The 70578-nt window shown below is 36.8% G+C and overlaps 4 protein-coding genes and 1 pseudogene across 5 annotated transcripts; 4 read left to right on the top strand and 1 right to left on the bottom strand.

The window, feature by feature from the left end:
* The first annotated feature begins 930 nt into the window (after positions 1-930).
* LOC143630840 (protein transport protein sft2-like) lies at positions 931-3520 on the top strand. The gene is made up of 4 exons (XM_077099743.1): positions 931-1278; positions 2663-2930; positions 3031-3135; positions 3216-3520. The coding sequence occupies exons 1-4, from the start codon at positions 1058-1060 to the stop codon at positions 3324-3326; spliced, it is 705 nt and encodes a 234-aa protein (XP_076955858.1). The 5' UTR covers positions 931-1057; the 3' UTR covers positions 3327-3520.
* A 1722-nt stretch (positions 3521-5242) lies between these two features.
* On the top strand, positions 5243-9072 carry LOC143630902 (zinc finger CCCH domain-containing protein 16-like; annotated as a pseudogene). Its single transcript, XR_013153258.1, has 8 exons — positions 5243-5286; positions 6281-6490; positions 6581-6663; positions 6755-6850; positions 7269-7362; positions 7444-7730; positions 8244-8316; positions 8995-9072. The product of XR_013153258.1 is annotated as a zinc finger CCCH domain-containing protein 16-like (transcript).
* A 1521-nt stretch (positions 9073-10593) lies between these two features.
* Positions 10594-15773, top strand: LOC143630839 (light-mediated development protein DET1-like). Its single transcript, XM_077099742.1, has 10 exons — positions 10594-10749; positions 11839-12266; positions 12959-13355; positions 13467-13535; positions 13619-13675; positions 13772-13852; positions 13933-14097; positions 14185-14280; positions 14377-14476; positions 15414-15773. Exons 1-10 carry the CDS (start codon positions 10678-10680, stop codon positions 15551-15553), a joined length of 1605 nt encoding a protein of 534 aa, XP_076955857.1. The 5' UTR covers positions 10594-10677; the 3' UTR covers positions 15554-15773.
* A 538-nt stretch (positions 15774-16311) lies between these two features.
* LOC143630944 (nitrate regulatory gene2 protein-like) lies at positions 16312-19317 on the bottom strand. Its single transcript, XM_077099821.1, has 4 exons — positions 18099-19317; positions 17808-18016; positions 17158-17381; positions 16312-17069 (listed from the first exon to the last, which is right to left on the bottom strand). Exons 1-4 carry the CDS (start codon positions 19258-19260, stop codon positions 16361-16363), a joined length of 2304 nt encoding a protein of 767 aa, XP_076955936.1. The 5' UTR covers positions 19261-19317; the 3' UTR covers positions 16312-16360.
* A 39829-nt stretch (positions 19318-59146) lies between these two features.
* Positions 59147-66529, top strand: LOC143630901 (putative inactive cadmium/zinc-transporting ATPase HMA3). The gene is made up of 9 exons (XM_077099791.1): positions 59147-59359; positions 60601-60858; positions 62754-62851; positions 62927-63182; positions 63435-63572; positions 64392-64719; positions 64795-65000; positions 65220-65428; positions 65516-66529. The coding sequence occupies exons 1-9, from the start codon at positions 59167-59169 to the stop codon at positions 66527-66529; spliced, it is 2700 nt and encodes an 899-aa protein (XP_076955906.1). The 5' UTR covers positions 59147-59166.
* The last annotated feature ends 4049 nt before the right edge of the window (positions 66530-70578 follow it).

The following is a 70578-nucleotide window of genomic DNA, read 5'->3' as shown; positions in this document are numbered from 1 at the left end:
ATTGTGCACCTCTTATATCCACTCTAATTTTGACAAACCCAGATAATAAGGTTCGGTTCGTATTCTGTGACTTTTCCGGTCAAAAGCGTTTTTTTGACGACCTGCGACTAATGTCGTCAGCATTCTATTAGTCACGGCACGTTGAGAACAAATATGATAAAAGGTAGGATCATTATCGGCCAATTTATTAGTTAGGACCGACATCGACTAAAGAACGACAGTTGAAATTAATAAAAACCAATATACTTTTAAAATATACATATAAAAATATTTATAATATATATAACATATAAATTTTATATAATAATATACAAGTTTGGTGCCGCAAAGCCCCTATTAGGCCACTTTGCGGCACCCTATTGGTAGTTTTTTTTTTTTTTATTTTAGTTTCAGCCCGTAATGATAGTAGTGAAAACCTATTAAATGTTGATTTTTGCTTTTTAGTTCCAGTACCGTAACGAATATGAAAAAAACCAACTAAATTCGCGTAGACTCAAACGCTTCAACGCCCGGGATCGATAACGGCCGGGTTTTACCAATGATCGAGTTTTACCGACCGACACCACGCCATTGGTCCACCCCAATTTTTATAATTTTTTTGTTTTACTTTTGTCTTAGTTCCGATACAATAATGCACTACAATAATGCACCTAACCGCAACCGACCGAATTCACGTCGACTTACCGTATCAATGCTTGGGTTTTACCATCGTCTGGATTTTACCGACCAGCCCAGCCCAGCCCAGCCCAGCCCAGCCCAGCCCAGCGCAGCGCATCACGCCTTGAAAAACACTAGTTTAATTTATAAATAATAAGCAAGTCGAGCATAGGCCAAACTTCAGCTTGAAAACCAAAATACGAGCTAAAGTAGTCAAGTTCATTATCGGCTTTCATTATAATTAAAAAGATTAACGAAAAACTCTTACCGGAGAACCGAAATCGCACGACTCCACTAGTAACAACAGCTAACCGGTAACCAAGTACTCCATCACCATCTATTTACAGTCACGATCCAATAACCGAATCAAAGCCTAGGGTTTCAATTCCGACCAGTAACTATGCAAAGCTGGTTTTCCGGCGGCACTGCCGGAGATAATAATAATAATAATCCTAACTCACTACCGAAGTCATTATCAGCTCCATCTTCATCGCTGTTATCAGACTGGAACTCGTACGCTGCTACAAAGGATTCCGATGCAGGATCTAGCTTCGTCGGCTCGTTCGATATCGAATCGGCCGTTAGGTCTGCAAACGACACCGTTTCTGGCACCTTTAACGTGTAAGTCACTTGTTGAAGTGCTTATTTAGGGTTTAGTTTTTTGATTTTGTGATCTGTTTGAATGTTTATGAATATGTTGTGAGTTTGTGCATTGTGATGTTAGAAGTAGGTTCAAAATTGGGGAAATTACTTAATTAGGTTTGATCTAGGTAATTAGGCTGATTATAAATGAATACCGTACCGATATCTTTTCGGTTCGGTACCGATCGGTACCAGTACTTAGGGATGTAAACGAACCGAACGTTCGGCGAACTGGTTCGTGAGGTGTTCGGCAGGAAGTTCGTTTGTTTATTAAATGAACGAACACGAACGAGGAATTTCGGTCGATTAACTAAATGAACGAGCACAAGCAGATGTCGTGTTTCTTCACTTGTGTTTGTGAACGTTTGATAATGTGTTCGTTTATGTTTACTCATTGAAGATTTTTAATGCTTCTAGTGACTTTTTAAATTTTATAATTTTGATTTAAGCAAGATTATTAAACATAAAACAAAAATATATATGACTATTATAAAATTAGTTTATATGTTAAAGTTTTTTGATTTTGTGATCTGTTTGAATGCTTATGAATATGTTGTGAGTTTGTGCGTTATGATGTTAGAAGTAGGTTCAAAATTGGGGAAATTAGTTAATGAGGTTTGATCTAGGTAATTAGGCTGATTATTAACGAATAGCGTACCGATATGGCGATATCTTTTCGGTTCGGTACCGATTGGTACAAGTACGTTGGGATGTAAACGAACCGAGCGTTCGGCGAACTGGTTCGTGAGGTGTTCGGCAGGAAGTTCGTTATTTAATAAATGAACGAACACGAACAAGGAATTTCGGTCGATTAACTAAACGAACGAACACAAACAGATGCCATGTTTCTTCACTTGTGTTTGTGAACGTTTGATAATGTGTTCGTTTATGTTTACTCATTGAAGATTTTTAATGCTTCTAATGACTTTTTAAAACAAAAATATGTATGAGTATTATAAAATTAATTTATATGTTAAATTAACATATGAATATGAATGTTAACAAAATAACCACCAAAAACTTGGTAGCTGGGTTGAACCGTTGATACTGACCATTCTCGGTTAGCCAAATCAAATAAACCATTGTAAATTTGTTATGTTCATTTGTGTTCATGAACAGTTCTCGAACAAGTTCATTTCCTTAATAAACGAACACGAACACGAACAAGAAATTTCATTCAGTTAGCTGTTCATAAACCGTTCTAGAACATGAAACATTAGTACCGGACGGGTACCAATTCTGTTCAGTCGGTACCATTTGGTGAACAATGCTGCCATCCTTAGATTGTCCTTCAAATTGAGGTCAATCCTGTAAAGAGTGACCAAGTATTTTATTGTATATTGTTTGTTTGGTTCTTGTTTAGGGTTTCAAGGGGAGTGAGTAACATACCTGGGAATTTGCAGTCAGCCACCAGTAATATCCCTTCAGGAAAAGCTCTCATGTATTTTGGGCTTCTTCTTGCATCTGGAGTGTTCTTCGTGTTCATAGCATTTACAGTTTTCTTACCTGTAATAGTAATCGTACCTCAGAAGTTTGCTCTATGTTTCACCGTTGGATGTGGGTTTATAATCGGCTCGTTCTTCATGCTCAAAGGCCCAAAGAATCAGTTTCTGCATATGACTTCAACAGAGGTAATCGTTAACAGCTTGCGTTAACAGTTTTCAAATTAAATTAGAGGTGACAGTTTGTGTTATAGGTTCTAAGTTGTAACATATTATTATCATGTTGCAGAGACTTCCTTTCACTTTGGGATTCATAGGAAGCATGGTCGGTACCATTTATGTGTCGATGGTGCTTCATAGTTATATCCTCTCTGTGTTCTTTGCTGTGATTCAGGTACGAAAGATCATTTTCATGGACCCAAAAGTTGACCATGGCTTCTTTTGATCGGATCTGACGTTATTTCTTTATGACAGGTTCTTGCACTTGCTTACTACTGTATTTCATACTTTCCCGGTGGATCGGCGGGGATGAGGTTTCTAACGTCGTCTTTGACTTCTTCGGTTATGAAATGCTTCGGCCGGTGACCATTGACTGCATCTTCACTTCTACTATACACTTCAACCGAATTTGTTTATGAGATGAGTTTAATTTTTCTTTTAAGAATTTTGCTTCGGGCAACACTCGATTGGGATTTGATTGATCGAAGTATGTAAGATATGAATGAACTATTACTTCCATTTTTTGTTTGCTATAGGATGAGTAAGAAGATTTGTATGAAGTGATGTTCATGTGTCTCCCTTTTAGCTTTACTTATATTTGTTTCTTGATAAGATTTTAGTTTAAAAAGTTTTAAGAAAATATGTAAAAGAGAAGCAACAAAAAGGTTGGGAAATATCGTAGTATAGAAACAATCATACCTCATCATTGGCTTCACAAGCACTCTCATTGCATATTTTAGCATCTAGAGAATATGGATCCAATTTATCCTACGTCTTCAAGAACTCGTATCCTTGCTCATGTCTTTGAAAAGGTACATGCATACCGTTGTCTTGCTTGTCTCGTCTTCACATGTCTAAACCATCTCAATTGTCACTCTCTAGAGTCAATGGTCTCCAATCAATGGTCTCCATGCTTCATTGCTTCACACCAATGTCGTTTGTCTCTTCTTCACATATCCAACCCATCTCAATATTCCATCATTTATCATCTCCACAATTCATGCCATCCCAAATTTACCCCGAAGACATCATATCTAATTCCATCTAGCATTGTGTGAGCACACATCCTTCTTAGCATCTACGTATCTACTAGGGATGTGAACGAACCTAAGCTCATCTCATTTTGACTTGAGAAAGCTCGAGCTTATTGCTCATTTCAAGCTATTTTTCTAAAACTTGACCTTGGCTCATGAGTTGTTTTTCAAGCTCGGGCCTAACTCGTTCATAATTTATTAACTAACTTACATACAGTTTTAATTACTTTATACAATTTGAGAAAAAAAAACTTAAGCGAACCTAAGCTCCACAAGCTTGTGTAGTACCTTAAAGGAGCCAAAGCTCAACTCCAACTTGACTATGCATCATAAAATCCATACATAGAAGTCCAGTATATGTAAAACTTAAATATACATAATGCACGTTAAAACTCAACGAGCCTAAATGGACTTCCAATACAAGGATCAAGTTTGGTCTTAATAAATAAACGAGTTTATTTGAAGCTTACAAACTTTTTATCTATCCGACCATGTACACGGTAGAAGACGTGTCATTATATATATTAAAAGGCAAAGTGTATAGTTTAAAATTGTACACTTTCGCCACGAAGTTTAAACTGTTCAACTTTCAACTCTGACCACATAAGTTGATTGTTTTTCAAAGTTTAGCTGTAAAAGTTTCACGCATTTATATTTTTGGTACAAGACTTTTAACATTTCAACTTTGATCATAAAGTATTTACATTTTTTTTTACAAACAACACAAAACTAACAAAATACTTTTTTTATACCATTACGAACCGTGTCGATACCAACCAAGCTATCGCCGTGTCCCCGCCACACGTCATTTGGATTCTTTCGGGTTTTCCAACAAGGTAACCGACGTAGGCGTAAGCGGTCATTCACAAATCAAGTTTTAGCAATCGTAAGTCGTAACGCGCGATGTCTCTTCAAAAACTTGCTATGGTAAGAAAGAAGGGGAAACGATTTGACGTAAAATCTCTGGAGATGGCTTTTTAAGTCCGCCGTCAAATCCCGGGGTAAAATATTATTACGCTAGTTTTATTTAAATATAAAATAGTTTTATTTTATTTAGTTGAAGTTATTATTTGTTTGTCGGTTTGTAAGAAATATGGAAAATATAAATATTAGTTGCTTAAAAGTTAAAACAATGGACCGAAGAAGTTTGAATTTGGGAAATTAGGGACGAAAGCTCACAATTTGTTCAACTCCATCGCCAATCGGAATAATAATAATAATAATACTCCGGCAACCGTGACGTTCGCTATGCCTCCCAAGAAAGAATTATGCCGGAACTTCCAGCGTGGATTGTACGCCATCTTCTTCTTCTTATTATTATTCAATTTATGCATCTGATTGATATGTTTAGGGTTTAATATATTTACACGCACATTGTTAGTTCCGTCTTTGTATTCAGATTATACAATCGCAGAATTGATTGTAATGAACAGCTTCAGTTCATTTAATTAGGTTTTTTTTTTAAATGAAATTAATCAGCTCTAGTGATGTAATTAGTGACAGTTGACGATAAGACTCCTCTAAACCCTAGAAAGTGGATATGCTCCAGCATTTAGAGGTGTACTGTACTAACCGGTTCCCAACTTTAAACCAGTCCGGTTTATTATTGGTTTCGGTTGGGGTTGAAACCGGTTTTGGCCAGTTTACGGTCCAGTTAAGTGGATTCAGTGGTGAGAATTACAAATCGGTCTCAAAAGTCTAACATAAGGTTTCTATCGGTTCCAAATCGATTGTAGGTTCGGTTCGGTCAAGGAAAGGTCAAAACTACTTTGTGAGTCAACAAAAAGACAAAACTACTTTGTGATCGGTTTCGGTTCGGGTTGAAACTGGTTTATGATTGGTTTTGACCAGTTTCGGTTTTTTATTGTTTTTTCGACCGGTTTTCGGTTTGGTTAAATTGTTTCAATGGTGAGAGTTACAAACAAGTCCCGAACTCTATCGGTTCCAAACCAGATTCGGTTTCAAGTTCGGGTCGTAGGTTTGGTTAACCGGTATCTTTGGTGGTGAGAATTACAAACCGGTTCCGAACCTACGACTTATATTGGTTCCAAACTGGTTCTTGTAATACCGGTTCCAAACAGATTCAGTTTTGTTTCAGGTCGGTTTGGGTCGTAGGTTCAGTTTGGTTAACCGGTTTCGGTGTGCGCCTCTACTGCAGATTATTATTTATCAGTTCTTCTTGATTGTTAAATGGTTAATTACATTTTGTTCCTTGAGTTTTGTTAATTATTACTTATTAGCCTCTTTCCCTTGTTGAAAGTTGAAACATTTGATTTTGTCTTCCAGCTGCCAATACGGTGAACGATGCAGATTTCTTCATGCTAATCAACAGCAGCAAAACCAAATTCAAATCCTTTTGGATTTGGCACACAAAACACTTCTCAACCGCAAAAGCCCAACCCGTTTGGATTTGGCACACAAAACACTTCTCAACAACAAAAGCCCAACCCGTTTGGATTTGGTGTTCAGAACAACTCCAATTCTAGTCAATTCAAGGTTCATACTTCATTGTGCATCCTTAACTTGTTTATGTTTTGTATGCCATTCTTTCTTCATTGTGAGTTTTTAATTTGTTATGTTAATCAGCCTGGTGAAAACAAGTGGAGCCGATTTGCTCCAAATAGTGGTACTCAAACTCAGTCAGCCCCGAAAAAACAAGATGCCCACGTGTAGGAATATAATCAACTGTTCATATAGTTTTATTCATTTATATATGATATATCGGGAGAACTGATTTTATGTGATTTTAATGTTATACAGTTGCACAGATTCAGCGTCTTGTAAGCGCCAATTTAGTGAAGATTTTCAGCATGAGAAACCGCTTTGGAAACTTACATGTTATGGTCTCTGCAAATAGTATGCTATTCCACATCTTTCATTTCAGTATTATTATATTATCGGTAAATTTGAACCTGAGTTTGTTTACCATTACAAATTACAAAGTTTTGTTTAATAGTATTTTCTTTATGATGCCAGTTAACTGTTACAAAACTAAATATCTAAGGGTAAAAGAAAGTTACCAATTTACCACCTTTAACCTATTTCGAGACTGTTTACTCCCATTTCACAAAATGTTGTTTAGTCAATCGTTTAATTTCTTGACCAGTTATAATTTATTAATTTTCCAAACACTCAAATATCTTATTATTACACACAATATTTGTTTTCTGTAAGATGCTATACAGCTCGAAATATAAGATTTTTAATGAAAGTTGCTTTATAAGCGTTGCTTCATATATATAATATAACCTGGAAAACTTCTTTTTTTCTTTAGTGGCCCGTGTGATATTATCGGTGATGTTAGCTATGAAGAATTACGAGCTTCTGCTTATGATGATGCTAAAGTTGGGACCAACATTCAGTCAATTGTAAGTTCATTAAGAGTCACCAAACCCGTTTACCAATTAATGAAGTTTGGCATGTAATTAATGAAGCTAACATTTATGCAGGTTGAGAAAGAGAGGAGTTTACTAAATGCTAAATTGATCGAATTTCAAAACCTACTTACAAACCCTTATACACCTCAATCAAATTTGAATCTTAATACCCAAAATACCCTTCCTGCAACTAACACAAATATATTCCCTCAACCAACTTCAAATCTTAATACCCAAAATACCCTTCCTGGAACTAATACAAATATATTTGCTCAACCGGTTCAAAACAATGCCCCTCCTGCGGTTTCAAGTTTCAACCAATTGAATTCAACCTTCAATAATACGGGTTTCCAAATGAGGCAAGATTTCTTTTTTATAAATGGGATTTATGCATCTTCTTTTAGCAAGGTGTCATGCTTAATATTTTGTTTTATTTGTACTTTTCAGAGAGCCTGCTTCAAATAACGCGTTTGCTCAAGTAAATCAGTTTCAAGCTCCTGCTCAGAAGAACAGTTTTGCATTTGCAAATCAAGGTGTGCGCTCGATTTTTCATCATTTATGCAATTTCTTGTTTTAGGTTTTCATGTTTTGCTTATTGGTGCTGATTTGTAGGTCAACTCGGCATTCAACCTTCTACACAGTTATTTAGTAACCTGGCCCAAGCCACCGCACCTACCATTGCCAAGGCTTTCCCTACTGCAACTTCACCAAATCTTAATTTATCAAGTCAACAGCCGTCTATGCCAAGTGTTGTTCCTGCATCAATTCCCAGTGTTAAAAAATACGTAAGCGACTTGTTTTAATACAACTGATGATCTGATTTTGTTTAGCAAAAAAAGATAATAATATTCTGTTCTTGCTTTTTTGTGCAGGCAAAACATTCAGCATTCAAATAATAGTGAAGATAACAGTATATGGTTGAAAGATGAATGGAGAGCAGGAGAGGTAATCAGCTGAACTTTTCATCCATTTAAAATCGCCAAATAACCATTGACCATTGACCAAAGACCAAAATAAACATGGTAAGTCTCTGATACTTGGAGGCTTCATGAAAAACAAGGGCTTCAGAAGGTGACACATAGGGAAACGTCTCGGATGTAGGGGCTTTCTCTGGTAGCCGGACCCACACCACAGACCACTTATGTGCTGGGAGTGGCATATTTAAGAGGAAACGTCTACGCAAATGTCTTCTAAGGCGAAACGTCTGGTCCCTAGACGTTTTCACTGGAACGTCTAAATATGCAGCTGAAGCATCTGGGATTACTAGATTAGAGGAACGTCATAAAGCGTCTAAATTCATACGGAAGCCTCTAAAAAAGTAGAGAAGCGTCTAGAAATGCACAGAAACATCTAAAAATGTACGGAAGCGTCTAAAGATGTCAGAAAATAAGTGGTCTGTTTGTGGGCCCGGCTGTCAGATAAAGCCCGGACGTTTCACCGATGTGTCAACTTCTGAGGTCCTTAATTTTCGTGAGGCTCCTATCTAGAAACTTCCCATGTTTAATTTGGTTTTTGTTGACCAGTCCATGGTTATTTTGGCGACCCCCCTCCTTAATCTTAGCTTGCGCGATTTACAAACTCGAATAGTCATCATCATCATTTTTCTATTTTTTTACCTTGCAGATTCCTGAAGAAGCACCTCCGGCAGGGGTGATCTTTTAGGTTAAGTGCTGGATTTCTACTAGAGCAGGAATTGAAGTTCAGTTTATTTACCATATTGTTGATAAATTATTTTGACCAAATTTTGATTTTTTTAGGTGGTCAATTTCTCTAGAATGTATGGCTTAAGTAGAATGATCATATACTGAGTTGTTAGCTCGCTTCTATTATGTGATATTCTATTATTCATCATGTTATGCCACTTTATACCTAACAAACTATTTTTGTAAAGAAAAATTAGATTTTAATAATCTAAACTGTGATGTGATTCATAGTGACAATTAAATTGGTGATACTCAACTTTTATTTTCATTGTTAGTGCCATTCACGCTCACAAAACATAAATTTTCATCCGGTGTACGTTTGATTTTTATTCAATTTCACTCACGCTTGATTTCTATTCAATTTCACTCATTGGGAAAGTACATTTCCTCATTTCACTCATCGTCTCATGTGTGAGAACTCTAACGGAAGTTAACTTTATATTTACGATGATTAGGTAAATGAAGTTGCATCTGACAGCATAATTAATAGTTATAGATGTCATTACTTACCTTTCTCTAAGGATACACTTTCTTATATCAACATCAAAACATGCATAACATATAATAAAACTATGCTAATATCAACATGTACTAAACAATACAGTTAACAAACACATAAATGTTATACAATCTAGTAACAAATAGCTGTTTCCAAAAAGTCCAAAATACAACTGGATGCCACGTCGGATGGACGCCAGGGTTAGAGAATACACTCGGATGCGTTTATTTGTGGCAGTGTCTAGATTTTCGATAAAGAAAAAAGAAAATGGACGGGCTCACACTTACCAATAGAGGTGCGTAAAAAACCCGAACCCGGAACCGAACCTGAAAAAAAACTTGGAACCGGGCTTTTTATACACAGGTTTTTAATACCCGAACCCGTACCCTGACCTACATATAGGGTATGCATTTCAGTACCAAAAGCGTACCCGGAACTGGACCGGGTTTGTACCCAGTAATACCTCGAAAACCGGAACCAGATTTTTCTAATACCCGAAACCAGGTTTTTCCAAAACCTGAAACCGGGTTTTTCAATACACGAAAAATACCTCAAAAAAATACAGCATCCTCTTCAAAAACCCAATCTATATCTGAAAAATACCATAAAAAACCCGAAAATAGGAATTTTTTTTTTTTACAATACCCAGAAATAAGGTATTCAAATAGCCGACCCGAACCCGATTCATAAGATATTGTTTTTTAGAGACAATACCTAAATCCGAACCCATCCCAGGTAAGACGCCACATCCGAAACCGGATATTAGAAAAACCCAATTTATATCCTATCATTACATTAAATTGCAATGACAAAATTAGCGGTGTTTGGTAACAAGCTGATCCTTTCCAAAAGTAGTAGCAGTTTGATCACAAACTTACGTGGCGGAACATAGAGCCACGTAAGCCAAAGCACTGCGTAACCTATCCGATCAATACAAAACCCATACCCAAAAACAACAGGGTTTTGCATCACTCACTTCGATTATTATCATTAATATTATTACCCAAATTGAAAACCCACTTGCAGATTCAAGTATTACAGGGTAATGTGTAAAAAAAATCGAGTCTTGAATCGGTGTTGATCGGTTAACAGAGGACTGTACTGATGTTTAGAAGACATAATATTACTGCAAGGATATTTGAGCGTCAGATTCGCACTCCTCCTCCTGGTACCTCTGTATGTTCTCCACAATTGCTTCTTCATTTCGCTTTCATATTATTATTATTATTATTAATTGATAAAGCATTGATTTTGGTTTGTTAATTTAGGTTAATTGGTATGGTTTTTATTTATTTATTTATTTTTTTTGTGGGGTGGGGGGGGGGGGATTATTATCTTTTTGTTGGATATTATAATGTTATAATTTAGGGGTGTCCATAGTGTCGGATTGTTAAAACATTTCATGTTTCGGGTTAGAGGTGCACAAACCGATTTAAAACTCAAAACCGGTTTGGGTTAAAACCGGTTTATGATTGGTTTCGGTTCGGGTTGAAACCGGTTTCTTACCCTGGTACGATCGGTTTCGGTTCAGGTTTTGATCGGTTTCGGTTCGGTTAACCGGTTTGGAACCGGTTTTGGTGGAGAAAATTACAAACCAGTTCCAAACCTATGGTTTCAATCGGTTCCAAACCTACGGTTTCTACATAATCGGTTTCAAACTGGTTTCGGTTCAGTTTTCGGGTCGGTTGGGTTAACCGGTTTATTTGCCCACCTCTATTTCGGGTTGACCTGCCTAATGTTAATTTGCGAAATGATACATTTTTATGTCCAGTTAACAAACTTGGTTTTGTATATTCTGCTTAAGATCAGAAGACGCAGAACTTATGACGTCATAAAGATTTCAAGACTGATAAATAAGTTAGAGGGATACTAAAAGATGAAAAAATTAAACTTTAAAATCAAGACTTTTTAAACAACACCTTCTGAATATAATAAACATGAACTTAGTTAAAAACCCTGATACGTGTCAACAATTTTTAAACAGGTAGTGTATGTGTTACTCCGTTTATTAAATGTGTCGTATTCGAGTTGACGCATTTTATGAACGGGTTGTGTTAGCCGACCCAAAGCATGTTTAACTTTTTATCTCTTTGTGTTTGGGCCGTGTTTAAGATCGTGTTAGAAATTGCGGCCCCTATCTCCAATAAGTACAGCTTTCACATAACACGATATAGTACTTGCACATTTTTTTTGTTCTACCTTAAATGCAAGTTTATTTATTAAATGAACGAAAACTCATTAAACTGATTAATATTATATCTATAGGTGCACCGTGCCAGAAGATTTTATGAAAACATAGTTCCCAGTTCAACAATATACGACGTCGAATGTCCAGATCATTCATTTCGCAAGTTCACTGAAGATGGAAAATATCTAATAAGTTTCAGCAGAAACCACCAAGATTTAATCGTCTACAGGCCAACATGGTTATCGTTTTCATGCAAACAAGAAGACTGTGATAGCCAAGATTTACCACAAAAAGCAAAGAAATTTGAGAGCTTTTTCACGCAGCTGTACTCGGTCCCGCTTGCGTCTGCAAACGAGCTCATATGTAAAGACTTCTTTTTGTATGCAGAAAGTAACCAATTTGGACTTTTTGCAACTTCAACTGCTCAAATCTATGATGCACCTGCAACCGGTGGTGCTATTCAAGGGGTTCCTTCTATCGAGAAGATAACATTTCATCTTTTAAGGTATGCTATTATGTGGGCCTGTTAACAAACTGAACGTTCAGTGAACTATTTGTGTACTGTTTGGTGGGAAGTTGTTTATATTCGTTTAATGGTTTATACATGAAGGACCATGAACATATGTTTTTTGTCAGTTTGGTTGCACGAACTAACATGAACCATGCTTCATTAGCTCGTTTATGCTTGTGAATGTTCGTTCGTTTACGTTCATTTACATTTGTTAGTTTACATTTGTTTTTAAATTCGTTTGTTTACATATTCAATTAAATTTCTTAGGCCTGTTTACTTTAGATGGTGTTCGCTAAGTTATGCCTGTTCATCTATTTTCAGTTATGTTCGTTTGTTTACGTTAGTTTATACTACTAAAAAACAAACACGAACACACTCTTTTGCTTAATTGACGAACAAAAGCAAGAAAACTTCAATTATATAATTGTTCGTGCTCAATCGTTTGTTCGTTTAAAGTTAAATGAACGAAAACGAATATGCGCTGTTCATCTTCATTTACAGGCCTAGTTTTATGCAGTCAAAATCCACTTTGTGTGATTCTCTGCCATTTTTACCTGTTTCTTTTCTAACTCTTATTTTACCAAATGGGCCCGTTAGAGATAGAACATAACCTGGATTTACCATTAATAGGGTATACTGTATACTGTTATAGTAGCGATTAACTCAAATGGTAATTTTTTTTATAGATTGGAAGATGGAGTTGTACTTGATGAACGGGTTTTCTGCAATGATTACATCAATTTAGCGCACAGCATGGGCGTGTTCTTATTTGATGATCTACTTGCTATTGTATCTCTTCGGTATCAACGTATTCACATACTTCAGATTCGGGATTCCGGTAGCCTCGTTGACTTAAGGGCAATTGGGGAATTTTGTCGCGAAGATGATGAACTTTTTCTAAACTCTAGTACACAGGCAAGTGCTGACAAAAGGGGCCCACAGCATATGCTCACAAATAATATTGTAAATGTGCCTCATACTGAACAACCTGCTCAAGAAAGTCCGTTTCTAAGTGGTATAAAGCAAAGACTGCTTTCTTTTATAGTGCGTGGGATCCAAAACGAAGAAAAAGACGAAATTATGGTCGGTTTTGCGCGATAAAACTTTTGTTAATCTTTAGTTTATACATTTTTTATTCACTTGATGTGCATACTTATTGCTTTAATGCTAGTTTGATCAATTATTGGTTTTCAGAGAATCCAAACCCTTAAAAAGAAGTTCTATTTTCACTTTCAAGATTATGTCGATTTGATTATATGGAAGGTGCGTGCTGAATTGATTAAATTCTTTTATGCCCTTTTGTAAAATCATGATAAAGATAGTATCTTTTTTTCATTTTTGCATAGGTGCAATTTCTGGACCGACATCACTTGCTAATCAAGTTTGGGAGTGTTGATGGAGCGGTAACTATTGTGTAAATTATTAAAAGAGAATTCATATAAAATTGTTACATAACATGTTTTAAGTTACAAATATTTATGAAAAGTTTATTCATATAGGTGTCACGAAACGCTGATAGCCACCCTGCATTCTTTGCTGTATATAACATGGAATCAACAGAAATTATTGCATTTTATCAGGTATTCATTTAAAGGGTAATTTTTTATATATATTTTTTTTGTGTAACAAGTTAACTAATCGGTCTTCTAATATCTTGCAGATGTCATCGGATGAGCTGTATCTGTTGTTTGAACAGTATTGTGATCATTTTCATATACCATCAAAAAGCTCCCCGTATATGAATTTTATATCATCTCATTCCAACAATATTCATGCTCTAGAGCAACTAAAAAGCAGTAAAAATAAAGCTACAAGCTTTCCGTTGGTAAAAAAACTATTCTTTGACTTTTCTGGTCAAACATTATTTAGTTTTCTACAATTGATCTCTTATTGTTGGTTTGAAATTATGCAGTTTATTAAGAAAGTGTTGGTCTCTTTACCATTTAACTGTCAGTCGCAGAGTCCTTCGCCTTATTTTGATCAGTCTCTGTTTAGATTTGATGAAAAGGTGCGTTTGTTATACTACCTATGACATTATAAGCGTGTGTTATTTAATTATTATTTTTTTATAGTAATGACTAATTATGATATTATCTGGTTGCAGCTTATTTCTGCAGCTGACCGACATCGACAGTCAACGGATCATCCAATCAAGTTTATCTTAAGGAGGCCTCCACATACCCTGAAATTCAAAATCAAGCCAGGTACGCTTATTTGAATTTACTCTTCATTTTAATAAAAAGGTCAGCTTTGACTTTTGGTTACTTACTAAATTCAAACGAGTAGAAGACTTTGTTATAAATTGAAAAATGAAGCTTTCTTTATGTAACATTTCTCAAGAGGTTTGTTATAGTTGCAACAAAAAGAGCTTTATGAATCCTTGTTGATTTTGTAGTTGAACAGTGTTCTGTTTGACCTCAAAAGTCAAACATCATTCTGTCTAGAATCTAGAACAAGAAGATTATTTGATTACAAATTAAAATCCCAGTGTTTTTAGATTTATAATCTTAATAAGTCTGATACAGTTTCAACAAAAAGAACTTACCGAATCATAAATTTTAAAGTTGAAAGTCTGTTTGACTGCAAAAGTCGATCCTTATGCGTTTTGGTCACGAAGATTACTTTATTACAAATTGAAAATCTACATTTTTCTTTTAATGTACTTTTCTAATAAGTTTGAAACTGTTGCACTAAAAAGAACTTTTTGTGAATCCTTGTCAATTTTAAATTTGAAAATTAGTTTGTTTGACCTCAAAGTCAAACCTCACCTTGTCTAGATCAAGGAGATGACTGTTACAAATGAAAAACCTACAACTTTCTTTCATTAGTTTTTTTTATGAATTTTGATATATTTCATCAAAAAGAACTTGATGAGTCGTCGATTCGTTGCCAATTTCAAATTTGTAAAATGTGTCTGACCAAAAAGTCAAATGTTACATTTTAAAATAAATAAAGATAATTTTATCGACAATTTTCTTTTTATATGCATGTTTAAACAAGTTCGACACAGTTCATCAAAATAAATTTTATGAATATTTATCATCAATTTTAAAGTTAAAATGCATGTTTGACCTCAAAAGTTTTTAATGTTTAGATCAACATCACAATGACTATGTGCTTAAAACTATATTTATTTACCAGGACCCGAAGCTGGTGTTACAGATTGCAGGACAAAGAGAATATCTTCATTTCTTTTTCACCCAATTTTGCCCCTCGCCCTTTCGGTTCAGCAGACTCTGTTTTTGCAGCCTGCTGTTGTAAACATACATTTTCGTAGATAAACATAAGCCCCCACCCGGGATCATAAAATGTGTAAACAACCATGAAAATGGTGGTTGTTGATGATGCATTTGACTACTAATATTCATAAATGATAAACCCGTGTTTAGGAACAACATATTTTTTTGCCAGTGTTATGTTATAAGCTGACCTTATTGTAAAATTTTGAATCTATAGCTGATATTAGTTAGATTGACTTGCTAGTGTGGTCATAAATGTCATGTTATTGTTTTTATTTTTATTTTTACTACTATTTGTTTACTATTTCTATTGCCATGCACTTTGATTGAATGATTTTTTTCGCGTGAAATTTACTGTTTAAACAATTTGGGGATAATATCATAAAAAACCAATATGCTTTTTTTTAAATGAAAAGGTCGGTTTGGAAAAGCCGCTCAATCCAGTTTTGCTATATTAAAATCGTTATGCATGCTTGGAATGCATATAGTTGTGTGAAAATTTTACTTTTTGTCAAAATATGTTTTATCATTTAACGCTTTTGCAATTTTTTTAAAAATAAACTTATTTTGACATATTTAACGATAACGAGTTTTTATAAATAATTTTTCACAAGTACACGTGTTATACAGAAGTATAGATTTTTTTAAGGATACTAATACAAGAATTTAATGTAAGTTAAAAAGAATATAAAAGTTCTTCACTTTTTCCACAACCAATTCTAGCAACTATCCATCCAAGTATATATATTGGAGCTTATGTATGATCAAAATTAATTTTAAATAATTACATCTGCCAAATCTAACTAAAAAAAAATTTTAAAAAAAATAAAAAATAAAAAATCCCAGAAACTAAACCTTGGGCCCACCACTACTTCCCGGACACGTGGCAGCCTCCCACTGCTTGATCAACTCAGCATACCCTTGAGCTGAACTTAGAGCAAACTCTGTTAATGAACTCACAGCAACTGACATTCCTGCACACAACACTTTAATAGCAACCTCTCCCATTTTCTCTGCAGTCTCCTCCTGCCACCCACTCGCCACCATCTCCATCCCCGAACCGCCACTAAACCGCCTCGACGACCCAACCCCCGAACCGCCACCACCTTCCTTCATTTGTTGCACATACAAAGAACCAACCCCGGCTGCAAAAAAGTCTAGCCCGTCTAATACCGGGCCCTCACTAACCGAGTCCAACAGCCGGGCCCATTGGATACACACCCCGAACATCGGTGGGGCCCCAGCCGACCTTCGGGGAGAAAATGGTAATTTTGTTGTGTTATTCGAGTTTGAGCCGATGCAGCGTAGCAGCCAGCCCGTTATGGCGTGAATGTAGGACTTTTGAGAGTTGACCCATGACTCGAAACAAGATTTCCAGTTTTGTAACTCGTATTCAAGATTTGAAGCCGACTGGGCTAGCCGGTGTGGCTCGGTGGGGTGCATTGGTGTGTACTTTCTCGGTCTAGACGGTGTCCCGGCTAGTAATATCTTGGCTTCATCGAGTGTTCGTTTTTGCGTTTGATGACACTCCGCCATTACTTTCCACATTCTTGACAATCTTGAAAAAAATGATGTCTTTGTCATTACATAATGAAAACTATTAACTGAAAGTAGGTAAAAATGAAGAAGTGAAATGACGAAGATACCCTTGGATGAGTTCAAGAAGTTGTGGTTGAAGTTCTTGATCCCTTAATGTTTCAATCCTTTTTGATACAGCTTCAACCGAGTGAATCGAAACCTTGATCTGTGTTTGCAAATCTCTAATGGTGGCTCTTGTTTTATTAACCGAAGAATGATCGTCCCCTTTAGCATCGTGATTCCTAAGTTGAGCACATTTCTTATCGTACGCAATACGAATTTTTTCTCCCGCCTGCGCAAATTAGCCAAAACAAAGCAATGGTTACAACCAATCACGATAAATACATGAATGTAGGTAGCTTGTCAAAACAGGCTGGTGGGTTCGGGCAAAAACGGGCGGGTTAGGTCAGGTAACTTGTTAAAACAGGTTTGGATCAAACAGGGTCGGGCCCAAAACGGGCAGGCCAGGTCAGGCAATGGGTCAAAAAGGTCCATGCCAAAATGGGCGGGTCAGTTAATGGGTCAAACTGGTTTTGGGTTAAAACAGGCTGGTGAGGTCTGATAACTGAAAAAACAGGTTTGGGTCATATTGTGTCCGGGCGAAAACAGGCGGTTCAGGTCAGGTAACGGGTCAAACTGGGTTCGGGCCAAAACAGTTGGGTCGGATAACGGGTCAACTGGGTTCTGATCAAAGCAGGCTTTTTAAAAAGTAGCAAACCTTCACTTCCTGATATAATTTCTTCTCCCACGCGTATAATTTATCAAGAGTCGATTGATGACCATTGTGAAACATACACGAGTCATCCGACTGATCACTGCTGCTATCATAGCCTTCTTCTTTTGAAGAATTCACCAAGAATCTTGCTGAGTTTGACCGAGAAGACGATGCAGACCTCAACAATGCTACCGGATTCAAAATCTTCATTGCTGTATATACAGAAAATAATATTACACTTAAAAAACCATCTAAATATGAAAATTACACAACAAAAAGAGACCAAACTCGAACCTGTGAGTTCGTGTGATGTTGACACGTACTGAGCCCGATTAGCATCCAGCAAAACCGAAAGCTCCTTCGCTGAATCCGAAATAATCTGAAACTGAGCTTCAAGATCTTTAATAACTTCCGACATGCTCGTGGGCCTTCGGTTCACGTACACCGTGAACCCGGGCCTGGGCCCGGGACCGGGCCCACCTTCACTTTTCCTCCTTTCTTGGTTCAAACCACCCTCCACATTTCCATTATTCACAACTTTCCCAGAACTCTCTCCTTTCATAACATGAAGATTCTTAACATTACTCTTCACCGGCGGCGATTCCAACTCATGCTGGCTTTCGATCTCACTTCCGTCCCCACTATCCGTCTCAAATGCATCCTCGTCGTCATCATCATTATCATTATCATTAACATGATCATGTTCATGATCATTTTCATCAATGACTGATATGTCATCTTCATGATCACAATCCAAATGCTCAGTTTCGGTTTCTTCTTCAAGCTCAGGAATCCCTTCTTCTTCTCTAACTTGTTGTAACCCGTTAACATCATCATCGAACTCGCTGGTTCTTGCATTGTATCCGTAATAATCCAATGACAAAAACGGGTTCCAGAAGAACTCCCATGGGGATGATCTTTGAGGGGAAGGTGGAGGTATATTTGGCCGGTTGTAACTAAATATAGACGCTTGTGATTGCGACTGTGAGTGCATTGGCGACTGCATACCGAAGAAACTATCAGCTGCATAATGGTAAGCCGGCGAATGATTGTTGTATGACTCCACTCTGGCAATCTCGGGCGGATCAGGCGGCATTTCTTCAACGAAAACCGATGCATTTCCACCGGATCTAAGGTAGTTGACTTTTGGTTGGTCAATGGTGAATGAGTTGGGGGAAATTGTGATGAATCTTGGGGGGGGGGTTTTGGTTGACTTTTGGTTAGTCAATGATGGGAATGGTGGTGTGGTGAATGAATTTAGTGAGAACTCGCGGGGTTCGTCGTCGTCAACGTAGTCTTTAAGGGCTGCTGAGACGCGTTTAAGTGATTGGAGATAAGCATTGTGACCCGCAGCGAATTTAGTTCGATGTTCACCGGCTTTCTTGATGAAGTTTTTCCTGTCTTTACAAAGTTGTACGGCTTCTTCGTCGTCTAGTTTTGATGAAGAACATCCCATTTCTTGGTTTCACAAGTTTTTGTGATTTAAGTCAGAGGGCTTTACCAGATTCATAAGGGGTCTTGAGCTCAGGCCTGTTTTGTTGAACACAAATGAGTGATAATAGAAGATGTACACAAGAAATGTTGACTTTTTCAGAGTCAAAGAAATGGTTTGGTGAACTAAAATTTGACTTTTAAAGTCAAATTTTAGAATAATCTATTGGGAATGTTATAGATAACTTACATATACTAGTTTTAAAAGACAGTTGTAACTGAGTTAACCTAACCGAGCTACATTGGCTGGTTCGACCGGTTTGAGAATAATATGGTTTGGTAAAAACCAGGTTTCAAAGTTAGGACCGACGAAGATACTAAGTAAAAAGTAAAAAATGAAAATTTAATCTCTATAATTTTAATAAAAATAAATTAGAATTTTAGTTATAATATATACATTATTAATTTAATAGATTTCATGCTCTTAATTTATTTTAATTCACTTTTCATCATAAACCATTTAATACTTAAAAGGTAAAACGTTGGGTGTTTTTTTAAAGCCTAATGACACAACTCCGTGTTAAAGAAAAAGGCCGGGACTTCTAAAATGGCAAAACCGGACCGTTTTGGTCTGTTTGGCCGGTTCGGTTTAGTTTCTCCAAAAACCATAGTTAACAGTTCAGTCTAGAAATTCTGTTAAGACCAGCATAGCTTCCGTTAATGCCAATGATGTAAAATTACAAATTAAGCTCATAGATGATAAACATAAACTGTATAATACACTTTTTTTTCCTGAAAAATGATAACTATAATGGGATTAAAATGGAAAACTAATTAAGAGGATAATAACTACAGAATTTCTCTTTTTAGGGTTCAATATATACAAAAAAGGATAAAGGTCCAGTACAAGCTGCAGCCTTGCAGAGTTCATCACATGGGTTAAAAATTACTGTACAAAATAATTTTTTTTAGCAAATAAAAACTATAAAAAAAATATGTAACTAATTAGCTTTTGTTAAAGCATTGGATGAAGAAAGAAAAAGAGAATTATTAGAACCTTGGGAAACTCCAAAGAAATTAAAAAAAAAAAAAAAAAAGCTTCTTCTTGACTAAACCAAATTGCCAGAATAATACAATATTAATAAAAATAAATAATAAAAAATAAAAGAAATACCATTGAATTAGGGAAGAAATATGAGGTATTCAACTATTCATTCATCAAGAAATAATCAAATTAAATTAAATACTTAACTTTAAAAGATCATTTTTGTTATGTTTTAAAGATGTCACCTTGGCCAATAAAGTCAAATAATTGACTATCAATCAAAAAATTGTCTAAACTTAATTTCTGGGTCAATAACAAATTTATAAAACTGGAACTAAACCTCAAAAATCACAATATAAACCAAGAACTAGAAGTGCATTCAACTAATATTTATACAAATATACAAATAATAATCAAATCTGGATAATATTCTAAAACCTTCATGCAATAACATCAAGAAACAATGACAAACATAAATAAAAAGATGTGAATATTATTACCTTTTAATGGTGGAACAAGATCAGCTTCAAGAACACACAAAAACACCAAGAACACAGAGTTCACAAGGGAGAGAGAAAAACATGTTTTTCAAGAACACACAAACACAGACACACACTTGTTGTTGGTGTGTTGGAGAGAGAAAGTGCAACGGTCAAAACTGTGTTTAGTGTGGGAACATATAATAAAAGTTACACACAGCATAAAAGAAAATTAATGGGTACATTATTTCCAGGCTTAATATTTGCTATATTTATGACAAGGTACAGACTTTAATGCGTTTATTACAATTTATTAATACATGTTTTATTTTATGAATTTAAAACATTTGCCTTTATAAAAAGGTTTATTGTTTGGAGGCCTGAATATAAAGGAAAGAATCATATGAAAGAGATTGCCATATCCCACTTCTCCTTGTGAAATTCCCTTTTTGTCCGTTATTCTTTAACTTAATTAGGTATACATAGGGGTGTTCTTCGGGTTTCTTTTTCAGGTTTTGGGTTTTTCAGGTCGGGTTCTTCGGGTTTCAAAGTTTTAAATCTTGATCCGAAACCCAACCCAAATCTCTTACGGGTTTTTCGGGTTCGGGTAATTCGGGTTTGGGTTTTTTCAGGTTACGTTAATCGGGTTTCGAGTATCCTAGAAAACAAACAAACAAAAGAAAAAAAACACAAAAAAAAAAAATTAAGAATGACAATGCTAAAATTAAAAAAACATATTCTCCTTTGCTTGTAACAAAATAATCAAATAACAAACCAACATAGCTTGATAAAACATTCAAAAGAAGAGTAAAACTAACTCGAGCCTTAATCATATTCAATCGGGCGTGACTTGGTTGTTCGATTTCGGTTGCTATTAGTAATAAATGGAAAACATAAATTAATAATAATCAATCGATCCATAATAGTTAGAATGACAACAGTCAATTAGAGCTAGATTATGATAACTTTAGTGGCTAAGACTTAGCTTATTATACATAAAAATATATTTAATTTTAAAACCAGAAGTTTATTCAGGTTTTTCAGGTTGATCCGAAACTTATAAATCAAACCCGAGAACCAACCCAAATTACTTCGGTTCGGGTTCGGGTTCGTCTTTTCTCGGGTTCGGGTTCTTCGGGTCGGGTTAGTTCGGGTACGGGTTTTTTCGGGTCAGGTTTCAGGTAAAAGTGACAGCCTTAGGTATACAAATGAACCGAGCCCGAGCTCGACTCGTTTGACTTATACAGGGCTCGAGTTCGTTTCGAGCTTTATTTTCAAAGCTCGAGCTCGGCTCGATAATAGATTTTAAAGCTCGAGCTTAGCTCGGATTCGACTCGTTTACTATTTATCAATTATTTTTTTATATAACTATAATTTTTTTTATATATTTTTCTATTATAATTTTATGTACAAAATAGTATATATTATTTTTAGTTATTTTTATTTGTTTTTTTCATAACATTATATATATTAATTAATAATTATAAATATATATTTTAAAAAATTATATGAATGATAGGCTCATTTAGGCTCGCGAGCCGGCTCGAGCTCAATAAGTGAAGCTCGGGCTCGGGCTCGTTTATTACACGAGCTTATTTTCAGGCTCGATGAAGCTCGACTTGATCGAGCTTTTTAACGAGCTGATCTCGAGAGCTCGGCTCGTTTGCACCCCTAAACTTAATTAAGCTTGCTCGAAATCGGCTTGTTTGTAAGTGATGTGAGTCTGAGCCAGTGTAAGCTCGCTCGTTTTGTAAATTATCATTCTGGATTCTATTAAAACCGTTTGTTCCCTTTTTTTTTTCTTTTCTCTTTTTTTGTAAAAAGTGTAAGAAAGAGCTTTAGCCATTGATCAAGTGTAATGAAGGGTTATGATGAGAGTTTTTATCATGTGTACTTCATTTTCAAGCCAGATCTAGTAAGAATCATTCTGACCAGCATAAACTCGCTCGTCTTTATGGATTATCATTTTGGGTTCTATTAAACTGTTTTTTTTTTTCTAAAGGTGTAAGAAAGAGTGTTAGTCATTGATCAAGTGTAATGAAGGGTTATGATGAGAGTTGTGTCATGTGTATTTCATTTTCAAGCCCGATTTAGCAAGGAATCGGTCTAACCAGTAATCGCTCGGTTCAAATGGGGAATGGTCAAAGAAGGCTTAGCCGGACCGGTTCCCAATCCAACCATTTCACTAGACTGCCCGGTCTGATTTTGTAAACATTAATCCACATTAGTGGTAACCGGTAAGACAAACAATTTAAAGCATAATTTTATATAACAATAAATTACTTTGGTATCAACAATTTATTTGATTATTTGGGAGTAAGATTTCTTCTTTTAAACGAAAACAAGTTGAATTTCAATAATTTAGATAAGATCTATTGACCAATAATAATTTATAGGAATAATTTGACCAATAACACTTTTAGCATTCTTACTCTAATAAAAAAGTTGTTAAGAGTTATGGTTTGTTTGTTTGTTGTACGGTAACAAAAAAAAAATAGTAATTTGATCTATTTGTTGCGGTACAATAACAAAAAAATTACTTGGTCTGTTGCACTGTATTTATAAAGAATGAGATACCATAAAATTATATAAAGTATCTTAGCTAAGGAAATGAAAATTAACGTCAATGATCAAATTACAAGTATATGGATTATTATCATTTAATGAGTCATATTTTGTATTATTAAAATCTAACTTAGCTTAAAAAATGATTTAAAATACGATAAACATATAAATACTTTACTAGCCAATCTCAAACAGTAACGATGTTTGATTGCTAGAAAAATAGAAAATTTGCTCTTGCTTTCAAAGACACTTATAGTTATGAAAACTCTAAATATAAAAAGAACATGAGAACACAAAATGGCATCAATTGATGGCTTTTATCCATCAATTTCATTTATGCTATAAATCAAGTACTTGCGTGTTTGCAAGTTTCTCTTTTTTTAATTCTTAATAATATTGGCCTTTCAAAAAAAAAAAAACAGAGCCGGGCCCGGGGGGGGGGGGGGGGTTGGGTGGACGACGGAACCGGGCCAACACCCCGCTAGGCCCGAATTTTTTTAAAAAAAGATTATATGTATATTTATGAAAAAACGATATGTATATATAGTCTTTGTTGTTTATACTTAATAACCTTTTACATGATTAGTCCATTAAATATAAAAAGGAAAATTGGATTTTAATAATCCTAACTTTCTGTTATTGGCCGATAATAATCTCAACTTAGTTTATTCCCACCGGTGGTCTCAAATTTAAAAAAAATGGCTCTCAATGGTCCACCGTTAAAAAAAAAACCTAACGGCGTTAAGATTTTTCCGAATTTCAAACTGAATTTTTAGGGCTTTTGATCATAAGAAGAATACGAGTCAATTGATGTAAAACTTAACTCGAAACAATACTCCAAACAACTTAATTTTTGTTAATTCGAATTTAAAACACCTGATTTGAAGCACTAATCAAGCCATTTGAAGCATCATTTCGAGCTAAGTTTTACGTCAATCGACTCGTATTCTCCTTCTGATCAAAAGCCCTAAAAATAAGTTCGAAATTCGGAAAAAAAACTTAACGCCGTTAGGTTTTTTTTTAACGAGAGACCGTTGATAGCCAATTTTTTTCAATTTGGGACCAGTGGTGAGAATAAACAAAGATGACTCCATAAACCAAACCGTCGGTTTTTATTTTGGTTTTTTCAGATTTTTCGGTTTATTCACTACCAAATATAAAATGACTAAGTAATTTTATCTAGCAAAAGCTAATAGAGTTAGTATAAAATACTGAAATGGTAAGAAATTGAAACCACATAAAAACAATAAAAATGATTTTGGACTAAAAGTGAGATCTTCGTCAAACCACATACAAAAGTGGTAACTAATTCAAATAAACATAAAACTTAAAAGAAATTTTAAATGAGTATACTTGATATTGTGATTTTTTAAAAAATAAATATAATGCTATAAAAGTTTCTATATATATATATTATATATATATATAAAAGAGCATTCCCAACTTATTCCTTACCATATATCCATATATATCATATAAGAGTATTCTTATTCGATTCTTCATCTTCATCTCTATAATTACACTAAAAACACTATTTTTTCTCTCCCATTTACAATTAAATAATATTTTTTTATACTTTTATCATTACATTTTCTCTATCACTCACTCACAACCACTTTCAAAAACATTAAAAAATTATAGAGATTAACAGCGCGCTTCTCCAAATTTAACCATGAACAGTAACATTTTCTCTCCTCTTCTCACAACCATTTTTAACCATCTCAAAAAAATAGAGAACCCCTCACATAATTTGAAAAATCCACTGGGAATGCTCTAATTACACTAAAAATAACAGTTTTTTTCTTTCTTCTGTTTAATTAAATAATACTTTTTATACCTTTATTATTATCTTTTCTCCTTCCTCCACTAACAACCACTTTTAGAAAATATTAAAAAATTATATGGTATGAACAGTAAAACCCCAAATTTAAATTTCCCCTATAATATTTTCTCTCTTCTCTACTCACAACCACTCATAATCATACCATATAATTTACAAATCTCCCTCGCATATTTTTAAGAAACGTGCTGAGAATGCTCTAATAAAGTTAACAATACCATTTAAAAGCTAAACTCGTAACTTTTCAAGTTCTTAGTACTCCCATTTTGCTATGAATACTTTTTTTCTTTTTTCTTTGTGTTTATGATAGTTTCAAACGTCTCTTTATTTTATTTCACTAAAGGATAATGCACGCACTAGATGATAATATATAAGCAGATGATGTAACAAAAGATTTTAGATAAGATGATGCATCAGAATATGAATTAAAGACAACAATATGATGCACATGATAAAAACAAGTCATCAAAGAAGAAATTGTTATGATGCATAGTTACAATCGGTTCGGTTCATCAAAGTCTACTTAAAAAAATTAATTCTCATTCAACAATTTCAATTCATCAAACACTGAAGAAACACTAAGTGACCCCGGGCAGATTATGGGTAATCTGGGGGCTAAGTAATGTTTCCCTCGAAGGTTAGGTCCAGCAGAGTAAGTTGTACTTCAGGGAACCTGCAAAACAGACACCGTGAGCTCGTCACTGAGAAGGGGGGGGGGGGGTTCCTCCTTGTGACCACCCTCCGGCGTGAGAATCAGTCTATATTGCTCTTTAAATATAAAAGTATATGAATACTATTAGAGCAATTATCAAGTAAGTTATACGAGATAGTAGATGATGAAATGATAATACCATTTGCTGTCTTTTATAGCCGAAGGTGGGTTTCCAAGGGGTTTAGCCGGCCCAACACGCTACCAACTGTAACCTATGCACGTGCCCTACCTGTGAGTGGTGGATAGGTAGCGGCTGACACAGAGCAGGCGTGCCGTGCACTCTTCGTCTTCTACCAACTGCAGGCTAGGCACGTGGTCTGGCAGGAGTTGGTGGGCAGGCGGCGGCTATTGGTCACAGTGCTGTGGCGTGCTGTCTGCCACGCTGCTGTCAGTGAGCTGTCGCATTCTTGGTCAGATCTTTTGTCTTTACCTCGTCAGGTATCACGCAAAAGATCCTCCATCATACGGACTGGCCCATTTTGGCGGGAGTTTTCCCCCTCCCGCCTTTGCTCATTCTTTCAGGTGACACTGAATATTTGTAAGTGTTAAGCCTTATGCGTGTAGCTATGCTGTGCGGGTAGCCTTCCCTGATGGCTTGTATCCGCAACTGCGGGAACAGGCGGGTTACTTTACCATTGGGAGGCTTTTCCCTGCGTATGCAGCTTGCATACTGCGCGTAGGCTTCTCTGAGCATGGTGGGTCCTGCGGGAGTAGATGGTCTTTGCGCAGACATCCCTGTTCAAGGTGAGTCATGCGGGACCAACTGAGCCCTGCTGGGACCTACCTCTTCAAGTCCCCCCAGTCCAATGTTCTTCTCACGAATGTCTAATAAAGTGAGGTGAACTTTTGGACTTAAGTAAAGGGTTTTGAAAAGGGGTTTTTGTAAGGTTTTCCATGGGGGTTCGTCCCGCGGAAGTCCTTGTCACTTGCAGAAATTCCCGAGTTTCCTGCTTGGTCTTTGGGTATGATGCGGGTAGGTCTGTAACCTCCTCGCAAGTCAGGAGCATTGGGTCTTAGTTGTGCGGATTCTCCCTGTGGTTCTGGTAGTTTTTGAACATAGTGATCAATTATGTTTAAACCACCAATTCCATCTTGGAGCCTCAAACAACGTAGTACTCGATGTTCCCGCTATGCGGGGATATTATTTCCGTTCACAAGCATTGCCCAGAAGATCCTTCCTGGTTTCAATTCTCAGCGGGTGCTAGGTATGTGAAGGGTTTTGCCTTTACACTGTACCTGCATCCGTCTTACGGTTACTTTACTTCCAAGGTATTCCTGGCGTCCATTCCCTGCGGGTGCTAGGTATGTGAAGGGTTTTGCCTTTACACTGTACCCGCACCCGTCTTATGGTTACTTGGTTGCCAAATATTTTGGCTTCAATTCCCTGCGGGTGTTAGGTATGTGAAGGGTTTTGCCTTTACACTGTACCCACACCCGGCTTACGGTTACTTGTTTGCCAAGGTAAGGGGTATTTTCCCGCTTACTTTTTTGAACCTTAGTCTTCAAATTTTTAAATTTTGAAATTTGAAGAGTTGGTGGATGGATAACAACCCAATACCTCAAACGTCGTGCGACGGTTTCTTCTGACTGTGTCAGGACGTGCCAGAAGTTATGGCGACATGACATTATGTGGTCATTCCAGTTGCTTTTTCAGGCGCGTGGGCACGGGATTTCGGGCGCGTAGCCGCGAAATCTCTGGCACACGTCCTTTTGACAGCTGTTGCCAGCTTGCCTTTGCCACGCGTCATAGTTTCATTGCACCTTTGATTTCTCTCTCTTCCGTATTAAATTCATCGCATTAATTGCGATTACTATATAAAGGGGGAGAGGGTTATTTGCAATTCACACTTTCCACTTTCATCTCTTCTTCTCCAGTAATTTCCGGCGAATTTCTCTTTTTCGGTAAAGCATTACTCTGAAATTTCTTCTTTCTTCCACCATGTCTTCTCACGATGCTGATGATCAGAAGACTGCTGGCGAATGCCAGTGTTCTCTTCCTGTCGAGCTGTACCAGTATATCGTCAGGAAGTTCATGCTCGAGTCTCTCGAGCCTGAGTTTCCTGAGCCCCACCATACTGTGTACGATGCCCCTAGTGGCAAGATCGGGGTTTATGCTGCATTCTTTGTCTACGGAAACCTTAGGTTTCCGTTGACAAAGTTTGTGTACCGTGTCCTGGAGAGGCACGGTGTGCACCTGACAGAGGTGCACCCCATGGCCATTGCCAAGGTCCGGCACTTTGAGTGGGTGTGCCGGATACTGGGCCTTGAGCCCCTCGTTGACCGTCTGATGACCTTCTACACTTGGAGGTGCATCCAGGGGTGGTACACTCTTACAACCCGTATCAAGGGTTTAAAGATTTGTACCACCGAGCGGAGTCTTCGCTCATGGAGAAGAGAGTTCTTCTTCATATCCGCTCGCGCCATCCCCATCGCCATGAAGTTCAAGAATGGCCAGGCGCTTCCGAACCTTCCCGCCCTCAACTACGAGGAGGCGGAATGGTTCTCGAAGATATCCCGGGTCCAGTCCCCGGTTTTCCGTTTTCCGGAGTCGGCGATGGTGATGCTGGGGATGAGCCGGGTGTGGAAGGCGGCGAATGCGGATAAGGTTCCGATCGTCCTTGAATATGGTTCGAACTCTGTCCCTTATGGTACGTCTTGTTTCATTTTGCTGACTTCGATTTTTTCTAACTTTCTTGTTGATTTCAGAGGGGAACGATCTTCAGTCGCTCCTGAACCCGCGGGAGGAAGATGGTCCCGCGCGGATGGGTACTCGTGCTCTGGACGAGAACGAGTTGCCCATCTTAGAGCAGACCGCGGGTCGGTTCGTGGAGGTTTACCCGCCAGGCCAAGAGATCCTGAGCCACCGACGGCCAGGTAAGCCTATCTTCTACCCTGAACCTCTCAATGCTGTGCCTGCTGCTGGAGTTGACATTTCTTCTTCTGAGGAATCCGCAGAAGGTCCTCCACTGGTGCGGAAGAAAAAGGCTGCCGTCGGGAAAGGCAAGGAGAAGGTGGCCTCTACGGCCGACCCGGTAGTCCTATCTGACTCGGAGTCAGATAGTGCAGAGGTGGCGGGGAAGCCCGGTGGTGAGGAGACCACCGCTCCGGAGGCTATAGCTGTTACCTCCGGGGAGGCAGCGACGACGACGGTTACCGGTGTCAAGAGGCCGGCTCCATCGGGTTCGCCCCCGCTCGTCCGTACGTTCAAGCTCAAGAAACCCCGTAAGTACCCCCATAATTCTTGTCTAGATCTGTTGTTTCAAATAAATTTTTCTAACACTTTTGCTTGTGCAGGTGTGGATGTTGACGCATTCCAGGGTGGAGTTGGAGCAAGTATTCCCCCGCCAATGAGGGAAGGCTCGGTCAGCCTTCCCGAGGCGTCGACCCAGGCGTCTGCGCCTGCTTCCGTTGGTTCCAGCCTTCCTGAGGCTGTTCCAGCTGAGAAGGTGTCTCCGCCGGCCGTGAGTGCAATTTTTACAGCATCTTTCACGGAGCCGGCGGTTACTGTTGCTGAGGAGGCGACGCCAACAATGGCTACCACAGCGGCTGCCACTATACCTGCGCCACCGGCACCGACGGCCGGACCATCAGGTACGCGCCGGGCTTCCCGCCGATCTATGCCACCTTCCCGTCTGCCTGACCTGTTGGATGGATTTCCTTTAGGTTCAGGTGATGGGTTTGGCGGCTATCGGCCTGTTATTGACCCTACAGGTACGTAGGGTTCTTTTTCCTTTGTATATTTTTGTCATCTTTTCCTAACTGCCTTTGTTTCTTTTGCAGTGTCGGATTCCAATGAAGTGTATGTTCCAAGATGGAACATACGCCGAGGAACAACCCTTCGCACCCCTGTGGAGTGCGTGGATTGGGCTCGCCACGCTGCTCCTCATGGTGCGTTGGGGGAAGCCATGGCTAGCTACCAGGAGGGTAGGCTAACCAATGAGCTTCGGGTTCTCCAAGCCCGGATGCAGCCCCGCGTCGAGCTGCTTTGTCGTGAAAACGACAAGTTAAAAGCAGCTCGCGCCAAAGAAATATCTGAGACGCGGGCTCTGCGGGAGGAGAACCGGCAGTTGGCCACTGCCGCCGCCGAGAAGGAGAGAGCATTCAAGGCCCTCGAGGTTGAAGTCCAGGCGCGACTCGAGGCCCGCTCCAAGGCTGCCCAAGCTGTGAATGAACAGCTTCGGCTGGCTAAGGAGACTGCGCGAAACTCAACTGAGAGGGCTGCCAAGGCTGAAGCTGTTGCTGAGCCGCTTCGCGAAGAGAATGAGCAGCTTAAATGCAAATTAAAGGCTCTTCAGCATGCTCATGACGCCTTGGCAATGGAAGATGCCAAGAAGCTGCAGGAGATCCTTGACCAGAGGGGGGTGCTTGACCGCACTGAAAGGAAACTCAAAAGCGTCGAAGAGGCTGCCGCCAAGGAAGTTCAACTTGCCAACCTTGATAAAAGCGGAGCCGAACGTGCTTACAAAGAAAGTCAAGCTACCCTCCAATGGCTGCTTCGAGAAGCGTTGCCTCAGGTATCTTTATCTTTTTCTTTACGCTTTCCGCTCGTAATTAGAAAATGTTCTAACTTGTATTCTTTTGTAGGTTGTGCGTCGGGTCCTTTCAGAGACCTCTTACGACGATGCAATGAGCGCAGCCCTCAACGCTTCTCATGAGGATGGGGAGAAGACTGGCTTCCTGCTTGGTCTAGGGTTTGCTGAGAGAGGCTTTCCGCCCTCCAACTTCCCTTTATTCAATGTTAACACTGCAGCTGCTTATGACCAAGCAGTGAACCAGTACGCTGCCTTCCCGCATCCGGTGGTGGAGAAGGTGAATGAAGCTGCTGCTGCTGATGATGGGCTAAACATCCTTAAGACTTTCCTTGGACAGCCGCGCTCTGACGGTGCTGGTCCAAGCGGAGGTGGTCCTGAAGCCTGATCCTGAAGATCCCTTCCCACTGCTAGGATAGACTTAATCTTTGTATAGATTTCTTTTAGGCGGGTAGTTACCCGGCCACTGTTGTAATATATCATTGAAATATACGATTGTTATTCCTTTCATTGGATTCTTTGCTTTATAAACTTATGACTTGCATACTTAGTTTAAATTAGCAATTTTCCAAGTGTTTAGAATAAGTTAACCTGTGAACGTGGTTGATGGGTTAGAGTTTTGCTTCCTCCTTCGTGATTGTGCGGGTATAACCGTCACTTGCACTTGGTAGGATGGCTGAACTTTTGCCTTCATCTGACCGCGTGTAGGTTTTTCTTATCCTTTTTTAAGTGTTCATAAGTTAACCTTTTAACGTGGTAGATGGTAAGTTAAGTTTGGCTTCCTTGTTTGTGATTGTGCGGGTAAGACCGTCACTTGCACTTACAAGGATGGCTAAACTATACCTACATCTGACCTGCGTGTAGGTTTTCCTTAGAACTTTTTTAAGTGTTCATAAGTTAACCTTTTAACGTGGTAGATGGTAAGTTAAGTTTGGCTTCCTTGTTTGTGATTGTGCGGGTAAGACCGTCACTTGCACTTACAAGGATGGCTAAACTATACCTACATCTGACCTGCGTGTAGGTTTTCCTTAGAACTTTTTAACATTTTGGCGTTGTGTTTATGCGGGTATTGCCGCCTTCCACACGCAACTACTTCTTCCCGTAAGGGAAGTTCATAGGTTACAAGCTATCAATACATCATGAAAGGAGAATCATTTCCATTAGAAGTTTTCTTTACAAGTTGGAATTGATCTACATATAACATTTGCGTAATTGAGCTCCATTCCATGTTCTAGGGATGGGAGTGCCATCGAGCCTTTCGAGCCGGTATGCGCCCTTTCCCAGAACTTCTTTGATAACGTATGGCCCTTCCCAAATCGGGGCCAACTTCCCTGGGCGTTGTTGGTTCGAAGCCTCGTTGTTACGCAGTATGTAGTCTCCTTCATTGAAATTGCAGAGTTTTACCCGCGTGTTGTAGTATTTTTGCATTTGTCGTTTGTAGTTTTCTTCACGCACGGCGGCTAAGTCTCTGCGCTCTTCGGTTAGCATAAGGTCTAACCGTCTTTCCGCATCATTGTCTTCTGGTTGGATTAAGACCCTTGGTGAGGGTAGACCGATTTCGACTGGGATCATGGCTTCAGTGCCATAAGTGAGACTGAACGGGGTTTCTCCCGTACTGGTCTTCTTCAGCGTTCTGTTTGCCCAAAGGACGTGTGGAAGCTCGTCCACCCAACCGGATCTATGTTCCAAGAGTCTTCTCTTTATGCCTTCGACGATGCTCTTATTTGCTCTTTCCACCTCACCGTTACCTTGCGGGTGTGCCACTGAGGTAAAGGTGTGGGTGATTTGAAGTTCTTTCAGCCACTGCTGTAGCTTCTTGTCAGCAAAGTTGGTGCCATTATCGCTTACCAAATTCTGTGGAAGCCCAAAACGACAAATAATAAATTCCCAAATGAATTTTTTGATATGCTTTGCGGTTGTTTGGGCTAAAGGTTTCGCTTCTATCCATTTGGTGAAGTAGTCAATGGCTACCACTAGGAACTGAACATTCCCAGCTGCTGTAGGAAATGGGCCTGTCACGTCAATGGCCCACTTCTGAAATGGCCACGAGGAAGTGACAGGAACAAGTTCATTTTTCGGGCGATGCGTGTTGGGTGCGTAAAGTTGGCAAGATCTGCATTTTCTGATGTATGCCAACGCGTCCATATGCATCCCCGGCCAGAAGTATCCCGCGTTGTTTAGCTTGGCTACCACAGCGCGGGGGCCTGCGTGTACTCCACAGATGCCTTCGTGAACCTCCCTTAGGAGGTAGTCAGCATCTTGGTTGTCCACGCATCTTAACAATGGGCCAAGAAAGTTACGTCTGTAAAGGGTGTCATTGACCAGCTGATAATTCAGTGCTTTACAGCGTAGTTTTCTTGCCTGTGACTTTGACTCTGGTAACGTTCCTGCTTCAAGGTATTTTATTATTGGGGTCATCCATGTTTCTGTACCGGTTTGGATGACACAAATTTCCTTGTGCGGGACTGATGGTGTTTCGAGGAGTTCAACGCGGATGTCCTTTCCCAAGTGGGTGAAGGCCAGTGATGCAAGCTTGCTTAACGCATCCGCAGATTTGTTTTCGCTGCGCTTGACGTGTATCACTTTACAATCATTAAAATCGCGCATGATGGCTTTAGCCTGGGCAAGGTACAGGGCCATTGTGTCGTTCACAGCCGTGTACGTCCCGTTTATTTGGTTTGCCACTAGCATGGAATCTACATGGGCTTCCAAATTTTTTACACCCATTTTACGCGCAATCCTCAATCCGGCCAGGAATGCTTCATATTCAGCTTCGTTATTCGTACTTGGAAAATCCAGCCGAATAGCATAAGTATATTCCTGGCCTGCTGGATTTGTTAATTTTAACCCTGCGCCTGAACCCTCGTTACTAGCTGCTCCATCAGTGTAGAGTCGCCAGACCTCATTGATTTCGTGTGCTGGGGAGGGTTGAACCTCCTCCTGACACTCTTTCTCCCGTGAAGCGGGGACTTCTGCAATAAAATCAGCCAGGACTTGGCTTTTAATGGCTGGTCTCGGCTTGTATTGAATCGCATATTCTCCCAATTCAATTGCCCATTTGGCTAGACGTCCCGATAACTCGGGTTTGCCTAGAACATTTGAGAGTTTGAAGTTGGTGAGAATAGTGATTGGGTGACCCTGGAAATATCGTCTCAACCTGCGTGAAGCGTGTATAAGTGCCAAGACTAGTTTTTCCAGGGTAGAGTACCGGGTTTTTGCGTCTGCCAGCACGCGGCTAACATAATAGATTGGCATCTGGATGCCTTTTCGTTCTACAAGCAGGACTGCCCCGGTTGCTCTATCTGTTGCGGAGAGGTATAGGATTAACTCCTCCCCCGCTTGTGGTGCTGTGAGTGTTGGGAGTTCGATCAGGCGTGATCGAATCTCCTGAAAAGCTGCTTCCGCTTCTGGTGTCCAGCGGAAGTGCGTTTTCTTTAAACAATTTCTTAGCGTTGACACAAAAGGGAACGACCTATCCGCATGGTTTGCCAAAAAGCGGTTAAGCGCGACTAGTCGTCCATTCAGTGTTTGAGCCTGTTTTATGGTGGTAGGTGATTCCATTTTGACAATGGCTTCGACCTTTTCAGGGTTCGCTCTGAAGCCATCTTTAGTAATAATGACTCCCAAGAACTTCCCTTCTTCCACCCCAAATGAACACTTGCTCGGGTTGAGCTTCATGTTTATCTTTCTGAGCGTGTTGAAAGTTTCGTCAATGTCTTTCAACATCGCCTCTGGCTCGGGGCTTTTGATGACCAAATCATCCATATAGACTTCCAAGTTTCTCCCAATTTGGGCGTGAAACTCTTTGTCCATTAGTCGTTGGTACGTGGACCCCGCGTTCTTAAGTCCGAATGGCATCATTTTATAACAAAATGTGCCATCGGGCGTCCGAAAGGCGGTTTTGTCCTGGTCATCTACAGCCATGTGGATTTGATGGTACCCCTTATACGCATCCAAGAAGCATTTAAGGCGAAATGGTGCCACCGAATCCACCTTGAGATCAATTTCTGGCAACGGATAACAATCTTTGGGGCATGCTTTATTCAAATCTTTGAAATCTATGCACATGCGCCATTGTTTGTTATTCTTCGGTACCATTACGGGATTTGCAACCCATGTTTGATATTTGCTAACGCGCACGATGCCTGCGTCAAGGAGTTCCTTGACTTGGGTTCTGCACGCGTTGGTTTGCTCGGGCCCCATTACTCTGCGCTTTTGTACGATCGGCGTAACGGCCGGATCGCATTTGAGCTTATGCTCTGCCTTACTCCGGGGTACACCAGTCATGTCGGCTGGTGTCCACGCGAAGATGTCTGCGTTTCGCTGCAGTAAGCGCTTGAGTAGGGTGCGTGTTGGATCAACAATTGTCGGGCCAATGGTAACGGCCTGATCGGGATATTTCCCATTGAATGCCCACTTTTCAGGTTCAGTGATGGTTTGTTTGGCCATCTTCGGTTTGGGTTTAGAGGAGACGGATGCGATGCATACCTGGGGAATGCCCGTGATCATCGCTACGCCTTCAGTTGTTGGCCATCCCATCATGCCGTGGACTGAGGATACCACGGCGTTGAATCTTGCCATCCCGTCTCTCCCGAATAGGATGTCATACGTATGATGTGGTTTTTTCATTACAACAAAATCCACATCCTCCGTGCGTGAATAATTCCCATCGGTGAGAGTGACGGGGAAAGATAGGGTGCCCAAGGGAGTGTTCATGCTGCCGTCAAACCCTTCCATTGAAGCGTAGACCGTCTCCAGGCGTTCCTTGTCTTCATCGTCTAGCTTGTCGAAGAACTGCCTGTACATCACTGTCGACGATGCGCCATTGTCAACGAGGGTGCGGGAGGTGATGTAGTGCCCCAGCTGGCTTTTAATGACAATGGGGCCTTCTTTGTTTGGGCCTCCCGGCACTCGCGGGAAGCGCACTTCTGCTTCCTTCCATGCGCATGGTTCGGTCATCGGTCTCTTTCTTCCTCTGACCTTACCATGGACCATGTTGATGCTGATGTCGACGGGCTTTCGTCCGTTACCCCTGTACCTGTTGTCGTTCCTTCCTCCCTTCTTGATAGATGCCACGAGGTGTGCGAGCCTCCCATCCTTGACGAATGTCTCGACGATGTCCCTCAAGGATGTGCACTCCTCAGTGCTATGGCCCTTTGTCCCATGGAAGTCACAAGACTTGCTTTGATCCGCATTGGGTTTCTGTCGGATCGCTGGGGCTTTTGGCCATGGCAGTTTTTCCGTGGCAAATATCTCCGTGACGCTCTTGGTGAGTGGCGTCCAACGGTTTTTCCGGTTCGAAGGGTGCGTGTTGTCCCTTCCGCCAACCAGAGGGCGAGAGCTTGAGGGGGTGTCAAAGTTTATCCTTGACTGCCAAATACCTTGCCGCCTCTTTTTGTTTAGCCGGGCGGTTCTCACATTGTTCTCCCTTGTCCTCTGTGTGTAGAGGTTTGTATTCTGGGGGAGATCTCTTCCCAGCTGTTTCTCCGTTTCGGCAAAGCGTTTGGCTGCCGTCATTATGGCATCCCATGTGGATGGCATGCCGTCTTTACCTGTCAGAGTGCGGATAAGTTCTGGGTACTCAGCGCCCTGAATGAAAGCGGCGCGAACGAGGTCTTCGCTGATGTTGCCCAGACTCAGCTTCTTGGAGTTGAAGCGGGTGATGAAGTCCAGTAAGGATTCATCCTCTTCTCTCACACAGTTGAGGATCGTCCACTGCTCCTCAGTGTGCTTCCTCTGTTGACTAAACTGTTGACTGAACTTGTTCTGGAAGTCTGCCCAGTCATAAATGTGGTGGACCGGTAAACGGTCGAACCATGCTCTGGCTGCTCCTACCAGAGTCATCTGGAACATGTAGCACCACGTGGGTTCCGTCCAGTTACTGACGGTTGCCCCCGCAATGAACCTGTTCAGATGGTCATCTGGGTCGGATAGACCATCGTATGTGCCAATGTTGGACATTTGTTTGGCACTCCTCGGGGTGTGTAGAGGTTTGTATTCTGGGGGAGATCTCTTCCCAGCTGTTTCTCCGTTTCGGCAAAGCGTTTGGCTGCCGTCATTATGGCATCCCATGTGGATGGCATGCCGTCTTTACCTGTCAGAGTGCGGATAAGTTCTGGGTACTCAGCGCCCTGAATGAAAGCGGCGCGAACGAGGTCTTCGCTGATGTTGCCCAGACTCAGCTTCTTGGAGTTGAAGCGGGTGATGAAGTCCAGTAAGGATTCATCCTCTTCTCTCACACAGTTGAGGATCGTCCACTGCTCCTCAGTGTGCTTCCTCTGTTGACTAAACTGTTGACTGAACTTGTTCTGGAAGTCTGCCCAGTCATAAATGTGGTGGACCGGTAAACGGTCGAACCATGCTCTGGCTGCTCCTACCAGAGTCATCTGGAACATGTAGCACCACGTGGGTTCCGTCCAGTTACTGACGGTTGCCCCCGCAATGAACCTGTTCAGATGGTCATCTGGGTCGGATAGACCATCGTATGTGCCAATGTTGGACATTTGTTTGGCACTCCTCGGGGCGATTGCTTCTGCAATGTCCCTTGCAAATTTTGACCTTCCTGCGTTTGTGGCAGTAGGTCTAAAGGCCTTGGAGAAGTCACGCGGGCTTTTTTCCGTGACTGGTTGGAATGCTTCCCCAAAATTCCTTTTTGGCTGGGGATCCGTTTCCTTACGCTTCCCTTTCGCCCTATGGCGAGGGTTCGCGTCGGTGTCGGAGTCTTCCCTCTCGTCGTCTGAGTACTCGTACTCACTACTCATGTTGAGGTGCTGGCGAGTACTACCGAATTCCTCAGCTTGTTGGACTGAACGCAAGCGTTCGTCCAACTCAGCCTGAAATTCTCTTTGACGTGCCTCGGCCCATGCCTTCACTTGATCAAGTGTTTGGCGAGGGGCTCGAGTTCGTTTTTCCAGCTGGGCATCAGTGAATCCCAGTGGAATATTTACTCCACTTGCCCCTACATGAGTGACTGGGGTAGTGTTCGTAAAATGTACTTCACTTGCCCCAGCTTGGGTGGCTGGGGTAGTGTTTGTAAACATTGTGTTGCCGGTGTTTACCCCAGTGGCTGGGGTTGTGGTTACCGGAATTTCTCTAGTCATCTTGGAAGTTTTGAAAAACTGGAGAAAGATGTAGTTCTAGCTTCATGCACGGATGGCGCCAATGAAGAAACACTAAGTGACCCCGGGCAGATTATGGGTAATCTGGGGGCTAAGTAATGTTTCCCTCGAAGGTTAGGTCCAGCAGAGTAAGTTGTACTTCAGGGAACCTGCAAAACAGACACCGTGAGCTCGTCACTGAGAAGGGGGGGGGGGTTCCTCCTTGTGACCACCCTCCGGCGTGAGAATCAGTCTATATTGCTCTTTAAATATAAAAGTATATGAATACTATTAGAGCAATTATCAAGTAAGTTATACGAGATAGTAGATGATGAAATGATAATACCATTTGCTGTCTTTTATAGCCGAAGGTGGGTTTCCAAGGGGTTTAGCCGGCCCAACACGCTACCAACTGTAACCTATGCACGTGCCCTACCTGTGAGTGGTGGATAGGTAGCGGCTGACACAGAGCAGGCGTGCCGTGCACTCTTCGTCTTCTACCAACTGCAGGCTAGGCACGTGGTCTGGCAGGAGTTGGTGGGCAGGCGGCGGCTATTGGTCACAGTGCTGTGGCGTGCTGTCTGCCACGCTGCTGTCAGTGAGCTGTCGCATTCTTGGTCAGATCTTTTGTCTTTACCTCGTCAGGTATCACGCAAAAGATCCTCCATCATACGGACTGGCCCATTTTGGCGGGAGTTTTCCCCCTCCCGCCTTTGCTCATTCTTTCAGGTGACACTGAATATTTGTAAGTGTTAAGCCTTATGCGTGTAGCTATGCTGTGCGGGTAGCCTTCCCTGATGGCTTGTATCCGCAACTGCGGGAACAGGCGGGTTACTTTACCATTGGGAGGCTTTTCCCTGCGTATGCAGCTTGCATACTGCGCGTAGGCTTCTCTGAGCATGGTGGGTCCTGCGGGAGTAGATGGTCTTTGCGCAGACATCCCTGTTCAAGGTGAGTCATGCGGGACCAACTGAGCCCTGCTGGGACCTACCTCTTCAAAGTCTACAATCGGTTCGGTTCATCAAAGTCTACTTAAAAAAATTAATTCTCATTCAACAATTTCAATTCATCAAACACCTTTTATGACTTTTATATAATCATGTGACCTCTTAAAAGATTTAAGGTAACTTTGAAAAGGAAAATGATCAAATATAATGAAGATAAAAAATAATGTATGTTTGAATATGATGAAACTAAATTAATAATTTTCTTTCGGTTCTTAGTTTTACTGATTTACATACAAAATCACAATCATGATGCCAGGCATTGCAAAAATCCCGATTAGCCGTCGATTAATCTCCAATTAATTGCTAGTCCCTCCCCCCCCCCCTCCCGGCTGATTAATTTTGGGCTAGTCAGTCAATTAATCAGTCAATGGTCAAATCCGGCCATAATCGTGATTAATCGAACCTAGTTAGCTTTATCTGGCGAGGTTCCGGCCAAAAATCGGCGGTTTCTAATGAGATTCCGGCCAAATTCAACGGTTTTCAATGAGATTCCGGCCAAAATGTATATGTGTATATATAAAACTGAAAATTATACATTAAAATCCGATTGATCGTTAGTCTTCACCTCACCATCTGACTAGCGACTATCGATTTTTACAACATTGATGATGTCTATACAAACCCGCAACATGCAAAAATAAACTCGTCAACGTACAAAATCAGTCTAATGATAGTTTATAGTGAAAATAAAAGTTTAGGAAAGTGACTTGAGTTGGTAGTTGTTCAAAGTGTCTACTAATGAAGCAATAGGAAAGACTTAGGAGTGCATTTTCGTAATAAGTTGATTCTAAGGGTCATTTTGTAAAAACAATCAAAAAGCAATAGGGAGGAATTTGGGTAAAGCAAAAAAAAGTTGGGTATAAAGCAAAAGAGAAACAAAAACTAGGGTCCCATGAGACCCCATTACATGCATGCATCGTCACGAGCCCTAAACTTTTATATGCTTACCAATTTCATTTTTAACAAATAAAAATACGAACAAATTACACGAAAGCTCCATGTATGGTATATATGTATTATTAAGTTATACAGTGACGAAGACAGAAAAATTTTCCTATAGGTTCGGAATTTTTCGGTGCTCGATTTTTCTGGTGTCAAAAGTTTTGGGCCCAAATAGGTTGGGTCGGGTCGCTCATTCAGTTAAATAAATAAAATGCAATAGTACTATCATAACAAAACTACATCGTCAACATTCAATAAAATACAAAGTTATATTAAATAAAAAAGAAAGAGCCGGTCAGTTGTCGTTGTTGTCTGATTGAAGTCCGACAGGCCGGAGGTGAGGGCTAAGGCCATGTAGCATTCGTTGAAGCCTTGAGGTGAACTGACAAAGACGATTAGATAAGGCAAGAGTCGTACTCATCAATGGAAACATAAATTGATCGGTCTTTGTATTTTTTGGTTAACATTTAGTTAGGCATCTTAACTGGGTTTGACTTATTGACTCAATCTATGAATAATTTGGGCTTTTTTTTATAATCTATATATGTGCTGTTATTGACACATTTGTTTGTTAGTAATTTTTATAGTTTTTTTTTAAATTTATATCTATAAAAGAAATATTCATTACTAATTTTTTTAACTAAATTTATAACAATCAATGGGTTTGAGTATATATTTTTTAAATGATACTCGGTTCGATCGTCGAAAAAGAATAGGTTCGTTCATTAATTCGATGCTATAGGTTATATAAAACTGAAAAAAGAGCAGATTCCTCCAAACCGTATATTCGTAATTCTTTCTTCTATTAGTATCTAGTTTTAAGGGAAAAATTGTGTGGAACTATATTTTAGGTGAATAGACCAAGTAGTCGGTCATTTTAGTTACGTTGCCTTTCAAAATTTAAAGGTACATGTGGAGGTAGGGTACTAAATACCTGGTACGACCTTTTACTTGTTGTGTTTTATATTATATTTGATATATTATTATTGTTTACTAACCAATGCCCAATGGGCTGGGGGGTTGTGGAGGTAACCCCTAACCGGGCCTGGCCCAATACGTTAGGGTTTCATGATGGTTGTCATGGAGTTCCTATATAAGGGGTCCTCATCTTTCACTTGAGTGATCCCTTCTTGGACACTTAGCCTCCACATACATTTTTGTGTCTGTAAACAAGAGGAAACTCTTAACAGTCACCTCTACTTCCCCTATATTTCCATGGCAGATCTCGAGCTACCGGAGAAGAAGATCGAGTCGTGGTTCGTTCATCTCGAAGACCGGGGAACATCGTCATGAATCAGGTCAGATTCATTTCATGTTTCTTTAGTATAGCACGTAAAAATGGTTGTTAATTATTCCGTCACAAAAAAAGGACCGTTGTGGATCAAAGTATTCATAAATTAGGACTACAGATAAAGATTTATGTCATCGCATTTGACATATATTGGTCGTAGAAAGCTATTTGCGGCCATTTACAACAAAAAATATAAACGTAAATAGCTAATAATTTTCTAGTAGTGTTTGAAGGCATGCATGGTTTGATTTGGAGTTATAAATTAAGCTACTAATTTTTCTTACTTAAGAAGATAAATGGTTATGTGATGACAAAAAGATAGTAGTCAATGGATAACCTTTTTTGAAAGGGTGAGTATAGGTTAACAAAACTTTTCCAAAAGGTATGATAAGTCTCCACTATTTTGTTTAAAAAAGGAAAGAAATATTTCATATTTCATATTACTCATGAAACCACAAAGCAAATGTGATATCTACGTGTTTTACCGGAATACTTTGTCAATCCTCGACGTATGGTGTATTAATCAAATTAACCTTCTTCACAGTTTGTCTCTCTCCCCTTTAAATCGTCACCACCATTTTGCTAACATAGCGAAATTTGTATCCCGAAGCGATCCCTAGGCCGAGACCATCATATTCTTTCGGTGCAATTACCCGTTCCCAAGCTACCCAGTTGATCTTCGAATTGTCTTCCGAACCTCCCCAAAAGAAATTTCTTCTAAGACGGTCCAGCTTTTCTAAAACCCCATCAGGCACCCGAAATAAGGAGAAAAAGTAAGTCGGTAAAGCATTTAGCACCAACTTAATAACCGTAACACGGCCCCAGAACGACAACGTTTTTGCTTTCCAACCTGACAACCTTCTTTGAAACATCTCAACCACCGGATCCCAACCCGAAATAAGGTTCATATTCCCACCAATTTGTATCCCCAAGTGTTTAAACGGGAAACTTCCTACCCGGCATTGTACCTGTTTGTTATTTAATATATGCTTTGGTTTGCCTTTCAAAAAAAGAAGAAGATATCTACGTGTTTTCATTGGAATCCAATTATTCCAAAGACATTTCGAGATTGAGCAAGTCATTTATGTGTGACTGACTGATTTTTAAATAAAAGCGAATAAAACCAGTTCCTAACGTATCCGGGGCTAGCCGCCCCCCCCAAAAAAAAGAACCATCCCCCCGCCTTTGAGGGGGCGCTTTCATCCAAAATTTGGTCTGGGTTTCATCGTTTGGACGTAAAGAAATTGCATCCCACCACTAATTCAACCAACCTCCATCAACCACATCACCCCACTTCATTTAATTAGTTAAATCATGTATATAATTTACAATTATTTAGTTATTACAAGGCGCTTCAACGACTACGCATAAAATTAGAAATTGCCTTCATGTCAAAGTGATATTGACGTGGCGTGAAAAAAAAAAAGGTTTTTTTTCTTCACTTTGCATGCCCATTGAACATTATATCACAAACTTTGAAGAAAAGACTTTGCCCATTTACATATCAAAACAAAAACCTTTCTTTTTATTGTATCTGACTTAGGTGGTGTGAAATATCAAATGTCGCATTTAAGTATGTATGCTACATAAAGCTTATGTAGCGCATTATCTCTATTTACCTATCAAAAATTAAAGACCTGGCGTACAAATAAATTCATTAATGCAATAACTCCGGAAATTAAATGTAAAACAGATCAGAACCATAAAGTTTTAGATTTATGTTACCAATTCCCTTTAACAGTTAAATATAAAATTTACCTATTATTTAATATACAATTAGTTTTAATGACAAAGTACAATACAAGCGGTAATAACAAGTTATTTTAAAACAAAGCATTCTTTACAGAAAAAAAGGGTGTAGCCGGTGCATTAGCTCCTGTGCTTGCGTAGAGTCAAGGAAGAGACCGGATCACTTCACGATATGTTGTATCATGTATTCAGTCTCATGACTCTAATCCTATACTTTTTTATGCAAGGGGATGTTTTTACGGTTTGAACCAGTGAAAGATATGCGAAGATATATTTTAGAACATATGCACTCTAATTAAAATTAAAGGAATCAAAATGTGGCAACGTATTTAATATTATGGATGGGAGCTATAATTCTACATCTAACCCAACCCACTACCCAAAAACGAGGCAATGAAACTTCAATTTCTACTACATTTGATGATGCATCCAGTGGCTGGCTAGAAAGTATATAAAATACAAATTCTTTTAAATAAATATAAATTCCAACAAAATGAATTTTTGGTAGCGGCGCAACTTGTTTTCTGCTTGCCTTCTGTCTTATATAATCACTACATTTCATGTTTTTAAATAAGCAATTAAAACCAAACAAAATAATTGTCAAAAATAATTAGCCATATCAGGTAAATTAATAGTGATACTTATTCAACTAATTTCTAAAAAAGTCTGCGCAGGCTCTTTTGTCTGTACCGCGCAGACCACATGTAGACATTGTCATCTACAGACTGTTTGTTTTCTTGAAAACATTTCATTAAAAAAGTCAACGCAAGCTCTTCTTGGTGCAGATTTGACTCATCCACTTATGAGATATTCTAAGGTCTACAAAGGTTAAAACACCACACTCTACCAACACCCATTGTCCACCACCACGACCATCACCCATCGTTTGCCACCACCACCACCACCACCCACCACTACCACTACTACTATCACCATCACCACCACCACCACCCATTATCACAGTTTGCACACCACCACCAATTTATTTTAGCAATGTACAGATGTTAAAAAACAAACAGTTTTTCTTCTTGCAGACTATAGAGGTTTGGTCCCCCCTCTTCTTCTACAGATGTCTGCAGATGTGGTCCGCAAACTGCACACATTTTACTTTTGAAAAAATAAACACCTAAATACATGGAAACCTTAATATGTCAAACATTAACCTACTTTAAAAGGTTACATCTTAATTTGAAAATGACATGGTCTATATGTTTCCGGAAGAAACTTCGCTATATGTGGTTCTTTAATATAAAAATTATTAATCTATTAACAGAATAAGGTTACTAGTTAAACAATTCACCTTTGACACAAAAGCTTTTCAAACATTAGAGGCTTCCCCATCATGTTTAAATCTAATCTTGAATTCTTGATTATATGATTTACATCTACGTCTAAAGATGACCCAACCAGAGTCCAGAGGCATCAAAGGGCCTCTTATGAGCCTTGATAAAATAGGTTGGGCCTAAAGTTTTTCCTAATGGGCTGGAAATCGATGGGAGCCTTCCTACTCTCAGCCCATACTAAATCCACCTCTGAATTCATACATCGAGTTGCACAAATCGGGCTTTTCTAGTGCCCGGTTCCGAGTATGAAACTAGGTTCGGGTATGACCAAGAATTGGAAAGGAAAATAGGGTATTGGTCATACCTGGGTCGGTTTTGGGTCCGGGTATTGTCTCTAAAAACCATACCCAATGCATCGGGTTCGTCGGATACAGAACCAGGTATTTTAATACCCTATTTATGGGTATTGAAAAAACCTTATTTTCGGGTTTCTTTCGGGTATAGATTGGGTTTTTCTAAGGGGCTGCATTTTTTTTTTGTGTATTTTTCGGGTATCTTTCAGGTATTTTTTGGGTAATTTCGAGTATAGATCGGGTATTTGAAAAACCCGGTTCTGGTCTTCGGGCATTACGGACACAAATCGAGTCTAGCTCCGGATACGGATTTTGGTACTAAAATGCATACATTATCCGTACCCTACGGGTAGGGCCGGGTAATAATTACCCGGGTATAAAATATGAAACGAGGTATGAAACTTATTTAACAACAGTGTTGATCAAAGACTACACAGACATGACCTGATACGATTTATGGTTATATAGCCAGAATTGCATTAGACTTTCACGGAATATCGAATATATAAATTTACATTGGAAACTAAAATCGTAAATTTTGTATGAAAAGAAACAATTTATATTACCAATCATAAACAAAATCACAAAGAATTAACAAGAGAATTATTATAGAAAATAATTATTTACTTTGTAATAAGTATCGTTTACGGGTTGGGCTGCCGTTACCACCATTACCGAACATGGATTCTTGTTTGCTGATGTATTGGGCCATATGTGGTGTTGGCATTATGGGCCTCTGGTTTAAGTGGTTATTGAACAAAAATAAAATATGACGTGTATCCATGTAGATAGTATAATGTTGATTGCCAACTTTGTCCTAAAATATATCTTTGTAGATCTATAAAAATTTTGTGATTTATGATTTGATAACATATATAATATACTTCTATTCAGGTTTTGGGTAATCCATATTGTCAGATATTGCAACCTATACATTACATCAAGATTTTATTCTTTAAGAACTTCCCTTTATGTTATACGTACGCTTATACGTCTTCTACAGGGGCGGTAATTCTAGCACGACCCGAACACGACATGACTTTAAATGGGTCGACAAGACACGAATAAGTATATAGACCGATTAGGGTTGAAGAATCTCTAAACACATCGATTCAAAACCCATCAACCCACTAAACTTACACGATGGACACCATTTGTACCCATGTAGACAATTATCATTTCAAACTTAATACAAACATATATCCTTGTAAATCTATATAAATTCTATGATTTGAAACCAACATGGTATTTGATAGACATAATATTGATTTCACATATGAACGAGGGTTAAGTATGAGCAAAGAAGAAGTAAACGAAAAGTGAACAGGATAAAGATACTGAAGACAAAGAAGATCAAGCTAAAAGTTTAAATTAGATAGTTAATTTATTGTTAGAAGATAATTGCCAGAGTTAGAGATAGAGTTTATTATTTGTTCTAGTTTTATTAGGAATTAGAGATGGAGCAAGATACAAGTTAGTGTTAGTATAAATAGATTGATAGGGCATTGTAATTTCTTGGTTTAAGTTTTAGTTTGAGTTAATAATACTGAAAGAGTCATGGCTAGTTACGACAAAAGATATCGTGTTAGTTGTGTTGCTCGATCCAATTAATCCCAACAATATTTTCATTTTAGGTCAGGACCATCCAATAACACAAACCTTATGACCTAGCACAGAGATAAATTACAGATAAAACATGTGATATTAGGATTATATTCTTAAACCTTTACTTTATGTTACACGTTTCTGCATAAAAATATGATTAGATAACACATTTTCTATTTAGGTTTTATATAACCCATCGATCAGTTTGAGAGCCAACATGAAAATGGTAAATTACAAGAACCATAGACAAGTGATATAATGTCAAAATTTAATTTTTGATTCTTCAATTTATGCTACATGCTTCCTACGTTATGTCAATAATTCCAAATCACATTCAACTTTTTAACAAGAGAATTGCATCAATATATTAATTGGAGAATAAATGACAAGTTAATATGATCAAACACAAACAATACAAACAAAATAGCAGTTTGAAGACGACAACAAATAATTATTGAAATTAAAGACGCTTTAACCTATTTATTGAAATAAAGCGAAATTTGAGTTTAGTTATTTATAAAGTATAATAGGTTATTGACCTGTACACGACACGGACAGAAATATAGAAACCGTCAAGTAAACGCATATATAATTTCAAACGACATGTTATTTTTTAATATATTTTTTGAGACAGCAACATGCTTTCTAATTGCAGTTCATATGCATACGCAAACAAAGTATTGAAATACATAAACTTACAAAGAATAACTTTACATATAGTTGAATGTTTACGAAGAAAATTTAAAACTTTAAAACATAAAATTTATTAACTTTAAAAAAATAATATTAACAAAAACAAATAAACTTCCCTAGCATTAGTCTGGAAAGCAAGCAAATAAAAATAAGCATCCAGGAAAGATTCCTGGTAAACATCCAAGAATGATTCGGCTACATTTCTTCATGGACTGGGAACACAGTTGATAACATAAACATTCATGTATCAATCTAACAAGCATAGTGAATAGTTGATTATGAAAACTATTTATGTAAAAAGTATTGCACCATAATATACTAAAACACGTCCAAAGCCCCTTTAAGAACATAACCAAATCGAAAACTTTTTAAAATGGCATGTTTTGAGCAGAATCAAATCTCCATGTTTTGAGAATGACCCATTTTCACCCGAACCAAATCAATATCTTCTAAAATTGGCCCGTTTTGACCCGAACCAAATTAATAGAATTTTTAAAGGACCCGTTGAACCCGAACGAATTTGATACCTTTTTATAGTGACTCGTTGACCGAACTAAACTGATATCCTTTTAAAATTACCCATTATAACTCGAGCCAAAGCAAAAATCTAAACATTTCTAAAATGACCGATTTTCATAAATGAAAATTGAAATAACACACTTGAAGACTAAGAAGAAAAATGAAGGGTACCACATACAACGTTCTTAGTTTTTTAAATCCTTTCTACCAAATGCGAATTTATTATTACTGGTTATGAAGATCCAAAAAAAAGTATAGAGCTTCAATAACTTCAACTCACTTGAAACTTGAAACTCATATAAGCCTTTACTTGATTTGTGAACCCTCCACATTTTTTCGTTTTTCAATAGGCACTAAAACCAAACAAACTAAATACAGATTGAAACGAAACTAAACCGAAAAAAAAAAACCAAAACTGAAAACCTAAATAAAACCAAATACCAATAAAACTAAAAGAAACCGAAATGAAACTGAAAAACTAAAACCGATGAATCTGAAACTGAACCAAAAACAAAAATTGTAAAAACCAAAATGAAAAACTAAATAAAGTTAAACCCACCAAAAGTAGAAAAAAAATCGAACCGAAACGAAACAACATTATAAAAACAAAAACCATAAACCGATATGAAACCAAAATAAAAAATAACTACCATGAAACTTTGAAAAGAAAAACCCAAACTCATTATGGAGCACATGTATTATTATTATAGATTAAAACATGTTGAATTTAATTAAGTTGAATTTAATTGAGTATGATTTTGAATTATTTATTAGAAAGAAATTATGAGAGTACGTATTATTTATAGAAATAGTTATTGATCTAATAGTATAGTGGATATAGTGTATAACTTTTATATATATAAACTTTACTATTTTTTAGAGTGATATACCACCAAAATATAATATTTTCCTGTAACATTATTGTTTAAGGACGAAGCGAGTTTGGTAAGACTCATGAAAATTATTGTTTAATAATGAAGGAGTTTCAAAAATAAATGAGATCACGTTATAATCATTTAAATGTCATATGGGTTTCATGAGACCCATACTTATGATTTTTTGTAGTTAATTATATATAGATAGATATATATTTTCAAATTATTATACAATGTGAATATATTTAGGCTACGTGTAGTGAAGGACTAAAAATTAAGGGAGACTTTTGACACGTGGCTAGGGGCGATATATAGTCCAGGAGGCGGTGTTGTAAAAATCGCTCACCCCACCTATACGTGATTGCCACGGCAGCATCTTCATCACACAAGCGGGGCGACATGTTTATATCCCGGGAAAATCCCCAAAATAGCCCATCTACAAAATGAGATTCCAACTTTGTCCCCTAAACTTAATATTTTCAAAAATGGCCCTTTCTAACTCATCTTTGACTATGTATCGGGAAATCTAACGCATCTTTGACGACATATTAGCATAACACGTCGTCAAAGACGCGTTGGATTCCCTAACACATGGTTAAAGACGCTAACACGTCGTTAAAGATGCGTTAGATTTCCTAACACATGGTTAAAGATGAGTTAGACCTCCAAACACGTAGTCAAAGATATGTTAGCATCAAACGTGTAGTCGAAGATATGTTAGCTTTTTTGTTTGTTTTTTTAATATTATATTTTTATAACTGGTTTAACTTATATTTGTTTTTCTTTTATAACTTTATAATATATAAAAGTTTTATATTATTTCGAATATACCGATGAGACATGCTTACTTTTACCTACTGACCGATATAAACTAACTCAAACTCGAGCCGTGCCAAATTGATATCAAAATATTCAATAAAATTTGACCCCGCTCGGTTTTAAATAAAATTTATATCGGTCCATAGATAAAAGTAAACATTTATCGTCGGTATATTCGAAATAATATAAAATTTTATATATTAAAAGTTGTAAAAGAAAAAAAAATATAAGTAAAACTAGTTATAAAAATATAATATTAAAAAAAACAAATAAAAAAGCTAACATATCTTCGACTACGCGTTTGATGCTAACATATCTTTGACGACGTGTTTGGAGGCCTGACTCATCTATGACCATGTGTTAGGAAATCTAACGCTTCTTTGACGACGTGTTGGCATCTTTAACCATATGTTAGGAAATCAACACGTCTTTGATGACGTGTTATGCTAACAAGTCGTCAATGACGCGTTAGATTTCCTAATACATGGTCAAAGATGAGTTAGAGAGGGCCATTTTTAAAAATATTAAGTTTAGGGGACAAAGTTGAAATCTCATTTTGTAGAAGTGCTATTTTGAGGATTTTCTCTTATATCTCCCCCCCTCTCCCCCAACACACACAGAGACACTTGTTGCCCATTTGTAGTTTAGGGGGACTGTGCTCTAGCCCCTTTCGTCCAAAAAGCCCCAAGTTATAGCCCCCTACACACATTCTTAAACACACGGATATGTGGCATGTGGAATGTTATGAATCTGATACATATCTATTAGAATTTACAAATTTGGTCCAAAGTTGTGCATGAAATCTAAGACGTTAATTTATTACTAAAAATTAAAAGAAAACAATTAACTGACAAAAAAAAACCCCCCCTAAATGATTTATCTTTAACTAATTAACTAGTACCAAACCTGCTCACTGTGGCGGTGGCAACAGTTTGCAACATGATACTTATTTATGATAGTTTATCAACCCTCTCGTGATATAATGTATATTATCTATGTTAATTTTCTTATTTGTGTAATATTTTACAAAAGTTTATTATGTTAAATGCTTAATTTTTATTAAAGATTTCGAATCAAAGGATTAATTACACATGTCAAATAAGTGATAATTTAACATTAAAATTAAAACTTACTTTCGAAAACCTTGTTTTAGTGCATTAAACTTAAACATAAATAAATATCAATCACAAACATAATAATTAAAAATTAAAAATCTAGGTGCTAACCTAATACCAACTGAATTTGTGTATGCTTGTCACCACGAGTCCACGACACAAGGTATTTTCTTATTTTTTAATATTTTTTATTTGATTGTTGACTCTTTTTTACTGACTATACAATCAACCCGGTACAATGCGCTGATGTGTTACCTATTTCTTTTTAAATTGTAGCTTATACATGTAACTAATATTGACTTTTACTTTTATAGATTTTTTAAATAGTTTGCCATCATTAAATTTTATATATTACATGAGTTGAAAAAAAAAACTTTCAAAAAAAGTTAAAATAAAATTTTCAACTTATACACTTTTAATGACTTGTACATTGATGCAATAAGGACTTGTACATCACAATCCACACATCGATATTCAACAAACTTTATATCGAAACGTCGGCAAAAATAAGCACGTCGCAATGATATGTTTGTTTTTTTAATACATAATATAATAAAAGATATATAAGGAAAAGGAAAAAATAATTAAATTTGTCAAATACACGGGTAAACTTAATAGGGTATAAGGATAAAAATTATTTAAATTTATATGAGTTTACTATAGCTGAGGAGTTGAGGGGTGAAATATATAGTTATAATTTAATGAATCAAATGAGTAGTGAAGCAAAGTATGAATGAAAGGCTTTAATACCCTTTAAAACATACAACATGAATAGTAAAATAAGCAATAGTATAATATTTTTTGCACCTCTTAAATTATAAGAAATTGTAAAATAAGCAATATTTTTTTTGTACCTTTTAAAATAAGAATAGTAAAATAAGCAATATTTTTTACCTCTTTATATATAATATAGATATAGATATTCATATTTTCTCTCCCTAAACATTCTTGTAACATTTTTTTACACGTGTAGATCCGAGAAATGTAGTGAACCAATCCATTAATCCATATGCTAATGTTTATTTATTCACATATTATAAACATTTGCACACATGCAGATTCACTATAACTCTCTCATATACACCTTTAAATAAAGACGTACAAAACTTGTTACGAGCAAAAGAAAAGGTTGAAGGTTTAATCATTTAGAAAGAAAAAATTAATATTGATTAGTTTTCGCAATACTCAACATTATCTGAAGTACTACAATAAATAACCTTATATATATGTATAATATTATATTGCAATGTCCCGTTGAAAATCATAAAGAATATTTTGATTATAATGGATCGAGAGCATGATCGAGACATTTGAAATCAGCCAAATTGTGGTGTGGATTAATGTGAGAGACCATATTCTTTTGCTTTCTAGCACTAATTAATCTGTGGAACAATGAAGTGCATAGACCATATTTTGTAGCTTTCTACCACCACTCCCACTTCTTATTGGATGCTACGACCCGTAACACATCATTAATAATTAAGCTAACCCTACTTCAGACAATGAGATATATGCATATATACCAACAGGATATATACATTGCTTTATCTTACCATCAATCAAATCAATTTTTTATATATATGTTTTTTCAAACGATTAATCATCATGATAAGCACGTATCGTGATTAGAAGTTATACTATTTGTCATGTTCTATATAGTGTTGGGGTCAAATATATTTAATATATATAGCATGTTAAATATATAAATAGCTACAACAATTATGTTTGCATAGAGTAATTATTATTACTTAATTTTTTATAACGTACCCTCCCTAGACTCTACTTATAGTTTTGCTATTTGTGGGATTCACTGGGTATGATTGATTGATTGATTGACTTTTTTATAATGTAAATGCGTAATTACCAACTACAGAGTATATTTCGTACATGACTATCAATTAAATTTTATTGGTCTTTTTTCAAAACAAGTGATTATCGTTGTCATCATCATCATAACAACGTTTAAATTATCGAAAATGGTTGGATTGATGTTACAAATATGTAACAGAAAGTAGCAAACATGAATAGATGAATCACAGTCCACTAAATCTGATTCTTATCAAGAAACACATGCTGTTAATGATACTTTAATAGAGATTTAATATTAATTAAGAAGAATCTATTCCCTCTAACTAATTAATTAATCCACAGAATACATAAATATAAAATGTAAACCACTGTTGACTTCATAGCCTGAGTTAGAGATGGTCAAAAAAACCGGTCCGGGAACCGGTTTGCCGGTTTAAACCGGAAACCGGTTTTTACGAAAACCGGTTTTTTAAAAACCGGTTTGACCGGTTTACAAACCGCCGGTTCGTATTTCGGTTACACGTTTTAGAGCCAAAACCGGTTAACGAACCGGTTATTAAAAAAACCGGTTTTTTTTTAATAACCGGTTATAAAAAAACCGGTTAACCGGTTTTTTTATAAACCGGTTTTTGACCGTTGTGGAAAAACCGGTTAACCGGTTTTTCCATAACCGGTTAACCGGTTAAAAACCGGTTTTTGAACGTTGTAACGGCTATATGGCCGTTTTTTTTTTGACCGTTTTTTTTTTTTACCATTTTACCCCCACAAACATCTATATATAGTTTAGGTTGGGTATTGGTTAGATCACACTCGATTATACAACTCCAAACGCTCTAAACGTTTATTTCATACGCGATTATTTTGTTATCTCACGCTCAATTATACCACATTACCACTCCATACGCTCTTATTTCGTAGTCGATTATCATGGCCTCCCAAAGTGCTGCTTCATCCGTCAACATGGGTGCCTCGAACACGGGAGAAACGGTCGTTCGGGTCATCCCCACGAAACGAAACCAAGATGTTTGGCAACATTTCGACCTATGCGAAATGTCTAACGGTAGCCAAAAAGCTCGATGCAAACATTGTTTGAAGTTTTATGGCAAAGATGCAAACTCCACTTTAAAAGCGCATGTACAAAGGCCCTTTTGCAAGGCCTTGAAGGACGAATCGGGAAGTAGTTCGCAGCCGGAGATGACGAATCAAGGAACGGTGTTTACGTACGACCTTGAAGCGGTACGTCAAAAGTTTTCAAACTTTGTGATTCAACAAACACTTCCTTTCAACCACTTCGACAACCCTCAATTCACGGAGATGATGCAAAAGTATGTTCAACCACGCTACCAACACGTAAGTCGTTTGACCCTTAGAAGAGATTGTCTTAAAGCATGGAAAAACGCTAAATCCGAACTAATTTCATACTTTTCAAACTTACAAACTGGTGTAAACTTAACAACGGATGTGTGGTCGGTACCTAATGGTTCGCCCGACTCATACATTTGTGTGACGGCTCATTGGGTTGACCCCGAGTCGTGGCAAATGATGAAACAAACCGTTGCGTTTCAATTGTTTGATTACCCGCACACGGGTAGAAATATTTTTAAACTCTTGGATAAAATCATTCGACAATACAAGATTGAACATAAAATCTTTTCAATTTCGTTTGATAACGCGTCCAACAATACGGCCGCGGTTGGCCATTTAAAATTAAAGTATAAACCTATTTGTGATGGAGCGTTTTTTCATAGCCGATGCGTTGCACATATTATCAACTTGGCCGTGCAAGATGGGTTAAACGTGATCGAAACGCAAAGAAACAATTTTAAAAGAATGTTACGAGATGTTTTTAGCAACAATAAAACATTTTCAAGATACAAAAAATTTTGTGTAGAAGCTAATTGTCAATGGTTGGGGCCAAATTGGGATTGTCCAACAAGATGGAACTCGACTTGTGATATGTTTGAGAAAGCCATCCAACAAAAAGAATCATTAATTGCGTTTCATCAAATTTTGTCAAGTAGGGGTAAATGTGCACCGTACGATCCTAGAAACTGGTTATTGATTGAGATCGTTACGGAGGTCCTTCAAATTTTTAAATCTTGCACAACTAGTTTATCCGGGGTTTACTATCCAACAAGCTCCATTGCTTTACCAAAAATTGCTGTCATGTGCACAAAGTTGAGCGAACTTCATTGTAGGGGTGCACCTTATTTTGATATGGGTGTAAAAATGAAAGAAAAATTTAGAAAATATTTTCAAGAACTACCCGCTGTTTTGACATGTGCTGCTGCGTTAAACCCTTGCATCAATGTTGGTGGTGTTGAAACTTTAATAGAAAAAATCTGTGATGAGCTAGAGTTAAACGACGATCAAAACCCCTATTATAGCCAAACTTTAAAGAATGCTTTCAACACCACCTTGTCAAACATGTATGATGTTTACCTTACAAAATACGGGTCGTCTTCCCAAATTCATGACTCGTTAAGAGCTGTTGCCCAATCCCAATCCCAAACCGACCTTGAAATGGGGATGTACTACATGATTTGGGAAGACACCGGTAAACGTCAAAAGGTAAACACCCCAAGCAGTGAACTTGGAAGGTATGGTGGTACCAACTTTGTGAAACACATGACTCCGGATGAATTTAGAAGTCTTGATTTGCTGGCTTGGTGGAGAGGTAAGGAGGATGAGTTTCCGATCCTCGCCGCCATGGCCAAAGATTTACTAACGGTCCAAGCTTCCACGGTAGCTTCGGAGTCTGCTTTTTCTGTTTCTGGCAGGGTTATATCGATTAGGAGGACTCGACTCACTCCACCAGCTGTAGAGATGTCGATTTGCTACAAGGATTACTTGGACTCTTTAGATAGGGCACAACATCAACGCTCACTCGAGGGGGAAATGGAGTATGAGGCGGGCTTGTATGAAGACGAGGTCAATCAAGGACACACTCAACCAATGACCGATGAAGAAGCCGCGTACGACGATTACCTAAGGAATAGCTCGGGATCGGGTAGCGAAGAAAATTAGTTAAAGAAACAGCAAACATGAAGGCAAATAATGAGTAAGAAACAGCAAGTTGTTAATGTAATCGTGTCTAAGCATTCTTTAATGTTTGTATTTTTGAGTTACGAATATGCGATAACGATTTAATGTTTGTATTTTTAATGTAAAAGCTATAAATGAAAGTTATGTGTTTTTAATCTTCCAAGCAAAGAACCCTAACAACGAAAGCAAAGAATGGAGTCAGTCCGTTTTGCCTTGTAGTTACCGGTTTGTTTATACTGTGAAAAAATAATGGTTATTTAAAAAAAAAAAAAAAAACCGGTTAACTTAAAAACCGGTTATTAAAAAACCGGTTAATAAAAAAACCGGTTTCTAAACCGGTCCTAACCGGTCTAACCGGTTAGACCGGTTAGGGTTTTGAGATACAAAAACCGGTTATTAACCGAACCGGTTTTTTTCCGGGCCAAAAAAAAACCGGTCCGGTTAATAACCGAACCGGTTTTTTTAAAAAAACCGATTTGTGCACCTCTACCCCCCCAACACCCCCACCAGCCCCCCACCATGTGTAAGAAACAACACCAAGATCATTTTGTATTTTAAATATAATACAATGCTGACCAGTTACCCTTTTTGTACATGTTTGTCTCCACAAACTACAAAGACTATAGCAAGTCAAGTACAAACATCATATGTGAAGCACACCTTGTACAATTTTTGCATATTCTTATAACAAAATTTGAATAGTTCATTCCTTGATGAAGTTAAAGCACAAATAAGGATTGGGAAAATTCCCAAAATAAGTATTTATGAAAACAAATTTCTAGTCTTAGTTATCATTTGTAAAAAATTCCAAAAATATGTATTATAAACTAGTCGTGACAAGTAGTTTCTAGAAACCAATTAGAACTTGCCACGTGTCCTTAAACCGTAACGAGCACGTTCACTAATCATTTACTCGTCACGACTAAATAGGTTTCATGCCTCGTAATCAATGTCCACAAGTAATTCATAAGTCATTTAGTCGCGATGAGTAGATTATAAGGTTAAACTAGTCGCGACGAGTTAACTACTAATAAACTACTTGTGTAGGGAATGCAAATCGGGTAAACTAGTCGTCGCGACTAAAGGACTTACGAATTACTCGTGGGGTTGATTACGAGGCATGAAACTTATTTAGTCGTGACGAGTAAATGATTGGTGAACGTGCTTGTTACGGTTAGTTTAAGGACACGCGGCAAGTATTAATTGGTTCTGCAAATTACTCGTCACGACTACTTTATAATACCTATTTCTAGAATTTTTTGCAAATAATACCTAAAACTAGAAATTTGTTTTCATAAATACTTATTTTCGGAATTTTCCCATAAGGATTTCATATTAATCTACGACTTTATTGTTAAGCGCGGTTTAATACGTGAAGTTTGATATTGAATTATTGATACCAAGGAGTTAGTCCATTGGTTTTAGACCGGACAAATTTTATAAAGAAAAAGATATGTAAAGGTTAGCATGTTCATTTATTTTATATGTATCGGTAAATTTTATGGACTAGTATAGGAATATTCGATATGTATTGGTAAACATAATTCCCTTTGTTTTATGTTTTCCCATCTGGAAAGTGCAGTATAATTGACCAGACAAGAAACACTTGTTTTGAAAATATGATGGACACAAAAGCTAAATTACTTTTCAGTAATGGTTGAAACTTTAGGGTCAGAATCCATTTTCCTCAAGCAGAGAGTTGTATGCTTGTTCGTCTAGCATATAACTAGTAGTTACGTTTAATAATACAATCTCCACTAAGAAGAAACGCTTCAGACGCAAACAAAGTTGCACATTTGCATGGCTACCTTAGAGGCTTTGCCCAAAAATTGTCAAGAAATTCGGATGACAACAACGAGTGAAGTGGCGGCCCCTCTCTTCCAGTTTTAGCACTTCTTCTTAGCTTGCTAAACTTTTGACCAAAGGATTTTTATCTACCCGTGTTGACACTTTTAGGTCTAAGGTTTACGTTGTACGCCTGTTTCGGTAGACGGGCGATGTTAGATAGTTTAATGTGTGATAGTGTGTGCAGTTTCTTTTTAGTAATTTTATTTATTTATTTAATATTATTATTGTTATTATTATTATTTTAGTTTGTTAGAGGTTGTTTATTGGTCCCTAGTGTGACAAATATTATATCTATTCGTGTCTATAGTTTCTCTTTTCATGACCCCTATTATAAAGGAGGTAATTGCCTTGTTTCCTCCACATAATTATAATGAAATAGATACTTTTTAAAGGTTTTTGGTAATCTTCAAAAGCATACGTTTTATGAAAATAACAAACACTAAAGTTGAAAACTAAAATAACTTTTTGATTAATATACTTTATGCGTATAATGTATCTATCTATCTATCTATAATATATATAAACGAAAACCCAAAAGTTCTATGTGTCGCGATGTGGTCGCTCCCCCCTTTTATGGAAGCCACCAGATTTCTTAATTTTTAAATGGACACCTCTCATTGATTTAACCAAAATTCATAGGTATGGGTCTTACCAAAACCAGATAGCTCTTAAACGGGTTATAACATCTCATTAAATTAAAAATTAATCTTACCAATTATTTGATATGAAAATCCTACAAAATAGGGATATACTAAAATTTAATATCCAATTTAAAAGCATATGCTCCTATATACAATCTTGTATCGATATTAACTCATTCAAAACCATTTATATAGACAAAACTTATTAGAAATAATTCGGTTTCTTAAAAAAATCCTTAATATATTCCTTTAGTTAATATCAGAATCATTAAGTGGATCATGGGTCACCAAATTCAGATAGCTTTTAAACGGGTTATAACAAATCATTTATTTATGAAACCTTTTCATCATCAAACCCTAAGTATATTATTAACTTTCTTACAACAAAGAAAATTAAAATCCAAAAAATAAATATTAAAAAACGAAAAATGTAAAACAACCATTCTCTCAAGCCATCAGATTACTTTATTTGTAAATGAAGGCTTCTCACGCATTTGACCCGAATTCACGGGTAAAGGTCTCACCAAACCCAGATAGCTCTTAAACGGGTTATAACATCTCATTATATTAAAAAATAATCCCATCAAATATTTGATATGAAAATCCTATAAAATAGGAATATACTAAAAATTAATATCCTATTTTATTTTAAAAAAATATATTATTTATAATTAAGAAACAATTTTATAATAAAGAAAATAAACGAGTAATGGGTATCACCAAACCCAGATAGCTTTTAAACTGGATTATAACATATCATTTATTTGTGAAACCATTTCATTATCAAACCTCAAGTATATTAATTATTAACTTTTTTACAATAAATAAAATTAAAATCCAAATATACATATATAAATATTAAAAACGAATAATGTAAAACAACCCCTGTAATACGGGGGATAAAATCTAGTTACACATGTAGCAAACAAAGATTAAAAATAAAGATAAGCAAATATTAATTTTATACTTTATTCTTAGTTTTTATTCACTTGTACAACCAATAAATATTTATTTTTATATGATTTATTTTAAGACCGATTTTGGCTGTCGCAATTTTTTCGTTACCATATCTCTTTCTGTAATATTGATATATAATCATTATCTATTTATCAATCTTTATACTTTTATATTCAAAACCTCGTGAAAGGGAAAAAAATGTGTTCTGTGCTTTTATACATCACAAAATACAATTTTTTTAACTGCCAACGTAGAAAGCCCGATTATCCAGAGTAACTTAATAACGAAAGATGACCCCATACGTCCGCATAGTAAACAGTGCTGGAAAGTCCAAGCCCACCATCTCATTTTCATAAAAAACCCACTAGCCTTAGGCATGCATTAAAACCCGGTTGGAATTAGATTCGAACTTGAGACCTAAGGCTTGCATCTCAATCTCCACTTACACAGTTTCACTCCAATGCCAGTTTAGCAAAAACTATGGGCACATCATAAGATACACATTATAAAACCACTAAAAGTGTAGGATTACATTAGTTTATATATGGGGTAATCATTAATTGTTCTTTTCTTATTTCTTTTTTAATATTTATAAACTCGCTGGCCTTAGGCATTCATTAAAACTCGATTGAAATCAGACTCGAACTTGAGACCTGAGGCTTGTATCTTAATCTCCACTTTCACAGTTTCACTCCAATGCCAGTTTAGCTAAAACTATGGGCAAATCATAAGATACACATGATAAAACCGCTAAAAGTATAGGATCACAAATACTTTATATATAGGGTAATCATTAATTCTTCCTTTTTTTGTTTTTTTTTTTAATTTTTATAAACATTTTCACGAGTAATATATAACAAATCATGAATATATCACTTCTCCAAAGGAACCTAGAGACAAAACAGTATGTTTGGAAATCTTTTCTAACATATTTTTATCATAAAAGATTCGACCCAACACATGGAAAATGGGTTGACGTGGATTTCATGAAAATTATTTTGTGATAATTAACATCACTTTTCTCCCTCTACAAATATTCAATCACCAATATTATATATATATATATATATTCTCTATACACATTAAGCTATCTTGCAATATAGAGTTATAAAGATGAAGGACAATTCATCAAAGAAGCTAGAGAAAAGCTACTTTGATGTTTTGGGATTGTGTTGTTCGTCAGAGGTGTCGTTGATTGAGAAGATCTTACGACCAATTGAAGGTGTTCATGATGTTTCTGTCATTGTTCCGTCTAGAACGGTCATTGTCGTTCATGATCCTGTCTTTGTTTCGCCTCTTCAAATTGGTAAAGTAACTTTGTTATCTATCTTTTTCAAATTTCTAGTGTTACGTTACTTGTCCACATTAGTATACCTTTGAGTTATCATTTTATGTTGTTTTTTAATAATAAAGGGTGTCTAAATCTAGGGTTGTAAAATGATTATTGTGATTTTCATGTTTGAATGACTTGCTTTATGATGCAATGATTATATAGAGTAATTAAATATTTATGTTTAAATAAATAGTTTTACATTAACAAAAAACTAAAAAAAATAAAAATAATTTTTTTAAAAAAAAGTTCATATCAGTTTTATTTTTATACCTTTATTTTACTCATATTTAATAGTTCATTTACACCAACTAAACATTATATTATACTCTTCATGCTTATAAATTTTGTAGAATAATTTTGTGATGATTAATTAGTCATGCTCTAAGTTTCTTATAATTAATCATATAAATTACGCTATTTCTTTTGGTTAGAAGAAACTTTGAAAGTATGGTCATCAACTAACTTATGATTTGATTATTTAAAATATATTGTTCTTGCAAGAATATACCTTTTGAGGTATGTATGTGTTTCACAGCAATATTAAAATTGTTCATCACACCTTTTAATAGCACAACTCATATTGTTATATTTTATATTTTTCTGTTTAAAACTAATATACTCAGGATGAATGTCGTTCCAGAAAAAAAGTACTTTTACCCGGTAACGTGTAATATACCGTATAATGTGTAGTGTTATATATGCTTATGCAACATATAAAAGTAGAATGATATATTTTAATGTTCACCCGAATATTTTGAATTTGAGACTCAGAGACAACAAAGAAATACCATTAATGGTTACACAATTGACGTGCAAACAATGCATTGGTAGTTGGCACAAGAAATAGGCACGTCATTTTTAAATACAAGTTAAAACATTTATTTCTTGTGATATTTGTGTATAAGAATTTTCTTTTACTTTTGATCTTTATTTTTTAAGGACAAAAGAGATATCATACCAACAAGCCCAAAATTGTCTCCAGCAAGGAGTTGTATATTATTTAAATAATATCTGGATATAACATAATTAGCATAATTAACTTCATACCTATTATTTCCAATTAGATTTCAGTTATATATGTATTCCATATTTGGTAACGACATAGCTTTAAAAAAAAATATATATTTTTACAGGTTATATTATATGGCCTGATAATTATCCATTTCTCGAAAGTAACTGCGATTTTTTATTTTTAACTTTTTAAATTTTTTCAGTTAAGGCGTTAAACCAAGCTCGATTAGAAGCGAATGTGCGAGTGAAAGGAGATACAAACCACAGAAACAAATGGCCAAGCCCATTTGCATTGGCTTGTGGTGCATTGCTTTTGTTATCGTTTTTGAGTTATGTTTTTTCACCCTTCAAATGGCTGGCACTCGGAGCTGTTGCTGTTGGCATTTATCCAATCTTTTTGAAATCTTATGCCTCGTTGTGCAATTTTAGGCTCGATGTAAACACCCTAATGCTTATTGCAGGTAAACTTTAAATTTTGAACTATTATTGTTATTAATCGTTTCAGATTGACAGATTAAACTAATAAGTCTAAACAAGGCCTGCATATTTATTCGTGTATAAAACATAAGCTCTAACCCTTGTACGCTTAAAGTCTCCTAGATGGAAATTTAACCTCTTAACATTATTAGGTGAGACGACATAAGTCGACATTAAACTTGAATAAATAGTTTCTTTAATTTCCCTAAAGAAAACAAATAAACGATTTACGTACGATATTTTCTAACATTAATAAATAAGTTTTTTAATCATTTAGAATGTTACAACAAAAGATTAAAACAAGAGGCAGAAGGTAAAGAACAAAATAAGGTTCTTCAAGTCACAATAAGTCCAGATTACCATTGCATTCTCGGGTTTAAAATATAAGGAAAATAAATAATAAGATTGAATAAGGGAAGAAAGGAAAATAAATTATATATTTGAAAGACATTCTAGAGTTAAAATAAAATAAAAAATAAAGTGTTAACTACATTCTTGAGTTCAATAGGAAGGAAAAAATAGGAAAAAATTATAACTTTACAATTATGCTCTCATTCTTGAGTTAGATAGGAAGAAAAAGATGGTAAATTAGTAATATATAAACTTTTCCTTTACAATCAGGCCATATTTGACTGGAAAGTTTTGAAGGAAAAAAAACCTAACTTTTCTTTTCATTCTCTTTCTTTTTTCTTAAAAAAAAAAAAAAAAAAAACACACACACACATACACACTCAAGAATGAAACAAGAAAAATTTTCTTATCTTTTCTTTTTCAAACCCTTAAATAAAAAACTCAAAATGCAATGTACAAGTCAGAAGGGTGTTGTGGTCCAGTTTAATAGGTTTTTCTAAAACACTTTAGACTCACATACTAACTATGATTTTGGAAAAGCATAAAACAAACCGGCCTGGTTAAGTTGGTCGATTTTTACCAGTGAGACAGTTTTACAGTTCGATGTTATCTGTTTGAACCGATTCTTTTATTTTTATAATTTCATTGTTTTGTATTATAAAGCCATATGCAATCATGCATGCATTACTTTTAACATTGCTTGTTAGCCATACCAACCTTTTATTTCCTCTTTTGAAGGCCTTCTCACTATAAAGAAAAAGGAAATGTTTATGGCTTAAAAGGGTTATCCTAAATAATCTCTTTTACTTTTACAAAAAGTGCAAAAAAGTTATCCTAATTTTTTTTAAATAAAATAACTCTTGCTACTTTTATAAAAATACGTTTCAAGTCTCTTATAACTTGTTTTGTTTTTTTGAACAGTGAACTTATTTTAATCCTTATAACTTGTTTTTATAGTTCGTTTTTGAAGTCAGACACATACATTTTAAAATCTAAAGGACTTCGGTTTTTTCATCCAAGTACATAGGATTATTTTTAATTTTTAATTTTTTAATAATAACACTTAGAAAAATATTATTATTATTATGGGAAAAGATAAAAGATGAAAGATAAGGAAAAATGAAAAGGAAATTAAAGGTGGAAAGACTAGTGGTGTCCACTCTTAATATTAAAACATGATGTGATGCTATTTTTATTTTAGTTTGACAAATTATTTGTTGTACCATCTTTATTATCTTTACTGTCACGTGAAGATGAAGGATATAAAATCATGTCTCACACAATATCATCATGAACTCATTATGATTAAAATTAATTGTTAAGATGTCTACTACCCAAAATGGCAAAATTTAATCTTAATCTCACTTAAAAACCGACTTGAAATATAAAATATTCAGTTTACTAAATACTAACGATTATAACAACGTATATTAATTTCGATACCAGTAATTGAGCAGGCATCACCAAATACCATAACGCACAATTTTTATTAATAGTCTTACCCGATGTTTGCAAACCATATTTGCAGTTGCCGGATCGATTTTTCTAAAAGATTACCGGGAAGCAGGAACAATAGTGTTCTTATTCACCACAGCAGAATGGCTTGAATCGCGAGCATCACACAAGGTTCACTAGTTTAAAAAAAAATGTTTTTGAATATACAAACCACTTCAAGAGTACTAATCTTATATTAACTTATAGGCCACTGCTGTAATGTCATCATTGATGAATATGGCCCCTCAGAAAGCAATATTGGCTAGCAATGGCGAAGAAGTCAACGCTAGTGAAGTCATGGTCAACACAAAGCTTGCGGTCAAGGCAGGCGATGTTATCCCGATTGATGGAATCGTTGTGCAAGGGACGTGTGAAGTTGACGAGAAAGCGCTAACCGGAGAGTCATTTCCGGTATCGAAACAAGTAGACTCTATTGTTTGGGCTGGCACAATAAACTTAAATGGTATGCGTTGACTTTTGTGGCCAAACATTCAAACATTCAACTTTTCAAGATAAAAAATGGTATCCCATTTTACTAATTTTCAAAAAATGATTGATGCCCACATCAAAGTTTGGAACATAAATCATATTTCTGAATTCTTTTTTAATTATTTTATAAGACAGTTGTTGTGGTTATTGATTTAAAAATGGTTGTTTTGACTTTAAAAAGTCAAAGTTTGCTAACCCTTGATTTGATCTTGTTATATTTGTTCAGGTTATATTAGCATTAATACTACTGTTGTAGCTGAAGATTGTGTAGTGGGAAGAATGGCAAAGCTTGTTGAACAAGCTCAAAATAATAAATGTAAAACTCAAAGATATATAGATGAATGTGCCAAATATTATACCCCAGGTAAAACCTTCTAATCCATGGCTAATACCTATTAAAAGAGGTCTTTGGATACATCTTTATAAGTCTGGCGTGGGCCGGTTTGCGTGTCCGGAACAACACGTTTTGAAAAAATAAATACTTTAATAATGCACATCCAATTCATAATTCTTCTACCCCAATATATAAATCAGTCATTCTTGCTAGGAGTGTGCATGGAATACCGAAACCAAAATAACCGACCCCTGACTGAAATAACCAAACCCAACCCAACCCAAAACGACGGTTTGGTTTTATGTGCTTTTTTAAAACCAAACTTCTGGTTCGATTTTGGATTTGCATATAACTTAAACCGAACCCAACCCAACCCAAAACAACAGTTTAGCTTTATGTTTTTTTTTTCTAAACCAAAATTTTTGGTTCGGTTTTGGCTTTGCATGTACCGAAAACCCAACCCAACCCAAAAAGACGGTTTAGTTTTATGCTTTTTTAAAAACAAAATTTTCAGTTCGTGTTAGACTTTGCATGCAAAAACTGAATGTTATACATTACAAATATTATTGAATGTTAAGGTAAATTTAGCGAAATTAACAAATGGTGCGAAAAAAATTTATGCTGAAATGTGTAATAATCAACTAACCATTAATTAAAAAAAGAAATTTTGGGCCCAAAGTTTCATGCCCAAAATTCATTATTTTGCGCCAATTTTGTTCGACCTAAAAGGTTACAAGTCCAAATGGCAAAATCGAAAGCAAACAAATTCCATTGTGAACTGAAAAAACCGAAACCGAATAGTTCTCAAAAAACCGACCCAACAAAAGTTTTGTTTATGTGAATTTGCAGCTGTAGTTGTGGTAGCAGCCTGTTTGGCTATAATACCGGCTGCTATGAAGCTTCACAATTTAGACAAATGGTATCACCTAGCTTTGGTAGTTTTAGTAAGTTCATGCCCATGCGCACTCATTCTGTCAACACCGGTTGCTACATTTTGTGCATTATCAAAAGCAGCAACTACCGGGCTTCTGATCAAAGGCGCAGAGTATCTAGAAACGCTTTCAAACGTTAAAATATTCGCTTTTGATAAAACCGGGACCATCACTAGAGGAGAGTTTTCAGTCTCAAACTTCCGTTCACTCAGAGACGATATCAGTCAAGAAAAATTGCTATACTGGTATTTTTTGTTCATATGCTTAACCTTTTGGTTATTTTAATGTTTTCTTATAAGTTTTTTGTTGGGAATATGAAGGGTGTCAAGTGTAGAGAGTATGTCTGGTCATCCTATGGCTGCAGCACTTATAGAATATGCACAGTCTATGTCTGTTGAAGCGCAATCACAATATGTTGAAGGGTTTGAAAACTTTCCTGGTGAAGGAATTTGCGGTAAAATTGAAGGGAAAAAAATTTATGTTGGCAACCAAAAGATTGCTGTTAGAGCAGGCTGTATTTCAACAGGTAAAGACTCAAGACTGTCATTTGTGTTTTTTAGTGTGGTTTTATGTAGGATTAATTGCATTAAGCCTTCACAAAGTTTGTCAACTTTCTGTTTTAGATAACCATTTATAAAAAGCTTTCAACTTTCATAAATTTCAGCAAAAGCCCATTTTCATGTGTTTCAACTATCCATTTTATTTGCATACATTTGTAAGTTATTAACCTGTATTTGTTTTGTAGATGTAGTTTTGCATAATGCAAGTGAACACATTGAAGGAAAGTCAACCGGATACATATTTTTAGATTCTTCACTAGTTGGAATCTTTAACCTCTCGGATGCATGTCGAACGGGTGCAAAAGAAGCGGTCAAAGGGCTCAAATCCATGGGCATTAAAACAGCTATGCTTACAGGAGACTGTCAAGCTGCAGCCAGTCATGCCCAAAAAGAGGTCAAACTCAAAAGTCAACCATAAATCTTCAAGCCATTTTTTTTTGCTTATTTTAAGTTTTTATCATTTTTATTTATAATTTTGCAGTTAGAGGGTGCATTAGACATGATGCATGCAGAACTTTTACCCGAAGATAAAGCCCGAATCATTAAAGATTTTCAAAAACTATCTCCAACCGCAATGGTTGGAGACGGAATCAATGACGCACCCGCTTTAGCCACTGCAGATATCGGGATCTCAATGGGGGTATCGGGATCTGCACTCGCAACTGAAACCGGGCACGTGATTTTAATGTCGAATGATATACGAAAAATACCAATTGCAGTGAGACTCGCTAGGAAAACACGAAGAAAAATATTTGAAAATATTTTTCTGGCTATTATCACCAAGGCTGCTATTATTGCATTGGCAATTGCGGGTCATCCGTTAGTTTGGGCTGCGGTTTTAGCAGACGTTGGGACGTGTTTGGTGGTGATTCTTAACAGCATGTTGTTGTTAAGAACTACAACCGTCACGAAAACCAAACGTTTGGGCTCTTCACATGGTCATAAACATCGCCATTCGTCTCATAAGCATGGAAAATGTTCGTCTAAGCACGAGGATACGAGTTGTGAAAAGAAGAAAGGGTGTTGTGGGCATACTGATAAGGTACATGAGGTTAAGCATATACTACAAGAAACCGAACATAAACACTGTTGTTGCGAGCATGATGCTAAGGCACATGAGGTTAAACACAGAGAACAAGAAACCGAACATAAACATGGTTGTTGTGGTCATGATGATCATGATCATGAACATGAACATGAACATGAACATGAACATGAACATGAACATGAACATGAAGTGAAGCATTGTGGACATGATGATGAACATGTGCATGTGGTAAATGTCAAGCATGAGATACAAGGATATGAAAACCATGGCTGCTGTGGTCATGCTAGTGATGAACTAGACCAAGATTTAGATATTGAATCGCAGACTAGACGCACTCGTAGTTGTGAGAATGTAGTTAAGAAAACCGACTGCTGTCATGATGAAACGTCGGTCCACAAGAAAAGCCACTCGAGTCACGAAACACACATTAGATTTCAAATCAATTAGCAATATGATTATATGAACTTGTATCTTAATTACAACATTAGCAAGCACCTAATGTGCATCTTTTAATCCTTAATCATCATGTATGGATATCCTTAACCCTAGAAAGTAACTAATTCATAATTTTTTGTCAAATAGAACTTCTAAAACTTGACTAAAGTCTATTAAAATTTAAATAAACAAACCCTAGGAGTTAAGAATTGTGTATTTATTGTCAAACGTGTCCAACACCAAATCATATTGAAGGCTCCTAGTATGTTGGAGAATTTTAATATAATAATTAGTTTATTATTATAAGATAAGTTTATCTTATTTTATTTAATCCTATTTGTTTTGAATTCAAATTCTATATTTGAGTTAGTATAGGATTGGAACCGTGAGGTTATATATACCCTAGGTTCAATGTATCGTTATTATTAAGTTTTTCTCGTTAGTCATTTTCTTAATAAAATTTTGTATTCTTGATTCAATTGCTCAAAGTTTAACCTTTATACCTTGGTACCTATGACTTGTTTCCTAGTGCATATGTGGAGTGAAGGAGTGGGCCGTTGGCTTTGCTTTTCTGGTGGGCCTTATTGGGCTAAAGAAAAAACCTTTTTCTTAAAACGGAATGGAAACCGAACTGGTCATAAACCAAAACCGAACCGTTTCAAAATCTGGGTTGAAACTGAATCTAACTATAGGTTTGACATCCATATCAGATCCTCTTTATTGAAATCAGTTTGGAATCGTTTTATAGCCGAATTGATCTAGAGATGGAAGTGAAACCGATTGTCATCCCTAAATTAATCATTTTCCGCTTCAAAACTAGTTTCAAACTCATTGCGGTTTTGACTTTGTTGATCGGGACCGAAATTAGGTCAAACTTTAGATGATTAATGTAACTTTTAAATCTTTAATTCTCAATTCCAAACCCAAGCAATAATTAAACACACGTGAATTTGGATGACGCTCACATGTATTAAGAAAATGCAACTCAAAAACTTTAATACAATCTCTTTTATAAAACCGTAAGTTGGTAACATCTATTTATAATGCTAACATGATTTGACTAACAAGATATCAACCATAAAATATACTCGTTTAGGGCCTCCCAACACCCCGTAGCTCACATGTTACGCTGCTTGTTCGGGTCAGACAACAAGTGAGCCAACACATTCCATAGTTCACGGTTGGTTCTTAAATGTAATTAATTTGTTTCTTAAAAAAAGCATTCACTTAAAACTCCATATATAAAAGATAGCAACTAATAAATTAAAGGGACCGAAAATAAAGGGTTGTTCTAGGGGCAACCCACACCCCCTATACATTCCGTATAAAGCTTATACGGGGGGTTATATGGGGGCCTATACGCCCCGTATAGCCCTACACAGGGCATACAGGGAGCGTCCCTAGTAGGACCTAAAGTAAATAGCATAAGAATAAAGTAGGTAACTACACCCATTAAAAGAGAAAATGAATTATCGACCATATGACCTTTCAAAGCCACAAGAGTCTTCCAAAACCTTCGAGCTTTCTTTTCATGACAAATCTTAGTATCTTATGTGGTTGTAATGAGTTGAAGGGGATGCAAAGATCTTAACAGGTTATTTTTCATTAGATATTAATAAGAGTAATATGTGGTTTTCGTCATTCTGGTTTGTCCAAATCTGCGGTTTTAGTCAAGTAGTTTCAAATCTGCGGTTTTCGTCCATATGGTTTCATTTCACTTGTAATTACCCTGCTAACCCTGTTAAGTCTGGTTGTTAAACATGTCAGCATGCCCCTCACGTGTGGGGCAGTTTTGTCATTTTTTCTCCTCAAATAAACCCCAACCCTAATTCGCAAGCCCCTTCACGTGAGGGGCAGAGATGTATTTGGGAATGAAAAAGGACAAAATTGCCCCGCACGCGAGAGACATGCTGAAACGATCAGACTTAACGAAGTTAGCAGGGTCGGGTTTAATTGCAAGTGAAATAAAACCATATGGACGAAAATCGTTGATTTGAAACTATGGACTAAACCACAGATATGGACAAACCACAAGGACAAAAACCACATTTCACTCTATTAATAATTATAGATTTATAGGTGCAAGTATTGAAAGAACAAATAATGCACGCATTGGTTCAAAAATCGTTGATATTTGGTTCAAACCGTTTCAAAATTCGCAGCGAGACAGTTTTTTGTATCGCGCGCTGTGATTTATGATAACATATTTTCTTATCAAAACATTCACAACGGAGGGTCTCAAATGGTCCTTTCTCTTGTGCTGTGGATCATTTTTATCTGTTGTATATATAGTGTGATTTGTGATTCCATTTTACATTATAATACTTGTTATCTTAATAAAAAATAATAATTGAAGGTAGCTAGTCTATCTTGCAAATGTAGATTAATATCGTGTTCAAATAATCTACTAAGTTAGTTATTCCAGTTTTGCTTGACTTTCTCTATGTTAATAGTATATATTCGTTTTTTTTATTATCTAAGGGCTTGTAGCCTAGCTAGCAGTATTAAGGTATGTGAAAAATATGTTATTCTTCAAGTGATCGGGGTTCTAGTCCTACGATGGGTAAAAATCTAGATTTAAAAATAGGTTATAGGGTTTGTGAGTTAACCGATCTAGAAAAAATCAGTCCTATGAGTTTCTTTCACATATAATCCTTATAAACCTTATGTTACCATTATCGAGAAACTCTTAACTAAATCAATTAAAGTTGACATCCTTAGACATATGTGTAGTAGAGGATGGTGGGGGCGCCACACCATGCCAAATTAGCGAGTAACGACGCCAACACCATTGCACAGGCGCCAAATAGGAGCGCCAATCACTAGGGGTGAGCAAGATAAGGGTCAGACCCTTGAAACCCTTTTATCCGACTCGTAAAACCCTTAATTAGACCCGAATATATAATATGGGTCGGGTAAATGGTATTTAAATTTCACCTTAAAGGGTAAAAGGGTTTCAAGGGTCCGACCCTTTCTCAAACCCTTGACCCGTTTTAGTAGTTTCTAAATAGATATACATCAGATTCGCGATTAATCTGAAATGTAGGAGAGGATTGTATTTTATATATATGATTCATCATAAATTTCTTAACTACTAAAAAAAATAAAAATAAATTGCCATAGTACTGATTGGAAACATATATATATATAAATTACTAAATTGTTCTCTATATATAATTTGTGAATGTGACAATTATTATAACACGTTAAAACTATTATACATGGTCTTAGTATTTAATTCATAACTGAGTCATTAAAGCAGATTGAGTGATAGACTGATAGGCTATCAATGTATTATCTTTATAAGAACCATTTAAGATATATATTCTTTCTTTCTTTATTTTGTTGCTTCAACGATATGATGCTCACAGCTGTTAGATAATAGATAACAAGTCAGAAAAATGTCAACCATTCCACATGCCCAAATGGCCACCTTCTTCCTGTTGACCAAACAATATTCAATGATTTTGCATCTTTATAAGCATATTTTTATAATAGTCAAAACTATATATATGCGTTCTCTTGCCCTTTAGAACTTGAGATTTGGACATTCATGCATGGGCTAGCTTCTAACTGTTGGGATATATATGAAGATTTGGAGGCATCAAGTAGATTCGTTTGGTCACACGTAGGAATATTAATATTATCTTTTGAAGATATAACACGACCATTGGTGCACATCAGGCCTAACACATGCTAAATGTTGGATGGTTTTTCTCTGTAACCTTCATGTTTATCCAAATATTCATGACTGTCACACCAACTCGAACCGGATAAACTCTTAAACTAGTGTAAGAGTTCAAACAATAGTGGTACTATCGAAGATGAAAGCACGAGAGTTCGAGATAGAACTGATGTTTTGGTGCTTAAAATAACGATGTTTGTTTGTTTATTTATTTCTATAGTGGGATTTGTCGCTCATCCATCATTGTTACTCAGTAAATAGTCGTCGGTGATACTCGTTTTGCTAAGAAACGGATATAAATCATATAATCAATTGATTTATTTTTTTATTTTCATTTTCCTATGTATTTCTTACGCATCTGCTAAATTAAAGTTTG

Source organism: Bidens hawaiensis, unplaced genomic scaffold, assembly GCF_021521415.1.
Source record: "Bidens hawaiensis isolate Kalapana, Puna unplaced genomic scaffold, B.hawaiensis_p1.1 tig00005851_1, whole genome shotgun sequence".
Classification (NCBI taxonomy): Eukaryota; Viridiplantae; Streptophyta; class Magnoliopsida; order Asterales; family Asteraceae; genus Bidens; species Bidens hawaiensis.
This window is presented reverse-complemented; position numbering and strand designations above follow the sequence as displayed.

Coding starts and splice junctions, on each gene's coding strand:
- LOC143630840 (XM_077099743.1), top strand. CDS start 1,058: ATGCAAAGCTGGTTTTCCGGCGGCACTGCCGGAGATAATAATAATAAT. Junction 2,931..3,030: donor TGCATATGACTTCAACAGAG/GTAATCGTTAAC, acceptor ATCATGTTGCAG/AGACTTCCTTTCACTTTGGG. Junction 3,136..3,215: donor TGTTCTTTGCTGTGATTCAG/GTACGAAAGATC, acceptor TCTTTATGACAG/GTTCTTGCACTTGCTTACTA.
- LOC143630839 (XM_077099742.1), top strand. CDS start 10,678: ATGTTTAGAAGACATAATATTACTGCAAGGATATTTGAGCGTCAGATT. Junction 13,356..13,466: donor AAGAAAAAGACGAAATTATG/GTCGGTTTTGCG, acceptor ATTGGTTTTCAG/AGAATCCAAACCCTTAAAAA. Junction 14,477..15,413: donor GAAATTCAAAATCAAGCCAG/GTACGCTTATTT, acceptor TTTATTTACCAG/GACCCGAAGCTGGTGTTACA.
- LOC143630944 (XM_077099821.1), bottom strand. CDS start 19,260: ATGGGATGTTCTTCATCAAAACTAGACGACGAAGAAGCCGTACAACTT. Junction 18,017..18,098: donor AACATCACACGAACTCACAG/GTTCGAGTTTGG, acceptor CTGTATATACAG/CAATGAAGATTTTGAATCCG. Junction 17,382..17,807: donor AATTATATCAGGAAGTGAAG/GTTTGCTACTTT, acceptor TAATTTGCGCAG/GCGGGAGAAAAAATTCGTAT.
- LOC143630901 (XM_077099791.1), top strand. CDS start 59,167: ATGAAGGACAATTCATCAAAGAAGCTAGAGAAAAGCTACTTTGATGTT. Junction 64,720..64,794: donor CAAGAAAAATTGCTATACTG/GTATTTTTTGTT, acceptor GGGAATATGAAG/GGTGTCAAGTGTAGAGAGTA. Junction 65,429..65,515: donor CCAGTCATGCCCAAAAAGAG/GTCAAACTCAAA, acceptor ATAATTTTGCAG/TTAGAGGGTGCATTAGACAT.